The 60,948-nt window shown below is 41.7% G+C and overlaps 3 protein-coding genes, 1 non-coding gene and 3 pseudogenes across 4 annotated transcripts; all 7 read left to right on the top strand.

Annotated features, from left to right (window-relative positions):
- The first annotated feature begins 2,859 nt into the window (after window positions 1–2,859).
- On the top strand, window positions 2,860–3,807 carry LOC150068239 (olfactory receptor 7D4-like). The gene has a single exon (XM_090353747.1). The coding sequence runs from the start codon at window positions 2,860–2,862 to the stop codon at window positions 3,805–3,807; it is 948 nt and encodes a 315-aa protein (XP_090209873.1).
- Window positions 3,808–9,315: 5,508 nt separating this feature from the next.
- On the top strand, window positions 9,316–10,627 carry LOC150068238 (olfactory receptor 7D4-like). Its single transcript, XM_090353667.1, has 2 exons — window positions 9,316–9,331; window positions 9,702–10,627. The coding sequence occupies exons 1-2, from the start codon at window positions 9,316–9,318 to the stop codon at window positions 10,625–10,627; spliced, it is 942 nt and encodes a 313-aa protein (XP_090209793.1).
- Window positions 10,628–19,002: 8,375 nt separating this feature from the next.
- Window positions 19,003–19,950, top strand: LOC150068237 (olfactory receptor 7D4-like). Its single transcript, XM_090353605.1, has one exon. The coding sequence runs from the start codon at window positions 19,003–19,005 to the stop codon at window positions 19,948–19,950; it is 948 nt and encodes a 315-aa protein (XP_090209731.1).
- Window positions 19,951–26,941: 6,991 nt separating this feature from the next.
- LOC150068236 (olfactory receptor 7D4-like) lies at window positions 26,942–27,936 on the top strand (annotated as a pseudogene).
- A 2,647-nt stretch (window positions 27,937–30,583) lies between these two features.
- LOC150068235 (olfactory receptor 7D4-like) lies at window positions 30,584–31,529 on the top strand (annotated as a pseudogene).
- A 5,467-nt stretch (window positions 31,530–36,996) lies between these two features.
- LOC150068234 (olfactory receptor 7D4-like) lies at window positions 36,997–37,967 on the top strand (annotated as a pseudogene).
- Window positions 37,968–50,238: 12,271 nt separating this feature from the next.
- On the top strand, window positions 50,239–50,345 carry LOC150068233 (U6 spliceosomal RNA). The gene has a single exon (XR_016538676.1). It is a non-coding gene; the product is annotated as a U6 spliceosomal RNA (small nuclear RNA).
- The last annotated feature ends 10,603 nt before the right edge of the window (window positions 50,346–60,948 follow it).

Here is a 60,948-nt window from a genome sequence, read left to right as displayed (position 1 = left end):
AAATTTATGATCAGTGAGGGAAAACAAGAGAAAAAGAAAATGGGGTGTGTAGCAAGCAATTTTCTGGAATAGTGAGGCTGGGAAGGGCCAGAAGGGAGCTCGTCATCTGCAGATGTGGTCCCAGAACTCTAAGGCACTTGGAACTCTAAGGGTTTGTGAACTCTAAGGCTTTGTGAACTCTGATTTCCCTTCTTTCTCTCACTTTCTGCAACCTAGAGCGCATTCTTCATGAAGTTCCCTTCTGAAAGGTCTCTCACTTTTCTTCACTCTTTCCCAATAATCAGCGTCATCTGTCAGCTTTGCTACATCCAATTATGTATTTGTTTATCACCCGATAAAGCTCCAATGTGCACCAGGTATTGTCTTTTGGGTTCCAGGCCAGGGACGTGTGTGTGTGTGTGTGTGTGTGTGTGTGTGTGTGTGTGTGTGTGTGTGCGCCTAGACCTGGGCCTTGGACTCTAACCGTGGTACTGTCCCTCAGCTCCTTTTGCTAAAGGCTAGCACTCTACTATTGGAGCTGCATCTCCACTTCCAGCTTTTTCTGTCATTATTTGGAAATAAGGGTCTCATAGACTTTCCTGCCAAGGCTGGCTTTGAACTGCCATTGTCAGATCTAAGACTCCTGAGCAATGATGATTACAGAGATGAAACACCAGTGCCAGCTTTGATTGGAATTTTTTTCTTATCCTCTTCAATATTTTGTTGGCATATTTGACTGACAATGTATGGTTTGTTTCCCATTAGTGTCCATAACAAAATCTAGCCAACAAAAGAATTATTAGTAAGGAAGAATTCCCCTTTATGTGTGTGTCTCTGTGTGCGTGTGTGTCTGTGTGTCTGTGTGTGGGTGTGTGTTTGTGTGTCTGTGTGTGTGTGCCTGCATGTACATGTGCCAGTCATGGGTCTTGAACTGTGCACCTGGGCACTGTCCCTGAGCTTCTGAGCCATACCAAGTGAACTAGAGCTCACATGTGGCTTTTTAGTAATTAATCAGGAATGAGAATGTCTTGAATTTCCCTGCCTGAGCTGGCTTCCCACCTTGATATGTCAATTGCAGCCTCTTAGTAGCTAGAATGTCAGCTGTAACCCACCTTCCCTCACTTAGTTTTGCACATGCACACTGGCTTCTGTGTGTGCACAGAATGGATTTCTGTGTATACCAACTGGAAAAAGGGGTTTTGCTGTGGTATTTCCACACGGGCATATATTGTGGTTTGATCAAAATAAACCCCTCTGTAACTCTTTTTTGGCACATTGTCCTGCCCCAATTTCAAGGTTTAGTGGATTTTTCATCTTCATCTTCACATATATTCTGCATTATTCAACCCCACCATTCCTTCCCTGTCCCTCAGGCTTTTCCCCATAAACATTTACATTCAATATATATATATATATATATATATATATATAGAGAGAGAGAGAGAGAGAGAGAGAGAGAGAGAGAGAAAGAGAGAGAGAGAGAGAGAGGGAGAGAGCGAGCACTGAGCATATGAATCAAATTCATTCAGTTTATTATTGCATGATCCATGAATTCTGCTGATTTCCATACAATAGGTTCCTGCTCCAGAGCATGAAATCTCACACATGTGTTGTATATTGTGTGTGTGTGTGTGTGTGTGTGTGTGTGTGTGTGTGTGTGTGTGTGTGTGTGTGTGTGTGCCAGTCCTTAGGTTTAAACTCAGAGTTTCTGAGACTTCTTACTCAAGGCCATTGCTAGACCCACTGTCATCTTTTTAGTGCTAAAAATATAGATAAGAGTCTGACCGACTTTTCTTGCCCAGAATGACTTAGAACCCCAAGCCTTAGCTCTCCACTTACTGAGTAGATGGGATTACAGGCATGAACTAAATGCGCTAAGCACATTATGTTATTTAATGATATTGTGTTCCTTTCTCCTCAATTCTATGTAGCTGGTAGTCTCTTTTTTACCCTCTCTCATACTTTGGAAGAAATCACCTAGTGGAATTCTCTGTCGGGAGGCATCCACAGCCATGTTGACCAGCCATGCTATATTCCATCCACATCCAGGAACTTCATGTACTGAGATCTTCCCCACAAATGCTCCCATTCCTGAGACAGATGCTCGCTCCATGGACTGCACACAACAGGAGGACAACTCGATCCTATTATATGGTGAACATTACCTCCACCAGGAAAATAGGTAAAAGAATTAATTGTGCCTGAGAGTTGAAAGTGCTTCCTGAAAGGTGAAGGCAGTGGAAAAGGTGGACAGAGAAATGGAGAGAGGAAAGGTGGGCAAACTCATTCGTAATATTCAGTGTACAAACGTGAAGCTGGAACTGGGTGAACTGAGGAGGGGTTGGACTGGGAGGGGTCGGGGAGAGCATGGAAGGAGTGACATGCATGAAATGGCCTTGTACTCACAAACTGATCATTGAATTATAGCCCCATAGTGCCACTACTTAAAAGCAAGGTTTAGAAAAATACATTTAATAGGGACTAGAGCAAAGCCTAGTGGTAGAGTGCTTGCCTAGCATGCAAGAATACCCGAGTTTGATTCCTCAGTGCCACATATATAGAAAAAGCTGAAGTGGTGCCATGGCTCAAGTACTAGTGCTCTAACTTTGACAGGCCCACGGACAGTGCCCAGGCCTTGGGATCAAGCCGCAGGACTAGCAAAACACAAAATCTCTGAGTAAATGAATACAAGACAGGGATATTTACCCACATATTACAATATGAAAGTGAGTGGAGGCAAATTTGGCTGTGCAGGTAAACCCCGGGGAGCCATTAGGAAACAAAAAAGGCACCTGGCAGGGGAAGGGCATGACCACTTGAGCTGGCAGTGGGCATTGATTGAACTTTTCCTTACTTGCCACAAGGAAAACACCTAGGGCTATGACAGCACAAAATCACACAGGGGAATCACCATTCCTCCTGCTGGGCCTCTCAGATGACCCTCAACTCCAGCCCATCCTCTTTGGGCTCTTCCTGTCCATGTACCTGATCACCATACACGGAAATCTGCTCATCATCCTGGCTGTCACTTCTGACCCCCACCTCCACACGCCCATGTACTTCTTCCTCTCCAACCTGTCCTTTGTGGACATCTGCTTTACCTCCACCACAATACCCAAGATGCTGGTGAACATCCAGACCCAGAGGAAAGACATCTCCTACCCAGAGTGCCTCACTCAGGTGCATTTCTTCATGATTTTTGTTGGAATGGATAATTTCCTATTGATGGTGATGGCTTATGATCGCTTTGTGGCCATCTGTCACCCACTGAACTACCCACTTATCATGAACCCTCACTTGTGTGGCCTCCTGGTCCTCGTGTCTTGTCTTCTCATTTTCTGCATCTCACTAATCCATGTTGTACTGATGAGGAAATTAACCTTCTCCCCGGGAACCACCATCCCCCATTTCTTCTGTGAACTAGCTCAGGTTCTCCAGGTGGCCATATCTGACACCCTCATCAATGACATCTGGATGTACCGGGCTATTGTGCTCTTCGGTGTGTTTCCTGCCTTAGGAATCTTCTTCTCTTACCATCAGATCCTCTCCTCTATAATGAAGATGTCCAACACAGCTACCAAGCACAAAGCCTTCTCCACCTGTGGCTCTCACCTCTGCGTGGTCTCCTTGTTCTACAGGACAGGACTTGGGGTGTACCTCAGCTCTGCAGTGTCCTCCTCTGCCCACAGAAGCAAGGTGGCCTCGGTGATGTACACAGTGGTCACTCCCATGCTGAACCCCTTCATCTACAGCCTGAGGAACCAGGACGTGATGGGGGCCCTGGAGAGACTGCCAGGCAGAGTGGTCTCCTGTCTTGATGGATTGTGAAGCACAGAACAAAGTAATCCATTGGAAGTGGGAAGACAAATTGGTTGAATATCAGATCAGTGATACTTTTCCTCCATTATAGGATTCAGTGTATATGTATGTATAGACTTTTCCATCTACAAAAGACGTACTTATTCACGTGTGCCACCAAAGCCCCTATGGTTTTCTCTGTCCATATTTAGACATCTATCTTTCAAGGAAATTTACTTGCTATCCATCAGAAGAACAACTTCTGTTTTCAGTGTGAATTTTTCTTAATAGTCCTATTTGGGTTACTGTTGCACAACTTTCGTGGGCATTTCCAATTGAACATAGAAAACACTTATCACAATCCAAATTTACACAGTATCCCTGTAATTTATCCTCTTCTATATTAATTATTCCTCCTCAAACACAAAACTACTTCTTCTTCTCCTCCTTCTCATCCTTCTTTACCTCCTCCCCTTCTTCCTCCTCCACCTCCTCCTCCAAGAATCCAAATAAAATCCCAACACATTCAGAACAGAAATTGTGTCCTTACATGCGAGATTTTGTTTTAAGTTTGAGGGCAATTTTTTTTTCTTTACTAATTTCTCTTTCCCACTCAGATATGAACGTGTTTCCATGATAGCTATACTAAGAGACATCCTCAGACAACAGACAAGAGTCTGAGGATGCCTGTTTTTCTCATACTCACCAGAATTGTTGTTGTAGATTTTCTTCACGATTGACATAATACAGAAAAGGTTGAATATTTATCTGTGGATTTCTATATGGCCACATAAAGATTGTCTTGGCTGGGACCAGTGGCTCACATCTATAATCCTAGCTACTCAGGAGCTTCAAATTTGAGGATCAAAATGGAAAGCCCGCCTGGGCATTTATCTACAATTGACTGCTAGAAATCCAGAAGTGGTTCTGTGACTCAAGGGGTAGAGCTGTAGCCTTGAGCTGAAGAGCTCAAGAACAGCAACCAGGCCCAGAGATCAAGCCCTATCACCAACCAAAAAAAATGAATGTGTAAATAAATCAACATTATTTTGTCAATATTTTTCCGCATTGTGAAATCAACTTAATTGTGGACAATTAATGTTTGTTGTTGAGTATCTAAGAGGCTTTCCTTCTAGGTTCTGGGACTGGGGCTCCTTTTAAGTGAATACCCCACACACTTCTCTCATTCTCATCAGCCTTTCCTATGCTCTGAATAAAGATTTGATTTGCTGCAATCCCTTTTGTCAATTTTCCCTCCTATTTAATGAAATACAACAGAACTTTCCAGAAAGTACTAGTTTTGGCTATATCTCCAATTACATTCTATATGGTTTCCTGTTGTAATTTCAGCTTCACGTCTTACAGGCTGAGATGTAGGATGGAGCCTCCAAGCCAGGTTGGAGAGGAAAGTCTGTGACACTCTTATCTCTACCCATAAAACTGCTGGAAGTAAACGGGGCAACCTGTGCTCACACCTGGATCCTAGCTCTTCGGGAGCCTGAGATCTGGGGATCACAGATCAAACCCAGCCTGGACATGAAAGTCCATCAGACTCTTACCTCCAATTAACCACCAGAGAACTGAAAGTGTTGCTGTGGCTCAAACAAGGAGATTGTTAGCATTGAGAGCTCAGAGATAGTGCCCAGGCCTAGAGTTCAAGGCCCACAACAGAGAGAGGAGAGAGACAGAGAGAAAAAGAAAGAGAGAGAGAGACAGACGGAGGAGAGAGAGAGAGAGAGAGAGAGAGAGAGAGAGAGAGAGAGAGAGAGAGAGAGAGAGAGAGAGAGAGGTGATCTCTCTCTAGTAAGGAAACAGCAAACAATGTACTGAAGTAAGGAAACAGCAAACAATGTACTGAATGAAGAAACCTGGAAGGTTGTAAGATCTAAATTACACAGGAGCCTGCATTCTCTGTCACTCAGCACTGTGTCCCAGCCAGAGGAATCCATCAAGAGAAAGAAAAAGGTGCATCCAAATTGGAAAAACAAAACCCAAAATGTCACTGTGTGTATAAGATGTGTCCTGCACTAAATAACTCCCAAAATCAGTTCTGATGCCACTGGCTCAAGACTGAACCCGCAGCTACTCCACAGGCTGAGATCTGAGGATGGAAACTCCCAGTCATCCTGAGCAGGAAGTCCTCCAGGACCTTATTTCCACTTACATAAGAATAAGACAGAAGTGGAGTTGTGGCAGAAGTGATAGAGCTCCAACCTTGAGCACAAAAGGTATGGGAGAATCCTCCAACCCAGAACTCCAGGCCTAGGACCAACACACACACACACACACACACACACACACACACACACACACACACACACACACACACACACACACACACGCTATCCATAATTCAATAGGATCAGGAGGGAATGATATGTTTCTGGTTTTATTTAGGGGTGTCAGTTCTTTTCCTGCGTGTGTGAGTGTGTGTGTGTGTGTGTGTGTGTGTTGCTCTTGGAGCTTGAACTCAGAGCCTGGGCATTGTCCATGACTCTTTTTGTTCAAGGATTCTGCTCTTCTGCTTGAGCCACAGCTCCATTCTGCCTTTTTATTGGTCATTGATGAGAAGACTGTACAGACTTTTCTGCCCCACTGGCTTCTAACTCTAAATCCTCACATCTCAGCCTCCTAAGTATTTCAAATTACAGGCCTGAGCCAGCAGCACCTAGCTGAGATTGTTTTCTTTTACCTTTTTCTCTTTCTTTAGTTTTTTTGTCCGTTCTTGGACTTGAACTCTGAGCCTGGATGCTGTCCCTGAGATCTTCAGCTCAACACTACCGCCCTACTCCTTGAGCCAAGGCCCACATCTGCTTTTCTAGTGGTTATTTGCAGATAAGAGTATCACGGACTTTAGTTCCTGGGCTGGTTTTGAACCAAGATCCTCAGATCTCAGCCTCCTGGGTAGCTAGAATGACAGGAGTGAGCAAAAAAACCTAGCGGAATTTTCTAAACTTGATTTCATAGAAATCCAGCAATTGGGCCAAGGGGAGCAATAACAGAAGAAAAGGAATTAGGGGCTGATATGAGAGAAATGAAGAACAGAAAATACAAATGTCCAGTTAACCAGGGAAGATACATTCATTAACTAATAATTAAATGATTATTCATTTATTTAATCCATTGTACAGGGCACTGAGCTATTGTTGTGATTTTCTGAATGGATAATAAGGGTAACATATATGAGGTAACAAATAAAATTTTATAGTGTCCTGGGTGTCGCAGTGTGCTGTTATACAAATTAAACATGGGATTTTTATCTATAATTTCAAAGCATAAGATACTTTAATAATGAAAAAAATCAAGAATATTTTTCCTTAGACATCAAGTGATCTATTACATGTCCAAAGTTTCTTCAAGGCAGATGCCAAATCGACATGGCTCCAGAGATTTCGTTCCTATAGAAATTAATAGGTCCTTTGAGAATTCATTGTTATCTTCTTCTCAAAACAAAAGAACATAACAAAAGGAACTGTGTTCCCCTTGGAATAAATTAATTCCTCTCCCCTGTAACAGCCTACAATAATGCAAGAAATTAACCTAATACTGTTTATCCATGATGTCATCTTCACTTTATCTCATGGGAACAAAATGGCTTGGAGACTAGAAAGACATTTCATTTCATAAAGACAATTATTTCATGAAAGGCAATTCATTTGATGAGGAGATCTTAGTACATTCATCGTTTGAGTTGCAAGAAACTGCACAAGCTTCTGACTCCCTTCTCTGAATTCAGTCTCCGTGAAAACCCCAGCCAACAAAGTTCTAAGGAGGAGTTGGAGAGATAAGAAATCTTCAGTAATAACCAAAACAGAGAGCCATGATAGCCTGGTAAAGACAGGGGAAATGTAAATTTATGGACAACAAGAGAAAAAAAATGGGGTGAGTAGCAGGCAATCCTCTGGAATAGTGAGGATGAGAAGGGCCAGAAGTGAGCTCACATCTGCAGGTGAGGTCCCAGAATGGCAATGAACTTGGAGTTCAGGCTATGTGAACTCTGGCTTCCCTTCTTTCTCTCACTTTCTGCAACCTAGAGCCCCTTCCACATGAAGTTCCCTTCTGAAAGGTCTCTCACTTTTCTTCACTCTTTCCCAATAATCAGCGTTAACTGTCAGCATGCAACATCCGCTTACGTATTTGTTAATCACCCGTTAAGGTTCCTCTGTACACCAGGTATTGTCTTTTGGGTTCCAGGCCAGGGACTGTGTGTGTGTGTGTGTGTGTGTGTGTGTGTGTGTGTGTGTGTGTGTGTGTGTCTGTGTGTCTGTGTGTCTGTGTGTCTGTGTTTCTGCCTTTCTGTGTGACCGCATGTACATGTGCCAGTCATGGGTCTTCAACTGTGGGTCTGTGCACTCTCCCTGAACTTCTGAGCCATACCAAGTGAACTACAGCACACATGTGGCTATTTGGTAATAATAAAGAATGAGAATCTCATGGATTTCCCTGCCTGAGCTAGCTTCACACCGTGATCCGTCAATTGCAGCCTCTTAGTAGCTTGAATGGCAGCTGTGAGCCACTGGCACCCAACTTCCCTCACCTGGTTTTGCACATGCACACTGGATTCTGTGTGCACAGAATGGTTTTCTATGTATACCAACTGGAAAGGGGGGGTTTGCTGGGGTATTTCCATACAGGCATATATGGTGTTTTGATCACACTAAACCCCTCTGTAGATTTTTCTTTGGTCCATAGTCTCTTCCCCTGATTGCAACAGGGTTTAGTGGATTTTATCTTCATCTTCACACATATTCTCTATTATTCAATCCCACCATTCCTTCCCTGTCCCTCAGGCTTATGCCCATAAACATTTACATTCTAGATACATAGACAGATAAATAGATAGATAGATAGATAGATAGATAGATAGATAGATAGATAGATAGAGCATTGAGCATATGAACCAAATTTATCCAGTTTATTATTGTATGATCCATTAATTCTGCTGATTTCTGCATAGTAAGTTCCAGCTCCAGAGCATAAACACATATGCTGTGTATTGTATGTATGTGTGTGTGTTTGTGTGTATGTGCCAGTCCTGGGATTTAAACTCAGTATCCCTGAGACTTGTTAGTTAAGCCTACCACTAATGCCACAGCACCTCCACTTTCATATTTTTGGTGCTTCAAATTGGAGTTGAGAGTTTCACAGACTTTCATGCCTAGGCTGGCATTGAACCATGAACCTCAGATCTCAGCCTCCTGAGCTGCTAGCATGACAGGCATAAGCCAAAGGGCATTTCCTTAATGTATTCTGTATTTGTGATATGATGTTGCTGTCTCAGTTGTTCTTTGTGGCTGGTATTCTTTTTTTCAATTGCTCATAGTTTAGAAGGAATTCTCTGTCAGGTGGCATCCACAGCCATGTTGACCAGCCATGCTGTATTCCATCTACACAGGTAACAGATGTGTCATGTTCAGAACAGTTCAGTCCAGGAACGCTGCCTGGACTCCAGGCGATGTTGCTGAATGGCATCCGGGAACTCCATGTACTGAGGTTTGCCCCACAAATGCTCCCATTCTTGAGATAAATGCTCGCACCATGGCCTGCAGACACAGTAGGACGACTCCCGGGTGTTGGCCTTTGATGTCTCTTCACATTAACCCAACTCCACAAGAAGTAACACAATTATACCTGCGAGTTGAAAGCGTTTTCTGAATGGGGAGGTGAGGGGAAGACATGGGCAGATGAATGGAGTATCCTAATACTCAATGTACAAACATGAAGCTAGAACTGGGTAAACTGAGGGATAGGTGGAGCTGGGAGTCACAGACCATGATGGCATGACAATATACTCACAAGTCCTATGTTGAATTGAAAGCCCTTACTACAACTACTTACAACTAACTTCAAATACAACCATGCGAGCGTTCACTGAACTTTTGCTTTCTTGCCCCAAGGACAACAGCCAAGACTATGAGACAAAGGGGAATCACCATTCCTCCTCCTGGGCCTCTCAGATGACCCTCAACTCCAGCCCCTGCTCTTTGGGATCTTCCTGTCCATGTACCTGATCACCACACTCGGAAATCTGCTCATCATCCTGGCAGTCACCTCTGACCCCCACTTCCACACCCCCATGTACTTCTTCCTCTCCAACCTGTCCTTTGTAGACATCTGCTTCACCTCCACCACAATCCCCAAGATGCTGGTGGACATCCAGACCCAGAGGAAAGACATCTCCTACCCAGAGTGCCTCACTCAGGTGTATTTCTTCATGATTTTTGGTGGAATGGATAATTTCCTATTGACCGTGATGGCCTATGACCGCTTTGTGGCCATCTGTCACCCACTGAACTACCCACTTATCATGAACCCTCACTTCTGTGGCCTCCTGGTCCTCATGTGTTGGCTTCTCATTTTCTGCATCTCAATAATCCATGTTGTACTGATGAGGAAATTAACCTTCTCCCCAAGAACCACCATTCCGCATTTCTTCAGTGAACTAGCTCAGGTTCTCCAGGTGGCCAGCTCTGACACCCTCATCAATGACATCTGGATGTACCTGGATTTTGTGCTCTTCAGTGTGCTTCCTGCCTTAGGAATCTTCTTCTCTTACCATCAGATCCTATCCCCTTTAATGAAGCTGTCCAACACAGCTACCAATCACAAAGCCTTCTCCAACTGTGGCTCTCACATCTGCGTGGTCTCCTTGTTCTACGGGACAGGACTTGGGGTGTACCTCAGCTCTGCAGTGTCCTCCTCTACCCACAGAAGCAAGGTGGCCTCCATGATGTACACAGTGGTCACTCCCATGCTGAACCCCATCATCTACAGCCTGAGGAACCAGGATGTGATGGGGGCCCTGGAGAGACTGCCAGGCAGAGTGGTCTCCTGTCTTGATGGATTGTGAAGCACAGAACAAAGTAGTCCATTGGAAGTGGGAAGACAAATTGGCTGAATATCAGATCAGTGATATTTTTCCTTCATTATAGGATTCAGTGTATATGTATGTATAGACTCTTCCATCTAGAAAAGATGTACTTATTCACGTGTACCATCAAAGTCCCTATGGCTTTGTCTGTCGATGTTTGGACATCTGTCTTTCAAGGAAATTTACTTGCTATCCATCAGAAGAACAACTTCTGTTTTCAGTGTGGATTTTTCTGAATATTCCTATTTGGGTTGCTGTGGCACAATTTTCCTGGGCATTTCCAATTGAACATAGAAAGCACTTATCACAATCCAAGTTTACACAGTATCCCTCTAAGTTATCCTCTTCTATATTAATTATTCATCCTCAGACACAAAACTTCTTCTTCTTCTCCCCCTTCTCATCCTCTTTCTCTTCCGCCTCCTCCTCGAAGAATCCAAATAAAATCCCAACACCTTCAGAACAGCAGTTATGCTCTTACGTGTGACATTTTGTTTTAAGATTGAGGGCAAAGCTCAAAAAATTGAATCACTCCAAAACTAATCTCCAAAGTAACATACATCCATTAAAAAATGGGCCAAAGACTTAAAGAGAGTCTTCTCTGAAGAAGAAACAAAAATGGCCTATAGACACATGAAGAAATGCTCAACATCTCTGGTCATAAAAGAAATGCAAATCAAAACAACTCTAAGATTCCACCTCACTCCAGTTAGAATGGCCAGGATCCGAAAAACGAATAACAACAGATGCTGGAGAAGATGTGGCCAGGAGGGATCACTACTACACTGTTGGTGGGAGTGCAAACTCGTTCAACCACTATGGAAAACAGTATGGCAATGCCTCAATAGGCTAAACGTAGAGCTCCCCTATGACCCAGCAATTCCACTACTTGGCATTTACCCAACCGTCCAGAACCTAGGGCATGCTACACCCACTAGCACAACAATGTTCATTGCAGCATTATTCACCATAGCAAAGATATGGAACCAACCTAGATGTCCCTCAGTTGATGAGTGGATCAACAAGTTGTGGTATTTGTACACAGTGGAATTCTATGCTGCTGTCAGAAAAAACGTCATCTCCGCATTTGTTAGGAAATGGAAAGTCTTAGAAAAAATCATATTAAGTGAAGTAAGCCAGACTCAAAGGAACACAGGCTGAATTGTTTCCCTCATTTGTCATAATCAGTAGAAACCTTGGGCTCTACTAGCAGAGATCTGCAATAGACCAAAACCTTGATACATAAGGCCATATGGTATGAAGCTAATTGAAAAGTCCTCCAGGATATTGAAACAAAAGCCATATAACGAATGATTGTTGTCCTTAATGTACTATGTTATCTCATCTCTTTTGCTGTCCCTTCGATATCTCATATTGTTACAGTATCTCATTTTGCTATCTGATATATTGGATTTGTTTATATTTGTTTATTTGAAATTTGATAGGGAAGGGGGGGAAACCAAGACGGGGGGGTGGATGTGTGGGTAATGGGGACCAAGACATGTGAAAGGGTATCAATATATGTGAATTAATGCACCTTCTGTCTGGCAAATATCATGTTACCCTTTTATTAATTACAATAAAAAATATAAAAAAAAGATTGAGGGCAATTCTTTTCCTCTTTACTAATTTCTCTTTCCCACTCAGATATGAATGTGTTTCCATGAAAGTTATACTAAGTGACATCCTCAGACAACAGTATGAGTCTGAGGATGCCTGTTTCTTCTCATACTCACCAGAATTGTTGTTGTAGATTTTCTTCACGATTGACATAATACAGAATCACAGTGTTTTATTGATTTGCATGTCCTATGTAGTGAAAAGTTTGAATATTTATCTGTGGATTTCTTTATGGCCATTTTTACCTCTCTTAAAGATTGTCTTGGCTGGGACCAGTGGTTCACATCTATATTCCTAGCTACTCAGGAGCTTGAAATTTGAGTATCACAATGGAAAACCAGCTAGAAATCCAGAAATCGTGCTGTGACACAGCGGGTAGAGCAGTAGCCTTGAGCTGAACAGCTCAAAAACAGCAACCAGGCCCAGAGATCCAGCCCCATTACCAAACCAAAAAAATACCTGACTAAATAAATAAATCAACATTATTTTATCCATCTTTTTCCTCATTGTGAAGTCAACTTACTTGTGGACCCTTAATATTAAGTGGTGAGTATCTGAGAGGCTTTCCTTCTATCTCCTGGGACTGGGGCTCTTTATAAGTGAATAACCCACACACTTCTCTCATTCTCATCAGCCTTTACTGTGCTCTGAATAAAGATTTGATTTATGAAATCCCTTTTGTCATCTTTTTCCTCATATTTAATGAAATACTACAGAACTTTCCAGAAAGTACTAGTCTTGGCTATATCTCTGGTTACATTCTATGTGGTTTCCTGTTGTAATTTCAGCTTCAGGTCTAACAGGCTGAGATGTGAGGATGGCGCCTCCAAGCCAGAATGGGCAGGAAAGTCTGTGACACTTTTATCTCTACCCATAAAACTGCTGGAAGTAAACTTGGCAACCTGTGCTCACACCTGAATCCTGGCTACTCGGGAGCCAGACATCTGATGATCACAGATCAAACCCAACCTGGACATGAAAACCATCAGACTCTTACCTCCAATTAACCACCAGAAAACTGAAAGTGGTGCTGTGGCTCAAACAGATACCACCCAGGCCTAGAGTTCAATGCCCACAACAGAGAGAGAGAGAGAGAGAGAGAGAGAGAGAGAGAGAGAGAGAGAGAGAGAGAGAGAGAGAGAGAGAGAGAGACAGAGACAGAGACAGAGACAGAGACAGAGACAGACAGACAGACAGACAGACAGAGACAGACAGAGACAGACAGAGACAGAGACAGAGAGACAGAGACAGACAGAGAGACAGAGACAGACAGGTGATCTCTCTCTAGTAAGGAAACAGCAAACAATGTACTGAATGGAGAAACCTGGACGGTTCTAAGATCTAGATTACACTGGAGCCTGCATTCGCCCTATCACTCAGCACTGTGTCCCAGCAGAGTAATCCATCAAGAGAAAGAAAAAGGTGCATCCAAATTGATAAAACAAATCCCAGAATGTCACTATGCATACAAGATGTGACCTCTACTAAAGCAACTCCAAAAATCAATTCTGGTGCCAGTGGCTCAAGCCTGAACCCCCAGATACTCCACAGGCTGAGATGTGAGGATGGACGCTCTCAGTCGTCCTGAGCAGGAAGTCCTCCAGGCCCTTATTTCCACTTACATAAGAATAAGATAGAAGTGGAGTTGTGGCAAAAGTGATAGAGCACCAACCTTGAGCACAAAAGGTTAGGGAGAATCCTTCAACCCAGAACTCCAGGCCTAGAACCAACACACACACACACACACACACACACACACACACACACACACACACACACACACACACACACTATCCATCTTTCAATAGGATCAGGAGGTGATCATATATTCCTGCTTTTATTTAGGGGGTTTCATTTCTTTCCTGTGTGTGTGTGTGTGTGTGTGTGTGTGTGTGTGTGTGTGTCTGTGTCTGTGTGTCTGTGTATGTGTGTGTGTGTCTGTGTCTGTGTCTGTGTCTGTGTTGCTCTTGGACCTTGAACTCAGAACCTGGGCATTGTCCATGACTCTTTTTGCTCAAGGATTCTGCTCTTCTGCTTGAGCCACAACTCCATTCTGCCTTTTTAGTGGTCATTGAAGAGAAGACTCTACAGACTTTTCTGCCCCACTGGCTTCTAACTCTAAATCCTCACATGTCAGCCTCCTAAGTATTTCAAATTACAGGCCTGAGCCAGCAGCACCTAGCTGAGATTGTTTTCTTTTTCCTTTTTCTCTTTCTTTAGTTTTTTTTTGGTTCATTCTTGGACTTGAACTCTGAGCGTGGGTGCTGTTCCTGAGATCTTCAGTTAACCACGACCACCCTACTCCTTGATGCATAGACCCACATCTGGGTTTCTGGTGGTTAATTGGAGATAAGAGTCTCACAGACTTTAGTGCCTGGGCTGGTTTTGAACCAAAATCCTCAGATCTTAGCTTCCTGAGTAGCTAGGATGACAGGAGTGAGCCACCATGCCCGGTGGTGTTTTCTAAGCTGACTTCATAGAAATCCAGCAATTGGGCCAAGGGGAGCCATAACAGAAGTTAAGGAAGTTGGGCTCATATGAGAGAAATGAAGATCAGAAAATACAAATGTCCTGTTAACCAGGGAGGATACATTCATTAAATAATAATAATTAAATGATCATGCATTTATTTAATCCACTGAACAGTGCACTGAGCTATTCTCATAATATTCTGTGTGGATATTAAGGGTAACATATATGAGGTAACAAATATAATTTTATAGGTTGCTGAGTGTCTCAGTGTGCTGCTGTCCAAATAAAACGTGGGATTTTTATCTATAGTTTCAAAGCATAAGAAACTTTAACGAAAAAAATTTAAAAATTTTTTCCTATAGAGATCAAGTGATCTATTACATGTCCAAAGATTCTTCAAGGCAGAAGCCAAATAGATATGGCTCCAGAGATTTAGCCCCTTTTGAAATAAATAGATCCTTTAAGGATTCCTTTATTTAATCAAAACAAAAGAAAAAAACAAAAATAATATGTTCCCCATGGAATAAATTAATTCCTCTCACCCTGTAACAGCCCACAATAATGCAAAAAATTAACCTAAAAATTTATCCATAATGTCATCTTCACTTTAACTCATGGGAACAAAATGGTTTGGAGACAGGAAAGACATTTCATTTCATAAAGACAATTCTTTCATGAAAGGCAATTCATTTCATGAGGACATCTTAGTACATTCATCGATTGAGTTGCAAGAAACTGCACAAGCTTCTGACTCCCTTCTCTGAATCCAGTCTCCATGAAAACCCCAGTCGACAAACTTCTAAGGAGGAGTTTGGGAGATAAGAAATCTTCAGTGATAACCAAACAGAGAGCCATGATAGCCTGGTAAAGACAGGGGAAATGTAAATTTATGACCAGCGAGGGAAAACAAGACAAAAAGAAAATGGGGTGAGTAGCAGGCAATCCTCTGGAATAGTGAGGATGGGAAGGGCCAGAAGGGAGCTCACATCTGCAGGTGAGGTCCCAGAACTCTAAGGCACTTGGAGTTCAGGCTTTGTGAACTATGATTTCCTTCATTTCTGTCACTTGCTGCAACCTAGAGCGCCTTTCCGATGAAGTTCCTTTCTGGAAGGTCTCTTGCTTCTCTTCACTCTTTCCCAATAATCAGCATTATCTGTCAGCTTTGCTACATCGATTATGTATTTATTAATCCCCCGCTAAATCTCCATTGTGCACCAAGTATTGTCTTTTGGCTTCCAGGCCAGGGACTTGTGTGTCTGTGTGTCTGTGTGTCTGTGCATCTCTGTGTCTATGTGTGTCTATGTCTGGGTGTGTGTCTGTGTCTGTCTGTCTGTGTGTATATGTGTGTCTCTAGGCCTGGCCCTTCAACTCTAACACTGGCACTCTTCCTCAGCTCCTTTTGCTCTAGGCTACCACTCTACTATTTGAGCTGCAGCTCCACGTCCAGTTTCTTCTGTCATTTTTTGGAAATAAGGCTCTCAGGGCTTTCCTGCCCAGGCTGGCTTTGAACTTCCATTGTCAGACCTCAGACTCCTGAGCAATGATGGTTACATGGATGAACGACCAGTGCTGGCACATTTGACCAAAAATGTATGCTTTGTTTCCCAGTAGTGTCCATAACAAAATCTAGCCAACAACAAATTATTAGTAAGGAAGAATTCCCCTTCGTGGGTGTGTGTGTCTGTGTCTGTGTCTGTGTATGTCTGTATGTACCGTCTGTGTATGTCTGTATGTACTAAGCCCAGCTGTCAGAAAAAACGACATCGCCCCATATGTAAGGAAATGGAAAGAAGCCTACAGAGTGGGAGAAGATCTATACCAACCAAACAACGGACAAAGGCCTCATATCTAAAATATATCAACAACTCAAAAAATTGAATCATTCCATAACTAAGCTCCAAAGTAACAACCATCCCATTGAAAAATGGGCCAAAGACTTAAAGAGAGTCTTCTCTGAAGAAGAAACAAAAATGGCCTATAGACACATGAAGAAATGCTCAACATCTCTGGTCATAAAAGAAATGCAAATCAAAACAACTCTAAGATTCCACCTCACTCCAGCTAGAATGGCCAGGATCAGGAAAACGAATCACATCAGATGCTGGAGGGGATGTGGCCAGGAGGGATCACTACTACACTGTTGGTGGGAGTGCAAACTCGTTCAACCACTATGGAAAGCAGTGTGGCAGTGCCTCAAAAGGCTAAACACAGAACTCCCCTATGACTCAGCAATTCCACTACTTATCATTTACTCAACCACCCAGAAACAAGGACATACTAAACCCACTAGCACAACAATGTTCATTGCAGCACTATTCACCATAGCAAACATATGGAACCAACCTAGATGTCCCTCAGTGATAAGTGGATCACCAAGTTGTGGTATTTGTACACAATGGAATTCTATGCTGCTGTCAGAAAGAATGACATCGTCCCATTTGTTAGGAAATGGAAAGACTTAGAAAAAATCATATTAAGTGAATTAAGCCAGACTCAAAGGAACATAGGCTCAATGGTTTCCCTCATTTGTTATACTCAGTAGAAACCTTGGGCTCTCTAGCAGAGATTTGCAATAGAGCAAAAGCTAGATACATAAGGCAATACACTATGATGCTAAATGAAAGGACCTCCAGGATATAGAAACAAAAGCCATATAACGAGTGATTGTTGTCCTTAATGTACTATGTTATCTCTCATCTCTTTTGCTGTCCCTTAGTAATCTCATATTGTTACACTATTTCACTTTGTTATCTGATATATTGGATAAATGCGAATTTGGTTATTTGAAATTGGATAGGGAAGGGGGGGGAAACAAGATAAGGGGTGGGAGTGGGGGGAAGGGAAATGGGGACCAAGATATTAGAAAGGGTATCAATGTATGTGAAATAATGCACCTTCTATCTGGTGAATATAATGTAACCCTTCTCTTAATTACAATAAAAAATATGAAAAAATGTGCTAAGCTCATTACATGTTATTTAATGATGCTGTGTTCTTTTCTCCTCATTTCTGTGCAGCTGGTAGTCTCTTGTTTACCCTCTCTCATATTTTGGAAGAAATCACCTAGAAGGAATTCTCTGTCGGGAGGCATCCACAGCCATGTTGACCAGCCATGCTGTATTCCATCCACACAGGTAACAGATGTGTCGTGTTGAGAACAGCTCAGCCCACGAATGCTGCCTGGCCTCAAGAAAATGTTGCTGAATGACCTCCAGAAACTCTACAACTGAGATCTTCCCCACAAATCCTCCCATTCCTGAGATAGATGCTTGCTCCATGGACTGCACACAACGGGAGAACAACTCGATCCTATTACAGAGTGAACGTTCCCTCCACCAGGAAAATAGGTAAAAGAATTAATTGTACCTGAGGGTTGAAATCGCTTCCTGAGAGGTGAAGGCAGTAGAAAAGGTGGATAGAGAAATGGAGAGAGGAATGTTGGGCAAAATCATTCGTAATATTCAGTGTACAAATGTGAAGCTGAAACTGGGTGAACTGAGGGAGGGGTTGGACTGGGAGGAGTTGTGGAGACCATGGAAGGAGTGACATTGATGAAATGGTCTTGTACTCACAAACTGATCATTGAATTATAGCCCCGTGGTACAACTACGTAAGAATAAGGTTTAGAAAAATACATTTCATAGGGACTGCAGCAAGGCCAAGGGTTAGAGTGCTTGCCTGGCATGCACAAAGATCCGAGTTTGATTCCTCAGTACCACATACATAGAAAAGGCCAGAAGTGGTTCTGTGAATCACTTAATAGTGCTCTGACTTTCACAATGCCCAAATGCAGTGCCCAGGCCTTGAGTTCAAGCCTCAGGACTAGCAAAACACAAAAACTCACAGTCAGGGTCCGGGAGTTTGGCCTAGAGGTAGAGTGCTTGTCTAGCATGCACAAATATCCAGGTTCGATTCCTTGGTACCACATACATAGAAAAAACCTGGAAGAGGTGCTGAGGCTCAAGTGGAAGACCTCTAGCCTTGAGAAAGTCCAAAGACAGTGCTCAGGCCCAAGCCCGAGCCCACTGGAAAAAATTAAAAAAATAAAACTCACAGTCAGTGAACAGAAAACACAGGAGATATTTACCCACATATTACAATATGAAAGTGAGTGGAGCCAATCTTGGCTGTGCAGGTCAACCCCGGGGGAGCCATTAGGAAACAAAAAAAGAATCTGGCAGGGGAAGGGCATGACCACCTGAGCTGGCAATGGGCATTGATTGAACTTTTCCTTACTTGCCCCAAGGAAAACAACCAGGGCTATGACAGCACAAAACCACACAGGGGAATCACCATTCCTCCTCCTGGGCCTCTCAGACGACCCTCAACTCCAGCCCCTGATCTTTGGGATCTTCCTGTCCATGTACCTGATCACCATGCTCGGAAATCTGCTCATTATCCTGGCAGTCACCTCTGACCCCCACATCCACACCCCCATGTACTTCTTCGTCTCCAACCTGTCTTTTGTGAACATCTGCTTCACCTCCACCACCATTCCCAAGATGCTGGTGATCATCCAGACCCAGAGGAAAGACATCTCCTACCCAGAGTGCCTCACTCAGGTGTATTTTTTCATGATTTTTGAAGGAATGGAAAATTTCCTATTGACCGTGATGGCTTATGATCGCTTTGTGGCCATCTGTCACCCACTGAACTACCCACTTATCATGAACCCTCACCTCTGTGGCCTCCTGGTGCTCGTGTCTTGGCTTCTCATTTTCTGCATCTCACTAATCCATGTTGTACTGATGAGGAAATTAACTTTCTCCCCGGGAACCACCATCCCCCATTTCTTCTGTGAACTAGCTCAGGTTCTCCAGGTGGCCAGCTCTGATACCTTCCTCAGTGACATCTGGATGTACCTGGCTTTTGTGCTGTTCTGTGTGTTTCCTGCCTTAGGAATCTTCTTCTCTTACCATCAGATCATCTCCTCTTTAATGAAGCTGCCCAACACGGCTAGCAAGCACAAAGCCTTCTCCACCTGTGGCTCTCATCTCTGTGTGGTCTCCTTGTTCTATGGGACAGGACTTGGGGTGTGCCTCAGCTCTGCGGTGTCCTCCTCTGCCCACAGAAGCAAGGTGGCCTCAGTGATGTACACAGTGGTCACTCCCATGCTGAACCCCTTCATCAACAGCCTGAGGAACCAGGACGTGATGGGGGCCCTGGGGAGACTACCAGGCAGAGTGGTCTCCTGTTTTAATGGATTGTGAAGTACATGGTAATGTAGTCCATTGGAAGTAGGAAAACAAATTGGCTGATTATCACCATCAATGATACTTTTACTTTATTATAGGACTGAGGATAGATAGATAGATAGATAGATAGATAGATAGATAGATAGATAGATTTTTTATTTAGAAAAGACATACTAGGGGCCAGGAGATTGGCCTAGTGGTAGAGTGCTTGCCTAGCATGCACGAAGATCCGGGTTCAATTCCTTGGTACCACATGCAAAGAAAAAAGCCAGAAATGGTGCTGAGGCTCAAGTGGTAGAACTCTAGCCTTGAGAAAGAACAAGGACAGTGCTCAGGACCCTGAGATCAAGCCCATGACTGGCAAAAAAAAGAAAATATATACTAATTCAGATGTTCCTTGCAAAGCCCCTTTGGCTTTCCCTGTAGATGTATGTACATCTATATTTCAAAGAAATTTTCTCGCTAACCTGAAAAGAACAACTATTCTTTTCAGTGTGAATTTTCTTAATATTCCCATTTGGATTGGTGTTGTACAAATTTCCCTGGGCGTTTCTAATTGAACATAGAAAGCACTGTTCACAATCCAAACTTACACAGTGTCCCCTTAAGTTAATTCTTCTCCTAAAACACAAAATGAGTTCTTCTTCTTCCTCCAACTTCTCCTCCTCCTCTTCTTCTGCTTCTGTTGGTGCTTGTGCTTCTACTTCTGCTTCTCCTTATTATTCTGCTTCTACTTCTGCTTCTTCCACTCCCTCTTCATCTTCTCCTACAGCCCTGGGACTTGAATTCATTGCCTGGTGCTGTCCTTGCACATTTTTGGTCAGTTTTTTCTCTGTTATTTGAGACACATCTACACAATCCCCAGAAGAGGGAGCTAATCAGAGATGAGACTCTCAGACTATAGCCTGTGCTGGCTTTAAACCCCAGTCCTCAGATCTCAGCCTGGGTTGAGAGATGTCAGTCTCCACCACTTAGCAAGACAAATAACTTCATTTTTTACTTAGCAGAAACAGAATAAACACATACAAGAATCCAAATAAAATCCCAACCCTTTCAGAAGAGCAGTTATAGCCTTACATGTGAGATTTTGTTTAAGTTTGAGGGCATTTCTTTTCCTTTTTTTTTTTTTTTTACTAATTTCTCTTTCCACTCAAGTATGAACTTGTTTCCATGATAGCTATACTAAGTGACATCCTCAGACAACAGTGTCTGAGCATGCCTGTTTCTTCTCAACCTCACCAGAATTGGTATTATAGATTTCCTTCAGCATTGACATAATACAGGATCACAATGTTTTATTGATTTGTGTATTCTATGTAGTTAAGAGGTTGACTATTACTTCATGGATTTCTTTATGGCCATTTTTACCTCTCTTAAAGATTGCTTGGCAGGGAGCAGTGGCTTACACCTGTAATCATAGCTATTCAGAAGGCTGAGATTTGAGGATTGCAGTTCAAACCCAGCCCAGACACTAAAGTCTGTGACAGTCTTATCTCCAGTTAACCCCAACAAAACCAGAAGTGGTGCTGTGACTCAAGAGGTAGGGCAGTAGGCTTGAGCTGAAGAGCTCAAGAATAGCAACTGGGCCCAGAGATCAATCCCCATGACCAAACAAAAAATAAATGAGTGAATAAATAAGTAAACATTATCTCATCAATCTTTTTTGTCATTGTAAAGTCAACTTAATTATGGACCTTTAATATTTGGTGTTGAGAGGTCTTTCTTCATCTTCTGTGCCTGGGTGACATTGTAAGTCAACATCCTATACAATTATCTCATTCTAATAAGCAGTTCCAGTGTTCTGAATAAAGTTTTGATTTGCTGCAATCTCTTTTCTCAATTTATCATCCTATTTAATAAAATATTACAGAACTTTCCAGAAAGGACTAGTCTATGCTACTTCTTCAATTATGTCCTCTAGGATTTCCTCTCTCATTTGAGCTTCAGGTGTTACAGGCTGAGATGTGAGGATGGCTATTCAGAACCAGGTTGGGCAGGAAAGTCTGTGACACTCTAATCTCTACCCATAAAACTGTGGAAGTAAGCTGGGCCTGCATTCACCCTGCCACTCACCACTGTGTCCCAGCCAGAGCAATCCATCAAGAAAGAGAAAAAGGTGCGAACAAATTGGAAAATCAAATCCCAGAATGTGGCTGTGTATACAGGATGTGACCTCCACTAAAGTAACTGCAAAGATCAGTTTTAGTGCCAGTGGCTCAAGCCTGAACCCCCAGCTACTCCACAGGCTGAGACCTGAGAGTGGACGCTCACTGTCATCCTGGGCAGGAAAACCTCCAGGACCTTATTTCCACTTAAATAAGAATAAGACAGAAGTGGAGTGGTGGCACAAGTGGTAGAGCACCAACCTTCAGTACAAAAGGTTAGGGAGAATGCCCAGGCCCTGAAATCCTGGTCCAGAACCAACACACACACACACACACACACACACACACACACACACACACACTCATGCACACACACTCCATCTTTCAATAGGATCTGGAGGGGATCATATGTTCCTGTGTTTATGTAGGGGATTTCATTTCTTTTCGTGTGTGTGTGTGTGTGTGTGTGTGTGTGTGTGTGTGTGTGTGTGTGTGTTGCTCTTGCAGCTTGAACTCAGAGCCTGGGCATTATCCAAGACTGGTTGTTTTTTAATTTATTTTTATTGTAATTAATAAAAGGGTTACATGATATTTGCCAGATAGAAGGTGCATTAATTCACATATATTGATACCCTTTCACATGTCTTGGTCCCCATTACCCACCTCTCCACCCCCCCTCCCCTCTTGGTTTTCTCCCCTTCCCTATACAATTTCAAATAACCAAATACAAACAAATCCAATATATCAGATAGCAAAGTGAAATACTGTAACAATATGAGATACCCAAGGGACAGCAAAAGAGATGAGAGATAACATAGTACATTAAGGACAACAAACGACATCGCCCCATTTGTTAGGAAATGGAAAGTCTTAGAAAAAAATCATATTAAGTGAAGTATGCCAGACTCAAAGGAAATTAGGCTCAGTGGTTCCCCTCATTTGTCATAATCAGTAGAAACCATGGGCTCTACTAGCAGAGATCTGCAATAGAGCAAAACCTTGATACACAAGGCCATATAGTATGAAGCTAATTGAAAGGACCTCCAGGATATTGAAACAAAAGCCAAGACTAGTTTTGCTCAAGGATTCTGCTCTTCTGCTTGAGCCACAGCTCCATTCTGCCTTTTTAGTGGTTCATTGAAGAGAAGACTCTACAGACTTTTCTGCCCCACTGGCTTCTAACTCTAAATCCTCACATCTCAGCCTCCTAAGTATTTCAAATTACAGGCCTGAGCCAGCAGCATCTAACTGAGACTGTTTTCTTTTCCCTTTTTCTCTTTATTTTTTTTGTGGGTCTTTGCATTTGAACTCTGAGCCTGGGTGCTGTCCCTGAGCCTTGAGCTCAAGACTACTGCCCTACTCCTTGAACCACAGACCCACTTCTGGGTTTCTGGTGGTTAATTGGAGTCACACGGTGTTCAGTCCCTGAGCTGGTTTTGAACCGAGATCCTCAGATCTCAGCTTCCTCAGTAGCTTGGATGACAGGAATGAGACACCATATCTGGCAGTGTTTTCTAAGCTTGACTTCATAGAAATCCAGCAATTGGGCCGAGGTGAGCAGTAACAGAAGGTAAGGAAGTTGGGGCTGATATGAGAGAAATGAAGATCAGAAAATACAAACGTCCAGTTCACCAGGGAAGATACATTCATTTAAAAATAATTAAATAATCATACATTGATTAAATCCACTGAACAGGGCACTGAGCTATTCTTGTGATATTCTGAGTGGATACTAAGAGTAACATATATGAGATAATAAATATAATTTTATAGGGTGCTGGGTGTCTCAGTGTGCTGCTGACCAAACAAAACATGGAATTTTTATCTATAACTTCAAAGTATAAGTCACTATTAAATAATGAATGAAAATCAAGAAATAGTTTTTCCCTGAAAGAACAAGTCATTTATATTACATGACCAAAGATTCTTCAAGACAGATGCCAAATCGATGATTTTAGTTCCTATAGACATTAATAGTTCCTTTGAGAATTCATTGTTATCTTTTTACCAAAACAAAAGGAAAAAAAAAACAAAAGAAACTGTGTTCCCCTTGGAATAAATTAATTCCTCTCACCCTGTAACTGCCTACAATAATGCAAGAAATTAACCTAAATCTGTTTATCCATGATGTCATCTTCACTTTAACTCATGGGAACAAAATGGTTTGGAGACAGGAAAGACATTTCATTTCATAAAGACAATTATTTCATGAAAGGCAATTCATTTCATGAGGACATCTTAGTACATTCATCGATTGAGTTGCAAGAAACTGCACAAGCTTCTGACTCCCTTCTCTGAATTCAGTCTCGGTCAAAACCCCAGCCAACAAACTTCTAAGGAGGAGTTGGGGAAATAAGAAATCTTCAATGATAACCAAAACAGAGAGCCATGTAAAGACAGGGGAAATGTAAATTTATGAACAACAAGACAAAAAGAAGATGGGGTGAGTAGCAGGCAATCCTCTGGAATAGTGAGGATGGGAAGGGCCAGAAGGGAGCTCACATCTGCAGGTGAGGTCCCAGAACTATAAGGCACTTGGAGTTCAGGCTTTGTGAACTCTGATTTCCTTTCTTTCTCTCATTTTCTGCAACCTAGAGCTCCTTCTTCAAGAAGTTCCTTTCTGGAAGGTTTCTCACTTTTCTTCACTCTTTCCCAATAATCAGTGTTATCTGTCAGCTTTGCTACATCTCATTATATATTTATTAATCACCCGCTAAAGCTCCACTGTGCACCAGGTATTGTCTTTTGGGTTCCAGGCCAGGGACGTGTGTGTGTGTGTGTGTGTGTGTGTGTGTGTGTGTGTGTGTGTGTGTGTGTGTCCGTGTGTGTGTCCATGTCTGTGTGTGTGTGTGTGTGCGTGTGTTTTCCTAGGCCTGGGCTGAACTCTATCCCTGGCACTGTTCTTCACCTCCTTTTACTCATGGCTAACACTCTACTACTTGAACAGCAGCTCCACTTCCAGCTTTTTCTGTCATTATTTGGAAATAAGGGTCTCAAGGACTTTCCTGCCCAGACTGGCTTTGAACAGCAATTGTCAAATCTCCGACTCCTGAATAACAATGATTACAGAGATGAAGCACCAGTGCCAACTTTGGACTTTTTTTTCTTATCCTCTCCAATATTTTGCTGGCATATTTGACTGAAAATGAATGGTTGGTTTCCCATTTGTGTCCATAACAAAATCTAGCCAACAACGGAATTATAAATAAGGAAGTATTCCCCTTTGTGGGGGGCTATGAATGTGTGTGTATGTGTCTGTCTGTGTGTCTGTCTGTCTGTGTGCCTGCATGTACATGTGGCAGTCGTGGGGCTTGAACTTTGGGTCTGGGTACTGTCCCTGAGCTTCTGAGCCATACCAAGTGTGGCTCATGTGTGGCTTTTGGTGATTAATCAGGAATGATAATCTCATGGATTTCCATGTCTGAGCTGGCTTCACACCCTGATCCTTCAATTGCAGCCTCTTAGTAGCTCGAATGCCAGCTGTGAGCCACTGGCACCCAACTTCCCTCACTTAGTTTTGCACATGCACACTGGCTTCAGTGTGCACAGAATGGATTTCTACGTATAGCAACTGGGAAAACGGGTTGTGCTGTGCTATTTCCATACAGGCATATATTGTATTTTGATCACAATAAACCCCTCTGTAGGTCTTTCTCTGGTCCATAGTCCCAGCCCCTGATTTCAACAGGGTTTGGTGGATTTTATCTTCATCTTCACATATTCTGTATTATTCAATACCACCATTCCTTCCCTGTCCATCAGGCTTGTCCCCATAAAAATTTACATTCAAAATAGATAGATAGATGCATAGATACATAGATAGATACATGGATAGAGCATTGAGCATATGAACAAAATTCATTCGGTTTATTATTGTATGATCCAATAATTTTGCTGATTTCCACATAATTTGTTCCTGCTCCAGGGCATGAAGATGTGTGATGTATATTGTATATGTGTGTGTGTGTGTGTGTGTGTGTGTGTGTGTGTGTGTGTGTGTGTCACTCCTGGGATTTAAACTCAGTATCCCTGAGACTTGTTAGTCAAGACTACCACTGAAGCCACAGCTCCAACACTTCCATTTTTTGGTGCTTCAAACTAGAGATGAGAGTCACACAGACTTTCATGCCTAGGCTGGCATTGAACCATGAACTTCAGATCTCAGCCTCCTGAGCAGCTAGCATGACAGGTATAAGCCAAAGGGCATTTCCTTAATGTATTGGGTGTTTGCAATATGTTGTTGCTTTCTCCTCTGGCACTCTTCTTTACTTGGTCATATTTTAGAAGGAATTCTCTGTCAGGAGGCATCCACAGCCATGTTGACCAACCATGCTGTCTTCCATCCACACAGGTAACAGATGTGTCGTGTTGAGAACAGTTCAGTCCAGGAACGCTGCCTGGACTCCAGGCGATGTTGCTGAATGGCATCCGGGAACTCCATGTACTGAGATCTTCCCCACAAATACTCCCATTCCAGAGATAAATGCTTGCTCCATGGCCTGCAGACAACGGTAGGGCGACTCCACGGTGATGGCCTCTCATGTCTCTTCTCACGTGGTCCACATTCACCCAGCTCCACAAGAAGTAACACAATTATACCTGGGAGTTGAAAACGCTTTCTGACTGTGGAGGTGAGGAGAAGACATGGGCAGATGAACGGACAGAGGAAGGGTGGGCAAATGCAATCCTAAAACTCAATGTACAAACGTGAAGCTAGAACTGGATAAAATGAGGGATGGAAGGGGCTGGGAGACATGAGCATGACGGGATGACACTGTACTCACAAGTCCTATGTTGAATTGAAAGCCCTGACTACAACTACTTACAAATAACTTCAAATACAACCATGTGAGCATTCACGGAACTTTTGCTTACTTGTCCCAAGGAGAACAGCCAGGACTATGACAGCCAAAAACCTCACAGGGGAATCACCATTCCTCCTCCTGGGCCTCTCAGACGACCCTCAACTCCAACCCCTGCTCTTTGGGCTCTTCCTGTCCATGTACCTGATCACTGTGCTCGGAAATTTGCTCATCATCCTGGCTGTCACCTCTGACCCCCACCTCCACACGCCCATGTACTTCTTCCTCTCCATCCTCTCCTTTGTGGACATCTGCTTCACCTCCACCACTATCCCCAAGATGCTGGTGAACATCCAGACCCAGAGGAAAGACATTTCCTACGAGGAGTGCCTCACTCAGGTGTATTTCTTCATGATGTTTGCTGGAATAGACAATTTCCTATTGACCGTGATGGCTTATGACCGTTTTGTGGCCATCTGCCACCCACTGAACTACCCGGTGATCATGAACCCTCACCTCTGTGGTCTGCTGGTGCTGGCGTCTTGGCTGGTCATGTTCTGTGTTGCCATGCTCCATATCCTGCTCCTGGTTCGCCTGACCTTCTCCGTGGGTACCGAGATCCCCCATTTCTTCTGTGAACTGGTTCAGCTTCTCGAGGTGGCCAGCTCCGATGCCCTGGTGAACACCATCTGTCTCTATGTGGTGACTACCCTGGTTTGTGCATTTCCTGCTACTGGGATCCTGTTCTCTTACCGTCAGATCCTCTCCTCTTTAATGAAGCTGCCCAACACTGTTAGCAAGCACAAAGCCTTCTCCACCTGTGGCTCTCACCTCCGCATGGTTGCCTTGTTCTATGGCACAGGCTTTGGGGTGTACCTCAGTTCGGCTGTATCTCTTTCTCCCAGATCTGGGGCCGTGGCCTCGGTGATGTACACAGTGGTCACCCCTATGCTGAACCCCTTCATCTACAGCCTGAGGAACCAGGATGTGATGGGGGCCCTGGGAAGACTCCTACGCAGAGCTTTGCCTTGTCCTAAATGGGTTCCTGACCCCAAATTAAGTGGGCACCACAAACCATAAGGAAAATGCTGTGAGTTCTCCTATCCTGGCCCTAAATATGTTTATGTGTCTGTGTCTGTGTCTGTCTGTGTGTGTCTTGTGGAAACTGAAGCTTGAATTCAGGGCACTTTTCTCTCTCATATAGCTATTTCACTGAAGGCTGGCACTCTGCCACTTGAGAAATATCTGCACTTGTGGATCTTGCTGGACAGCTGGACATAAGAAGCCCTCAGAATTGTTTGTCCATGATAACTTTGATCTGAGATCCTCAGATCTCAGCTTCTTGGGGAGCTAGGACTAGCAGATGAGAGCCACTGGCGTCTGACTGTCTAGGCTCTTTCACTGCTGTAAATGTCTTCTTTCATTGATTGTTTTAATTCCCAAAGTACGTCTGATTCCACTTGGATATGTGTGTGTTTGTTACTCTCAGTTACTTCCTCCATCATTCCTTTGAAACTTTTCTTCCCTGTAGACTGATTTAAGGGTCAGCTTTCTTCAGATTTTCCTGAGACTTCTAATTTGACATCCAGAACATTTTTTTACCAACAATACTGAGACGGTTTCCGAGAAAATCATCTTGTTGAATAATACAGTCCCGTCACTTAAAACAGTTAATATCTTGGATCTACACAAGTGTCGAGAGGAAAATCCTAACCAATCAAGACGGGTGCTTGTTTTACATCTGTAACATTTTTTCATCTGGAAAGCTTTCCTTGAACTAATTATTCCTGGGGCTGGAACTCAGGGGTTAGGTACTGTCCTTGGGCTTTTTCCTCAAGTTTAGTGCTCTACTACTTGAGCCACAGTTAGACTCTTGACCCTTCTATATGTGTGGTACTGAGGAATCGGAACTGGGTCTTCATGCATCCTAGGCAAGCACTCTAACACTAGGCAAAACTCCTGACCCCTGAAGTAGTTATTCTTACTGAGCAAATTTCTCGATGGAGGAGACAATTTAGAATGCACAATAACCAGACACCTCACACTGCACCCAGAGGGCAAACCCTGGCTCTCCTACCATTTTTTTTTCTTTTTGTTTCTTCTTCTTTCCTTTTTCCCCCCCATTCTTGGTCTTGAACTCAGGGCCTGAGCTCTCTCCCTGAGCTTCTTTTGTTCAAGCATAGCAAGCTACCTCTTTCAACTTTTTCTGTTTATATGGAATCAAACTCAGGGCTTCATGCATGCTAGGCAAGCATTCTACCAAGAAGCCACATTTCCAGCCTACCTTTTGCATGAAAACATGGTTGGATTTTCAAGAATATAATTACAGTCTAGCTTGGAAATTTTTTTCACTTGTATATGAACATCTAGAGACACTATAGCATGGTGCTTCCTTTCTGATGTAGTAGAGTAATTTACATATAAACATACATAATTTGATACATAAATATACTATATTTTCTTTTCTTTTTTTTGCCAGTTCTGAAGCTGGAACTCAGGGCCTGAGCACTGTTCCTGGCCTTTCACAAAAATATGGTGTTCTAGAACTTCCATCTTTTTCTGGTTAATTAGACATAAGCGATAAATTATATACATGTATACATATATACATATACATAGGATTACAGCCATGAGCCACCACACCCAGCTTAAGAAATCCACTTTTGCTTCCATGACTGTAATAGAAGCCAGGTGTCAGTGGCTTACCCCTGTCATTGTAGCTACTCAGGAGGCTGAGATCTGAGGATCGAGGTTCAAAGACAGTCCAAGCACAAAACTCAGTGAGACTCTTCTCTCTATGAACCACTAGAAAACTGGAAGAAGTGCTGTGCTTCAAGTGGTAGAGTGCTAACCTTGAAAAAGCCCAAGGAAAGTGCCCAGGCCCTGAGTTCAAGCCCCAGGACTGGCAAATAAAATGAATGACAGGATGTACAAGTCCTGTGAAAGAAGACACAGTGGGAGCAGAGGAAAGTGCCCAGGCCCTGAGTTCAAGCCCCAGGACTGGCAAATAAAATGAATGACAGGATGTACAAGTCCTGTGAAAGAAGGCACAGTGGGAGCAGAGGGAAGATGGATGGGGGGGTGAGAAAGGGATGCAGAATGCCAAGATACTTTACATGTATACATGCCCATGGAACAATGAAACCTGTTAGAATTCCTCTAAGAATATAGGAGGAAGGAAAGAGCAACAGGGTAAATCTAAACAGGGTATTTTATAAGCAAATAATAGGTCAAAGAAACCTACTGTATACTGACTTTCAAAAAGAGAAGACGAAAAAACTTTTAGGGAATTGGTGGCTCATACCTCTAATCCCAGGCTGAGATATGAGGTCATGGTTCAACACCAGTTGAAGCAGGTGAGTCCATGGACTCTTATCTTCAATTAACCTTGCATAAAGGTGGAAGTAGAGCTATGGCTCAAGTGGCAGTAGTGGTACAGGACTAGCGTTGAGGGAAGACAAAAGCTCAAGGACAGTCAAGGGCAGCACCCAATCCCTGAATTCAAGCCTCAGGACTAGCAAAACACAAAAACTCACAGTTAGTGAATACAAGACAGAAGATATTGACCAACATATTACAATATGAAAGTGAGTGGAGCCAATCTTGGCTGTGAAGTTCAACCCCGGGAAGCCATTAGGAATCACAAAAGGCTTCTGGAAATGGAAGGGCAAGACTACCTGAGCTGCCAGTGGGCACTGATTTAACTTTTGCTTACTTGCCCCAAAGAGAACAGCCAGGAATATGACAGCACAAAACCAAACAGGGGAATCACCATTTCTCCACCTAGGCCTCTCAGTTGACCCTCAACTCCAGCATCTGCTATTTGGGCTCTTCTTCTCCATGTACCTGATCACCATGCTCAGAAATCTGCTCATCATCCTGGCTGTCACCTCTGACCCCCAACTTGACACGCCCATGTACTTCTTCCTCTCCAACCTGTCTTTTGTAGAGATCTGTTTTACCACTACAACCGTCCCCAAGATGCTTGTGAACATCCAGACCCAGAGGAAATACATCTCCTACCCAGAGTGCCTCACTCAGGTGTATTTCTTCATCATTTTTGGTGGAATGGGAAATTTCCTATTGACTGTGATGGATTATGACCGCTTTGTGGCCATCTGTCACCCACTGAACTACCCACTTATCATGAACCCTCACTTCTGTGGCCTCCTGGTTCTGGTGTCCTGGCTTCTCATTTTCTGCATCTCACTAATCCATGTTGTACTGATGAGGAAATTAACCTTCTCCCTTGGAACCACCATCCCCCATTTCTTCTGTGAACTAGCTCAGGTTCTCCAGGTGGCCAAGTCTGACACCCTCCTCAATGACATCTGGATGTACCTGGCTTTTGTGCTGTACTATGTGTTTCCTGCCTTAGGGATCCTCTTCTCTTACCGTCAGATCCTCTCCTCTTTAATGAAGATGTCCTACACTGCTAGCAAGCAAAGCCTTCTCCACCTGTGGCTCTCACCTCTGTGTGGTCTCCTTGTTCTATGGGATAGGACTTGGGGTGTACCTCAGCTCTGCAGTGTCCTCCTCTGCCCACAGAAGCAAGGTGGCCTCGGCGATGTACACAGTGGTCACTCCCATGCTGAACCGCTTCATCTACAGCCTGAGGAACCAGGATGTGATGGGGGCTCTAGGGAGACTGCCAGGCAGAGTGGTCTCCTGTCTTGATGGATTGTGAATCAGTGAACAAAGTAGTCCACTGGAAGGGAGAAGACAAGTTGGCTGATTATCAGCATCATTGCTACTTTTCCTTCATTATAGGACTCAGGATAGACAGACAGACAGACAGACAGACAGACAGACAGACAGACAGATAGATACATGATAGATACATAGATACATAGATACATAGATAGATTTTTCCATCTAGAAAAGACATACTAATTCATGTGTTCCCTGAAAAGCCCCTTTGGCTTTCTCTGTCAATTTATGGACATCTATATTTCAAAGAAATTTACTTGCTAACCTGAAAAGAACAACATTTTTTTCAGTGTGAATTTTCTTTTTTTTATTGTAATTAGTAAAAGAGTTACATGATATTTGCCAGATAGAAGGTGCATTAATTCACATACATTGATACCCTTTCACATGTCTTGGTACCCATTTCCCTCCCCCTCACACCCCCCACCCGTCTTGGTTTTCCCCCCTTCCTTATCAAATTTCAAATATCCAAATACAAATAAATTCAATATATCAGATAACAAAGTGAGATACTATACCAATATGAGATAACCAAGGGACAGCAAAGGAGATGAGAGACAACATAGTACATTAAGGACAACAATCATTCATTATATGGCTTTTGTTTCAATATCCTGGAAGTCCTTTCAATTAGCTTCACATTATATGGCCTTATGTATCAAGATTTTGCTCTATTGCAGATCTCTGCTAGGAGAGCTCAAGGTTTCTACTGATTATGACGAATGAGGGAAACCATTGAGCCTAAGTTCCTTTGAGTCTGGCTTACTTCACTTAATATGATTTGTTCTAAGTCTTTCCATTTCCTAACAAATGGGGCGATGTCATTCTTTCTGACAGCAGCATAGAATTCCATTGTGTACAAATACCACAACTTGGTGATCCACTCATCAATTGAGGGACATATTGGTTGGTTCCATATCTTTGCTATGGTAAATAGTGCTGCAATGAACATTGTTGTGCTAGTGGATTTAGTATGCCCATGTTTCTGGATGGTTGAGTAAATGCCAAGTAGTGGAATTGCTGGGTCACAGAGGAGTTCTATGTTTAGCCTTTTGAAGCACTGCCACACTGTTTTCCATAGTGGTTGAACGAGTTTGCACTCCCACCAACAGTGTAGTAGTGATCCCTCCTGGCCACATCCCCTCCAGCATCTGTTGTCATTCGTTTTCCTGATCCTGGCCATTCTAGCTGGAGTGAGGTGGAATCTTAGAGTTATTTTGATTTGCATTTCTTTAATTTTTTTGATTTTTCTTTTCTTTTATTTATTGTTAATTTTTTATTGTAATTAGTAAAAGGGTTACATGATATTTGCCAGATAGAAGGTGCCTTAATTCACATACATCAATACCCATTCACATGTCTTGGTACCCGTTTCACTCCCCCCCACACCCCCCACCGGTCTTGGTTTTCCCCCCTTCCCTATCAAATTTCAAATATCCAAATACAAATAAGTTCAATATATCAGATAACAAAGTGAGATACTATACCAATATGAGATAACCAAGGGACAGTAAAGGAGATGAGAGACAACATAGTACATTAAGGACAACAATCATTCGTTATATGGCTTTTGTTTCACTATCCTGGAGGTCCTTTCAATTAGCTTCAAATTATATGGCCTTATGTATCAAGATTTTGCTCTATTGCAAATCTCTGCTACTAGAGCCCAAGGTTTCTACTGATTATGACGAATGAGGGAAACCATTGAGCCTAAATTCCTTTGAGTCTGGCTTACTTCACTTAATATGATTTTTTCTAAGTCTTTCCATTTCCTAACAAATGGGACGATGTCGTTCTTTCTGACAGCAGCATAGAATTCCATTGTGTACAAATACCACAACTTGTTGATCCACTCATCACTGAGGGACATCTAGGTTGGTTCCATATGTTTGCTATGGTGAATAGCAAATGAACATTGTTGTGCTAGTGGGTTTAGTATGTCCTTGTTTCTGGGTGGTTGGGTAAATGATAAGTAGTGGAATTGCTGAGTCATAGGGGAGTTCTATGTTTAGCCTTTTGAGGCACTGCCACACTGCTTTCCATAGTGGTTGAACGAGTTTGCACTCCCACCAACAGTGTAGTAGTGATCCCTCCTGGCCACATCCCCTCCAGCATCTGATGTGATTCGTTTTCCTGATCCTGGCCATTGTAGCTGGAGTAACGTGGAATCTTAGAGTTGTTTTGGTTTGCATTTCTTTTATGACCAGAGATGTTGAGCATTTCTTCATGTGTCTATAGGCCATTTTTGTTTCTTCTTCAGAGAAGACTCTCTTTAAGTCTTTGGCCCATTTTTCAATGGGATGGATGTTACTTTGGAGGTTAGTTAAGGAATGATTGAATTTTTTGAGTTGTTGATATATTTTAGATATGAGGCCTTTGTCCATTGTTTGGTTGGTATAGATCTTCTCCCACTCTGTAGGCTTCCTGATTAGTTTAGTAGCTATGTCCTTTGCCATGCAAAAGCTATGCAGTTTAATGCAGTCCCACTTATCCAGCCTTTCTCTGATTTGTTGTGATTCTTGGTCCTTATTAAGGAAGTTTCGACCTGTGCCAAGGAGGACTAGTGTCTCTCCTATTCCTTCCTGTAGAGTTTTCAGTGTGTCAGCTTCTAACTCCAGGTCTTTGATCCATTTGGAGTTAATTCTAGTGCAAGGTGACAAAGAAGGATCCAACTTTAGTTTTCTGCAGGTGCTTAACCAGTTCTGCCAGCACAACTTGTTGAAGAGGCTGTCTTTCTTCCATTCTATTTTTTTGGCTCCCTTGTCAAAGATTAGGTGGCCATAGGTCTGTGGTTTAATATCTGGGTCCTCAGTTCTATTCCATTAGACTTCAGGCCTGTTCCTGTGCCAGTACCAAGCTGTTTTGAGAATTATAGCTCTGTAATAGAAACTGCACAAGATTCTGACTCCCTTCTCTGAATCCAGTCTCGGTCAAAACCCCAGCCAACAAACTTCTAAGGAGGAGTTGGGGAGATAACAAATCTTCAGTGATAACCAAAACAGAGAGCCATGATAGTCTGGTAAAGACAGGGGAAATGTAAATTTATGAACAACAAGACAAAAAGAAGATGGGGTGAGTAGCAGGCAATCCTCTGGAATAGTGAGGATGGGAAGGGCCAGAAGGGAGCTCACATCTGCAGGTGAGGTCCCAGAACTATAAGGCACTTGGAGTTCAGGCTTTGTGAACTCTGATTTCCTTTCTTTCTCTCATTTTCTGCAACCTAGAGCTCCTTCTTCAAGAAGTTCCTTTCTGGAAGGTTTCTCACTTTTCTTCACTCTTTCCCAATAATCAGTGTTATCTGTCAGCTTTGCTACATCTCATTATATATTTATTAATCACCCGCTAAAGCTCCACTGTGCACCAGGTATTGTCTTTTGGGTTCCAGGCCAGGGACGTGTGTGTGTGTGTGTGTGTGTGTGTGTGTGTGTGTGTGTGTGTGTGTGTGTGTGTGTGTGTTTTCCTAGGCCTGGGCTGAACTCTATCCCTGGCACTGTTCTTCACCTCCTTTTACTCATGGCTAACACTGTACTACTTGAACAGCAGCTCCACTTCCAGCTTTTTCTGTCATTATTTGGAAATAAGGGTCTCAAGGACTTTCCTGCCCAGACTGTCTTTGAACAGCAATTGTCAGATCTCAGACTCCTGAATAACAATGATTACAGAGATGAAGCACCAATGCCAACTTTGGACTTTTTTTTCTTATCCTCTCCAATATTTTGATGGCATATTTGACTGAAAATGAATGGTTGGTTTCCCATTTGTGTCCATAACAAAATCTAGCCAACAACGGAATTATGAATAAGGAAGTATTCCCCTTCGTGGGGGGCTATGAGTGTGTGTGTATGTGTCTGTCTGTGTGTCTGTCTGTCTGTGTGCCTGCATGTACATGTGGCAGTCGTGGGGCTTGAACTTTGGGTCTGGGTACTGTCCCTGAGCTTCTGAGCCATACCAAGTGAACTATAGCTCAGGTGTGGCTTTTGGTGATTAATCAGGAATGAGAATCTCATTGATTTCCCTGCCTGAGCTGGCTTCACACCCTGATACTTCAATTGCAGCCTCCTAGTTGCTAGAATGCTAGCTGTGAGAAACTGGCACCCAACTTCCCTCACTTAGTTTTGCACATGCACACTGGCTTCAACTGGGAAATGGGTTTTGCTGTGCTATTTCCATACAGGCATATATTGTATTTTGATCACAATAAACGCCTCTGTAGGTCTTTCTCTGGGCCATAGTCCCAGCCCCTGATTTCAACAGGGTTTGGTGGATTTTATCTTCATCTTCACATATTCTGTATTATTCAATACCACCATTCCTTCCCTGTCCATCAGGCTTTTCCCCATAAAAATTTACATTCAAGATAGATAGATACATAGATACATAGATAGATACATAGATAGAGCATTGAGCATATGAACCAAATTCATCCATTTTATTATTGTATGATCCATTAATTTTGCTGATATCCACATAATTTGTTCCTGCTCCAAGGCATGAAAATGTGTGTTGTATATTGTATATCTATGTGTGTGTTTGTGGGTGTGTTCCAGTCCTGGGATTAAACTCAGTATCCCTCAGACTTGTTAGTCAAGGCTACGACTAAAGCCACAGCTCCAACACTTCCATTTTTTTGCTGCTTCAAATTGGAGTTGAGAGTTTCACAGACTTTCATGCCTATGCTGGCACTGAACCATGAACCTCAGATCTCAGCCTCCTGAGCAGCTAGCATGACAGGCATAAGCCAAAGGTGGTTTCCTCAATATATTGTGTGTTTGCGATATGATGTTGCTTTCTCCTCTGGCACTCTCGTCTTTACTTGCTCGTATTTTAGAAGGAATTCTCTGTCAGGAGGCATCCACAGCCATGTTGACCAACCATGCTGTCTTCCATCCACACAGGTAACAGATGTGTCGTGTTGAGAACAGTTCGGTCCAGGAACGCTGCCTGGACTCCAGGTGATGTTGCTGAATGCATCCGGGAACTCCATGTACTGAGATTTGCCCCACAAATGCTCCCATTCCTGAGATAAATGCTTACTCCATGGCCTGCAGACAACGGTAGGACGATTCCACGGTGATGGCCTCTCATGTCTCTTCTCACGTGGTCCACATTCACCCAGCTCCACAAGAAGTAACACAATTATACCTGGGAGTTGAAAGCGCTTTCTGACTGGGGAGGTGAGGGGAAGACATGGGCAGATGAATGGACAGAGGAAGGGTGGGCAAATGCAATCCTAAAACTCAATGTACAAACGTGAAGCTAGAACTGGGTAAACTGAGGGATGGAAGGGGCTGGGAGACATGAGCATGACGGGATGACACTGTACTCACAAGTCCTATGTTGAATTGAAAGCCCTGACTACAACTACTTACAAATAACTTCAAATACAACCATGTGAACATTCACTCAACTTTTGCTTACTTGTCCCAAGGAGAAGAGCCAGGACTATGACAGCAAAAAACCTCACAGGGGAATCACCATTCCTCCTCCTGGGCCTCTCAGATGACCCTCAAATCCAGCCCCTGCTCTTTGGGATCTTCCTGTCCATGTACTTGATCACTGTGCTCGGAAATCTGCTCATCATCCTGGCTGTCACCTCTGATCCCCACCTCCACACCCCCATGTACTTCTTCCTCTCCATCCTCTCCTTTGTAGACATCTGCTTCACCTCCACCACTATCCCCAAGATGCTGGTGAACATCCAGACCCAGAGGAAAGACATCTCCTACCCAGAGTGCCTCACTCAGATGTATTTCTTCATGATGTTTGGTGGAATGGACAATTTCCTATTGACCGTGATGGTTTTGTGGCCATCTGCCACCCACTGAACTACCCAGTGATCATGAACCCTCACCTCTGTGGCCTGCTGGTGCTGGTGTCTTGGCTAGTCATGTTCTGTGTCGCCATGCTCCATATCCTGCTCTTGGTTCGCCTGACCTTCCCCGTGGGTACTGAGATCCCCCATTTCTTCTGTGAACTGGTTCAGCTTCTCGAGGTGGCCAGCTCCAATGCTCTGGTGAACACCATCTGTCTCTATGTAGTAACTGCCCTGGCTTGTGCATTTTCTGCCTCTGGGATCTTGTTCTCTTACCGTCAAATCCTCTCCTCTTTAATGAAGCTGCCCAACACTGCTAGCAAGCACAAAAGCTTCTCCACCTGTGGCTCTCACCTCTGCGTGGTTGCCTTGTTCTATGGCACAGGCTTTGGAGTGTACCTCAGTTCGGCTGTATCTCTTTCTCCCAGATACCGGGCAGTGGCTTCGGTGATGTATTCAGTGGTCACCCCTATGCTGAACCCCTTCATCTACAGCCTGAGGAACCAGGATGTGATGGGGGCCCTGGGAAGACTCCTACGCAGAGCTGTGCCTTGTCCCAAATGGATTCCTGACCCCAAATTAAGTGGGCACTACAAACCATAAGGAACATGCAGTGAGTTCTCCTATCCTGGCCCTGAATATGTTTGCGTGTCTGTGTCTGTGTCTGACTGTGCATGTGTCTGTGTGGAAACTGAAGCTTGAACTCAGGGCACTTTTCTCTCTCATATAGCTATTTCACTGAAGGCTGGCACTCCGCCACTTGAGAAATATCTGTGCTTGTGGATCTTGCTGGACAGCTGGACATAAGAAGCCCTCAGAATTGTTCGGCCATGATAACTTTGAACTGAGATCCTCAGATCTCAGCTTCTTGGGGAGCTAGGACTGCAGATGTGAGCCACTGGCGTCTGACTGTCTAGGCTCTTTCACTGCTGTAAATGTCTTCTTTCATTGATTGTTTTAGTTTCCAAAGTACGTCTGACTCCACTTGGATATGTGTGTGTTTGTTACTCTCAGTTACTTCCTCCATCATTCCTTTGAAACTTTTCTTCCCTGTAGACTGATTTAAGGGTCAGCTTTGTTCAGATTTTCCTGAGAGTTCTAATTTGACATCCAGAACATTTTTTTACCAACAATACTGAGACGGTTTCCGAGAAAATCATCTTGTTGAATAATTCAGTCCCATCACTTAAAACACTTAATATCTTGGATCTACACAAGTGTCAGAAGGAAAATCCTAACCAATCAAGACGGGTGCTTGTTTTACATCTGTAACATTTTTTCATCTGGAAATCTTTCCTTGAACTAATTATTCCTGGGGCTGGACCTCAGGGCTTGGGCACTGTCCTTGGGCTTTTTCCTCAAGGTTAGTGCTCTACTACTTGAGCCATAGTAAGACTCTTGGCCTTTCTATATGTGTGGTACTGAGGAATCGAATGTGGGTCTTCATGCATGCTAGGCAAGCACTCTAACACTAGGCAAAACTCCTGACCCCTGAACTAGTTCTTCTTACTAAGCCAATTTCTCAATGGAGGAGACAATTTAGAATGCACAATAACCAGACACCTGACACTGCACCCAGAGGGCAAACCCTGGCTCTCCTACCTTTTCTTTTCTTTTTCTTTCTTTTTCTTTCCTTTTTCCCCCCAGTCTTGGGCTTGAACTCAGGCCCTGAACACTCTCCCTGAGCTTCTTTTGTTCAAGGATAGCAAGATACCACTTTCAACTTTTTCTGTTTATATGGTAGTGAGGAATCAAACTCAGGGCTTCATGCATGCTAGGCAAGCATTCTACCAAGAAGCCACATTCCCAGCCTACCTTTTGCACGAACACATGTTTTGGATTTTCAAGAATATAGTAACAGTCTAGCTTGGAAATTTTTTTTCACTTGTATATGAACATCTAGAGACACTATAGCATGGTGCTTCCTTTCTGATGGAATTCTATTTATTTATGTAATATAGTAATTTACATATAAACATAAATTTACATATATAATTTCATACATAAATATACTATATTTTCCTTTCTTTTTTCTTTTTTGCCAGTTCTGGAGCTGGAACTCAGGGCCTAAGCACTGTTCCTGGGCTTTCACCAAAAAATAGTGTTCTAGAACTTCCATCTTTTTCTGGTTAATTAGAGATAAGAGATAAATTATATACGTGTATACATATATACATATACATAGGATTACAGGCATGAGTCACCAAACCCAGCTTAAGAAATCTACTTTTGCCTGGGAGTTTGGCCTTGTGGTTAAAGTGCTTGCCTAGCATGCATGGAGACCCGGGTTCGATTCCTCGGAACCACATACATAGAAAAAAGCCGGAAGTGGTGCTGAGGCTCAAGTGGTAGTGCTCTAGCCTTGAGAAAGAGTCCAAGGACAGTGCTCAGGCCCTGAGCTCAAGCCCAGGACTGGCAAAAAAAAGAAATCCACTTTTGCTTCCATGGCTTTAATAGAAGCCAGGCATCAGTGGCTTACCCCTGTCATTGTAGCTACTCAGGAGGCTGAAATCTGAGGATCAAGGTTCAAAGCCAGTCCAAGCACAAAATTTAGTGAGACTCTTCTCTCCATGAACCACTAGAAAACTGGAAGTGGTGCTGTGGTTCAATTGGTAGAGTGCTAGCCTTGAGAAAGCCCAAGGACAGTGCCCAGGCCCTGAGTTCAAGCCCCAGGACTGGCAAATAAAATGAATGACAGGATGTACAAGTCCTGTGGGAGAAGGCACAGTGGGAGCAGAGGGAAGATGGACAGGGAGGGAGAAAGGGATGCAGACTGCCAAGATACTTTGCATGCATACATGGAGAGAGCAACAGGGTAAATCTAATCAGGGTATATTATAAGCAAATAATAGGTCAAAGAAACCTACTGACTTTCAAAAGGACAAGAAGAAAACCCTTTTAGGGAATTGGTGGCTCATTCCTCTAATCCTAGGCTGATGGGACTTGAGGCTGAAGGTTCAACACCAGCTGAAGCAGGAGAGTCCATAAGACTCTTATCCTCAATTAACTCTCTGTAAAGGTGGAAGTAGAGCTATGGCTCAAGTGACAGTAGTGGTAGAGGACTAGCATTGAGGGAAGAAAAAAGCTCAAGGACAGTCAAGGGCAGCACCCAAGCCCTGAGTTCAAGCCCCAGGACTGGAATGATAAACATAAAGACAGTGAGACCAAAGAAGAAAACTCTTAGGAGAGGAACACAAAGGTGCAATGCCTATTTGCATCTCATCATGTGGACTAATATTTATGGAAATCAACTCCAGATAATGGAAATAAGAGGTTTTCTTCTTCATTACTGTTTTTGTTTTCTTTTCTTTTTCTTTGCTTATCTATCTTTGGGAGGTTAAGAGAGGCACAAAAATGGAGGAGCAAAGGGTGAATAAACACAGCAGTGGCACTTATTATACACTTCCATAAAAATGAACTAAATAATTTCTGATTGGGGGTGGGGTGGAAAAACTGGGAAAGTGAGGGAAGGGCTGACCTTGTCCAAAAAGAAATGTACTCTTTCTCTGCATTATGAAACTGTAACCCCTCTTGTATGATAGCAATAAAAATAAAAGAAAGAAAAAACTTTAATGTAAGTTCTGTGTTGAGCCATTGGTAAAATAAACAAAACCATAGCTCATAACTGTGTGCTCTCAAATGGTTGCTTGCTCTTATACACATTTTTAATTACTTAATAAAGCTATCATGTCAGACTGGTTTGTGATTCCTGTGCTAACAACGTTTAATTGTGTTCAAAATTGAACTAAAATCTTCCTAAACCTTACTTCTTTTTGTTTTATTTTACTTTTTGAGAAATTCAGTTCTTTCCTGATAAAAATGGATCGTTTATTTTGGAGAGAATTTACTGAAAGTTTAAGGAAAAAAGTCAGTTCTGTAATGGGTGAAGTATTGACACTCAAGAAATAAATAAATCTCCCAATTTTTTTTGTCAGTTGTGGGGCTTGACCTCTGGGCATGGGTGCTATCCTTGAGCTCTTCAGCTCAAGGCTACCACCCTAACTCTTGAGCCACAGCACCACTTCTGGTTTTTCTGGTGGTTAATTGGAGATAAGAGTCTCACAGACTTCAGTGCCCAGGCTGGCTTTGAATCACGATCCTCAGATTTCAGCCTACTGAGTAGCTGGGATTATAGGCGTGAGCCACCGGTGTGAATCTTCCGTTTTTTTAAAAGAATAACTTGAGGTGGCTCCATTTTTTATTTTGACAGCTATTAATTGTACAAATCAATGGGAGTTAGCGAGATACTTCTGTACATATACACTTCATCTATATTGTTCACGTCTATCTTTCCTTCTCTTAGCCGTGGCACCTTCTCCCACATCCCCATCTCTCCCCAGCACCCTTCCTGGTCTCTAAAAATTCCCTCAAAATCTCTCTCCCTTCACCCATCTCAGTCTCTGGCATCTACTATTCCATCTTTCTGTGCCTGACTTGCCAACACAACGTAATGTTTTCCAGTTCCAACCACATTGCTGCCTCTGACAGATTTTCCTTTTGAATGGCTCCATGATCTTCCATTTTCCCCATCTTCTCTTGTTTCCAGGCATTTGAGAGAACTGAATCCTCTGCTTATAGTTTCAGATGTGTGATGATCAGGAGAATGTACCGTACCTATCACCTGTACAGTCCCAAGGGCTGAGGCGGAGTTGTGTGATATGTTCTTATCACACCATGGTGACTTGGGGTTCTGAACGTTGACAGAGGCAGCACAGTGGACAATAGTTGTCTTGGGAACTATTCTTACAGTTTCTACAACATAACTGTGATGTCACATGTCCAAGGACAAAAATGGGAAGTTGAACTGACCTTGACACAAAGTCTTCACGGGGTAACTTTGATTGAGGAGAGAAAAACAAAGAGTGGGAGGGAAAAAGTACAAGACTTAGAGGCAGAGTTTACTCACTCACTTCCAGTCCTCTGCCCACAGCTTGAGAAATCCAGGCCCAATGAAGCATTCTACTGAGAAGCTTCTGTAAGGCTGTCTTGATGTCCCTGTTCCTCAGGCTGTAGATGAAAGGGTTCAGCATGGGGGTGACCACTGTGTACATCACCGAGGCCACCATGCCCTCCTGGGAAGAGGATGAAATGCCAGTGCTGAGATACACACCAAGGCCTGTCCCGTAGAATAAAGAAACCACAGAGAGATGGGAACCACAGGTGGAAAAGGCTTTGTATTTGCCATCTGCTCAAGGGATCCTCATGATGGAGGACACAATTTGGACGTAGGAGAAAAGGATTCCTGACAAAGGAACAAAGCCCAGAAGACTGGTCACCACATAGAGCAGGATGTGATTGATCAGGGTGTCGAAGCAGGCCAAGGTTAGGGTCTGATCAAGCTCGCAGTAGAAATGTGGAATGACCGCATTGGCTCAATGGTTTCCTCATTCATCATAATCAGTAGAAACCTTGGGCTCTACTAGAAGAGACCTGCAATAGAGCAAAATCTGGATACATAAGGCCATATAATGTGAAGCTAATTGAAAGGACCTCCAGGATATTGAAACAAAAGCCATATAATGAAGGATTGTTGTCCTTAATGTACTATGTTGTCTCTCATCTCCTTTGCTGTCCCTTGGTTATCTCATATTGGTATAGTATCTCACTTTGTTATCTGATATATTGAATTTATTTGTATTTGGATATTTGAAATTTGATAGGTAAGGGGGGAAAACCAAGATGGATGGGGGTGTGGGGGGGAGGGAAATGGGTACCAAGACATGTGAAAGGGTATCATTGTATGTGAATTAAGGCACCTTCTATCTGGCAAATATCATGTAACCCTTTTACTAATTACAATAAAAAAATCATATTAAGTGAAGTAAGCCAGACTCAAAGGAACTTAGGCTCAATGGTTTCCCTCATTCGTCATAATCAGAAGAAACCTTGGGCTCTACTAGCAGAGATCTGCAATGGAGCAAAATCTTGATACATAAGGCCATATAGTACGAAGCTAATTGAAAGAAACTCCAGGATATTGAAACAAAAGCCATATAATGAATGATTGTTGCCCTTAATGTACTATGTTGTCTCTCATCTCCTTTGCTGTCCCTTGGTTATGTCATATTGGTATAGTATCTCACTTTGTTATCTGATATATTGAATTTATTTGTATTTGAATATTTGAAATTTGATAGGGAAGGGGGGAAAACCAAGACGGGTGGGTGGTGTGGGGGGAAGGGAAATGGGTACCAAGACATGTGAAAGGGTATCAATGTATGTGAATTAATGCACCTTCTATCTGGCAAATATCATGTAACCCTTTTACTAATTACAATAAAAAATATGGAAAAAAAGAAACAAAAATGGCCTATAGACACATGAAGAAATGCTCAACATCTCTGGTCATAAAAGAAATGCAATTCAGAACAACTCTAAGATTCCACCTCACTCCAGTTAGAATGGCCAGGATCATGAAAACTAATAATAACAGATGCTGGAGGGCATGTGGCCAGGAGTGATCACTACTACGCTGCTGGTGAGAGTGCAAAGTCGTTCGACCACTATGGAAAGCAGTATGGCAGTTCCTCAAAAGACTACACATAGAGCTCCCTTATGACCCAACAATTCCACTGCTATGCATTTATCCAATCATCCAGAAACTAGGACATACTAAATCCACTAGCACAACAATGCTCATTGCAGCACTATTTACCATAGCAAAAATATGGAACCAACCCAGATGTCCTTCCGTTGATGAGTGGATCAACAAGATGTGATATTTTACACAATGGAATTCTATGCTGCTTTCAGAAGGAATGACATTGCCCCATTTGTTAGGAAATGGAAAGTCTTAGAAAAAATCATATTAAGTGAAGTAAGCCAGACCCAAAGGAACATAGGCTCATTGGTTTCCCTCATTTGCCAGAATCAGTAGAAAACTTGGACTCTTCTAGTAGAGATTTGCCATAGAGCAAAACGTAGATACATAAGACCATACAGTATGACACTAAATGAAAGGACCTCTCGGATATAGAAACAAAAGCCATATAATGAGTGATTGTTATCCTTAATGTACTATGTTATCTCTCATTTCTTTTGCTGTCCCTTGGTTATCTCATATTGTTACAGTATCTCACCTTGTTATCTGATATATTGGCTGTATGTGTATTTGATTATTTGAAATTGGATAGGAAAGTCGGGAAAACAAGATGAGGGTGGGGATGAGATGGGTGGGAAATGGGCACCAAGACATGAGAAAGGGTATCAATGTATGTGAAGTAATGCACCTTCCATCTGGTGAATGTAATGTAACCCTTCTATTAATTACAATAAAAATATATGGAAAATAAGAGTGCAAATAAAAAAATAAAACTATGTACAGATAAAAATATAGTCTCAAAATAGGGAGATAGCCAACCAACTGGGAAAAGATATTTACCAATAATACAATTGACAGGTGCTTAATATCCAGTATCTACAGGGAACTCAAGAAACTACTCCCCGCCCCAAAACTCAACAAACCATTCACCAAATGGGCAAGGGAAGTAAAGAGAGAATTATCAGAAGAAGAGATAAAAATGGCAGAAAAACATATGAGAAAATGTTTCCTCATCTATGGTCATAACGGAAATGCAAATAAAAACAACCCTATGATACCACCTTACCACAGCAAGAATAGCCAAGATTTTGAACTCAGACAATGACAGTTGCTGGTGGAGTTGTGGAGAAAAAGGAACCCTACTACACTGCTGGTGGGATTGTAAACTAATTGAGCCACTCTTGAAAGTAGTGTGGAAGTTTCTTAACGAACTGAAAATAGACCTTCCCTACTATCCTGACATACCACTTCTAGGCATCTACACTGAATATCATAACCCAAGATATGATAAGGACACCTGCTCAGCTATGTTCATCTCTGCACTATTCACAATAGCCAGGTGATGGAAACAATCCAGATGCCCTACTGCAGATGAATGGATTTAGAAAATGTGATATATATATATGTATATATATACATATATATATGTATGTATACAATGGAATTCTACATAGCCAAGAGACAGGATAAAATAATGGCATTCACAGGGAAGTGGATGAATCTAGAGAGAATCATGTTGAGTGACACAAGTGAAGACCAAAAGAATAAAAGGCACATTGTGTCCTTAATATGTGGGTATTAGATCCAAAGAGTAGAAGAGCGAGGACACAATATTTGCATATCCAATGCTATGGACATGGTAATGGAAATATAAACATAACTATATAGACATAAAAACCTATGACTTTATAGACATAATGTTTTATTTCATAAATTAATGTTTCTATGACATACAAACCCTTAGCCTAATTTTGATTAAATTCTAAAAAGTAAGTCCCAGTGATTGTATATAGAGATTCCCTTCTTAAACAATTGTTTGTTAAACTTGTTATTTGAAATATGATGTAAAAATCAATGTTAATAAAATCTTTAATTAAAAAAAATCCTAACCTTTCACTCACAGCATCCTGAGTAGATAGGATCACAGATGTGACCCAGCAGTGCAGCCTCGTTTTGGAGATATTAATTCTTCACTTGTTTGTAGACAGAAATTTCCATTTAAGACATTCATGTACATGTATAACGCATCTTAAACCCAATCACACCTTCCAAAATAATCCCTCTCCCCCTCCCCCACCTGCCACATTAATATCCGCACTTCCTTTTATACATGCACATTGAGTATGGTGACAAAATTCCCTCACTGTCTGTTCAGTGATTCCATGTGATTTATTCCTTCCTGCCAGTCCCCTATTCAAGACACTGATATTCTAAATATTTTCTTTATGAACTGTCTAGGAACTGTCCAAAGGGTTTGCAATGCGGAATAGCCTTCCTGTATAGTCTATAATTACCCATACTTTTCATCTTGTCATCTTTGCATAGACAGATCAGTTTCATTTACCAAAGGACATGCTTCAAAACTATACTTTAAGGCATTTGTTCTCCCTCATCTTCCTTCATGTTATGGGGTGCCCAGAGATGATTTGTTTGGCATCAGTTTGGCAAATTGTGAGCTCTGTGAATTGTGCATCCACAATCATTGAAGAGCCTATTACCAGCCAGTCCCCTGACATCTCCCTAAATATCTCCAATGCAATATTAGCCCCAGTTGGAAATTCTCCTGTGTTGCATTGCTCATGGTCCACTGTTAGGATTGAGCCTGAGGTTTTCATACACTTCAGGCATGGAACAATCTTTTCATCTGTACTTCATGAACATGACCCAACAGAGAAGCAACACAACCAAGTGTGTACTGAGTGTACCCCACAATTCATACAAGCGTGCTTTCTGCAAGATTTCTGGTGATTTAGAGTTTTCCTTCTTGTCAAGAAATACTGTCAAATGCCTTGTTTCCTAACTAAAGAGGTAACAGCTGCAAGGACTGCTTCTACATAATGAATATAATGAAGACAAGCCAGTAATTTGGAATCCTGTTAGAGGAGTCTCAGGAATAGCAGTATTGAAGAATGTAAAAATTATTAATCTGCTCTATAGAATGTCACAGGATTCTTACTTAAAATCTCTTATTGTTTACTGCAGTCTGTATAGTTATCTAACATGATATGACTGAACACTCAATTCATATGGAAGTGTTGGTAGATGGTTAGATAAAAAACAGTGTGAATCTAACTTTCTGTCTATTGTCACCAAATAGTAAATACTGGAAAGTGGTGTGATAGCCTTTGTTAGTCCCCCAGTGAGAATCTGGACATCTGTCTCATTTCTCTCTGACTTCCAGAAAGAGAACACTAATTTCTTCTCTAGGGGATTATTGACTGATCACAAAACAGCCACCGGGGTCACAGCTAGCAACCAGTATAGGAAGTGCAATAATCAGATAGATGATTTAAAAGGAAGAAACCCAGTAACTAAATGTCAACCAACATTGCCTACATCCCAGGAATCCCTTGCTCCACTGTCAGAAAATTCCTCAATTCCTGAAATTACTTCAGGAAGAAGTAGATGTCACATTGGACATCTTGGTTTATTTATATGTAGGAGATGGAAATGTCCATGTTCTTTTTTAACTGTGCTACTGTCCAAGCCCTGGTGCCTCATACTTGGAAATCCTAGCTACTCAACAGGCTGAGTTCTGTGGATAGAGGTTCAGAGCCAGCGTGGGCAGCAAAACCAGTGACCTCTCATCTCCAATTGGCTACCAGGAAGCCAAAAGTGGAGTTTCTTACTCAAGTGTTTGAGCTTTCCTTTGGGCAGGAAATCCTCAAGGTCAGAACCCAGGCCCAGAGTCAGAATCCTCGGACACACAGAGACACAAAGTCAGACAGAGAGACAGACAGAGAGACAGAGAGACAGAGAGAGAGAGAGAGAGACAGACAGACAGACAGACAGACAGACAGAGACAGAGAGAGACAGAGACAGAGAGACAGAGACAGAGAGAGAGACAGAGACACAGAGAGACACAGAGAGAGAGGTGGGGAGAGACAGAGAGAGAGAGACACAGACACAGACACAGACACAGAGAGACACAGAGAGAGACACAGAGAGAGAAACGGAGAGACAGAGAGACAGAGACAGAGAGACGGAGACAGAGACAGAGAAAGACAGACAGAGACAGAGAAAGACAGGGAGAAAAAGGGGGAATGCAGGGAAACAAAGATGAAAGTTAGAAAAAAAAGCAAGGATGAAGAAATATCCTGGGGTATTGCAGAAATTGTAGAGGATTTTCTAGTCCTGGACTCTCGATGTGAAATTGCTTTGGATCATGCAGCTCTGTATATTTTACAGAGTTTTCATGAGTAGGACAATTTGAATCTTTCACCATGGCCCTATTCACTATTTCCGTATCATAAAATGAAGCATGTAGGCATGCTTCTTTACAGATTGGATGAAAAAGAATTTTACAGATTAAAAAATCACACCTGTGAAGTAGACTATAATAAAGAATAAGCTGTATTTCCTGTGATCAGAAAACACTACCTATAATGTCCTAACACAGTTGAGTATTTAAAATGAATACATGAAAGGGAATCATGAGAAAGAAAAAAATATAGGATGATTGGGTTTGTGATAACTGAAAAGTATCGGCCAGAATGTTGTTATGAACTGTGCATATTTGAGTTCAGAATGATTGTTGAATTCTGACTTCTTCATTAAATATTGCTCTCTCTTTATATCGAAGATCTCCAACTAATGCAGAGATGTGTAATCTAACACATACCTCAGAATTTTACCTCCTGGGACTCTCAGATGTCCCTGTGCTACAACCCATGCTCTTTGGGCTCTTCCTGTCCATGTACCTGATCACTGTGGTGGGAAATCTGCTCATCATCCTGGCTGTCACCTCTGCCCCCCACCTCCACATCCCCATGTACTTCTTCCTCTCTAACCTGTCCTTAGCTGACATTGGCTTCACCTCCACCATGGTCCCCAAGATGCTGGTGGACATCCAGACTCACAGCAGAGCCATCTCCTATGTGGGCTGCCTCACACAGATGTCTATTTTTCTCATTTTTTGTTGTATGGATGTTTTGCTTCTTAGTGTGATGGCCTATGACCGCTTTGTGGCCATCTGTCACCCCCTGAATTACCCACTCATCGTGAACCCTTGTCTCTGTGTCTTCTTGATTTTGCTGTCATTTGTCGCCAGCACCTTGGAAGGACAACTGCATGTGTGGATGGTGTTACAGATGACCAATTTCAAGCAATTGGAAATCCCAAGTTTTTTCTGTGACCCTTCTCAAGTTCTGGATCTTTCCTGTGAGCATACATTCAGAAGTAATTTATTTAAATACATCATGGGTACCATATATGTTTTCCTTCCTTTCTTAGGGATCCTTTTCTCTTACTACAAGATTATTTCTTCTGTACTGAGAAGGTCGTCTACAAGCGGGAAGTACAAAGCCTTCTCCACATGTGGTTCTCACCTGTCCTGGTCCGCTTATTCTTTGGGACAGTATTTGGTGTCTACTTTGAGTCAGCTATGTCACATTCTCCCAAGGGCAGCGCTGTGTTCTTAGTAATGTACACAGTGGTCACTCCTCGCCTGAACCCTTTCATCTACAGTCTGAGGAACAGGGACCCCAAAAATGCCCTGAGCAGGTTGTACAAACCAGGAGTTGACACCAGCAGGTAGGAAGTTCATTTGTTATGTGGTTTTGTCAGAAGCAAGAATCTTCAGCATATAGTCCTATAAATTCTACCTGTCTGAATAGTGTATGCATCTAGTTTAATTAGTACAATCCATTAGCAGTGGAAAACCATTCTGGCTATGTCAGGATGGATTCCATAAGGAGGAATATATCTTTGTAATGTTTAAATTGTTACTTTGTAAAGAATGATGAATGTTTACAGATGTTAGTCCCAACAAAGAATATTGCAAGTATTGAGTGGCAAATTTTGTAATATGTACATTTTACCTCAATACTATTGGACAGACTTTGAAGGCAGAACATGTTATTTTATAGCCAGCTATTCCGTCCTGCGTTTTAGCTTGAGTTAATTTAAAAATTATAAACTAGTGCTTAATTTTTGCCCCTGATGACTTTTGTTATTTTAAAGGTGTTATATAGATGGGCTACCATTACATAAGTCAGGCAAAGAGTGCATTTCATTCTGGATAATGTAATTCCTACCTTCCCACTGTCCCAGTTCTTCCCTCATCATCACCTATGAGTTTTAAATTCAATTACAACACACATACAGAGCAAAAAGTCAAGCTATGGCTCAAGAAGAAGAAAAATAGCCCTGAGGAAAAAAATCAGAGAAAGTGTCCACATCCTAAGTTCAAACCCCAGGAATGGTACATCCCAAGTTGCGAAGAAGAAGGAAACCACAAAAATCATTAACCTTGCTTTTATGAGCAGGCAGTTAGAAGCTCATCCCTGAGATATAAGTATCAGGGCAGACCTGTGCATTAAAAACTCCTAGATCATGCTCACTTTGGCAGTACATATACTAAAATTGGAACTATACAGAGAAGATTAGCATGGCCCCTGCGCAAGGATGACATGCAAATTCGTAAAGCATTCCATAGCTTTACAGTTGCAGGTGGGGTTGTGGAGAAAAAGGAACCCTACTACACTGCGGGGGGGAATGCAGACTAGTTCAGCCACTCTGGAAAGCAGTGTGGAGGTTTCTTAAAGAACTGAAAATAGACCTTCCCTACGATCCCGCCATACCACTTTTGGGCATCTATCCTAAACATCATGACCCAAGATATTACAAGGACACCTGCTCAGCTATGTTCATCTCTGCACTATTTGCAATAGCCAGGCGATGAAAACAATGCAGATGTCCTACTGCAGATAAATGGATACAGAAAATGTGGTATATATACACAATGGAATTCTACATAGCTAACAGACAAGATAAAACAATGGCATTCGCAGGGAAATGGATGAATCTAGAGCGAATCATGTTGAGTGAGACAAGTCAATACTTAAGGAACAAAAGGCGCTTGGCTTCCCTAATATGTGGCTATTAAGAGTACAAGAGCAAGGACACAATATTTGCATATCCAATGCTATGGACATGGTAATGGAAATATAAATGTAACTATATAGACATAAAACCTATGACTCTATAGACAAAATGTCTTATTTCTTAAATTAATATGTTCCTATGACATACAAAACCTTAGCCTAATTTTGATTAAGTTCTACATACTAAGTCCCAGTGATTGTAAAGAGAGATTCCCTCCTTGAACACTTGTTTGTTAAACTTGTCATTTAAAATATGATGTAAAAAATCAACATTAATAAATTCCTTAAAAAAACCCCAAAAGTCCCCCTATCTGTAAATTACTAAAAGCAAAGAAAGCATTTGCCAAGAAATCAGAAAGCCCTGAGTTCAAACACCAGTGCTACCAAAACAAAAATGATCTGTTTGTGTCCACTTTTCAAAATTTATCTTTTTATTTTTTGTTGTAATGTATAGTGTGGTGCTACGGGTGTATTTGACACATAGTTGGGATTTTCATTATTTATTGAAATTGGAATAAACAAAATAAAATATACTCAGAATGGTTAAAAACATCAGGAAACTCTAAAGGGAAATAAAGCTGTGTGATGCTGGCTTATGCTTCTCATTTTAGCTACTCAGGAGGCTGAGATCTGAGGGTCATGGTTCAAAACCAGCACCAGGGACAGCACCCAGATCCTGAGTTCAAAAGAATATCATGACTGCATTTGCTCAGGTACATATGTGGAAAGGGATCCAGACAAAGTGAAGGGATAGGTAGGACATGAGAGAGTCTATAAGAACACTGAAATGAATGACTTTGATCATAGAGTTCATAAATAAACATGACAAGTTGAATCCTCTGGTACAGCTTTTAACAGTAGTAAAATTTTGAAAAAAGGGAAAAGAAAGAAGTCACCGAGATTATGAGATCTCAAGCAGTGAGATTTCAAAACTAAAGCTGTTGAGATTTCTGAAATTTAGCACTGCAATCCTTTTTTCTTGGTCTTGAACTCTGGACCTTACCCTGTTCCTGATTTTTTTCTCTTTTTGTCAAGGCTGGCCCTCCATTCATTGAGACATAACAACACTTTCAACTTTTTTGGTGTTTAATTGAAGGTCAGAGTCTCGTTGTCTTTCTTCAACATATAAGGATGTCCATTTCTAGATCCCTATGTAGATTTGTTGTGTATCAGAAAACAACTTCTTTCCTTCCTCATGTGAGAAGCATAAAGCTTTAGCCTCTACCTCATTTCCCTGCCATCTGCTTAGGATCTGCCACAACATCTCTTACAGTGTGTAAATATTTAGGATCGTTATGTCTTCCTGGAGGAAAGATCCCTTTAGTAGTATGCAGTAACCTTCTTTGTCTTTTCTTACTAATTATAGCTTGAAGTCTATTTTATCTGATATGAGGTTGGCAACTCCAGCCTGTTTATGGGGGCCGTTAGCTTGATAGAGTTTATTCCGACCTCTCACTTTCAAAAGATGATTGTTTTTTGGGGTAAGATGTGTCTCTTGAAGACAGCAGAACGATGGCTCTTGCTTTTTGATCCAACTAGACAGCCTATGCCGTTTAATTGGAGAGTTAAGTCCATTGATATTGAGAGTTAGGATTGAGAGATATTTATTAGGACCTACCATTTTTAAAAGCTTTTATTTGGGCCTGTGTCTAGACAGTTCTTGTGGTCCTTAGATGGTATGCTGTTTAGGTGCCAGTTCTTTCCCTATATTGCATTTATTTTGGTTTTCTATGTACAGAACCTCTTTGAGAACTCTCTGTAGTGTTGGTTTTGTTGCGACATATTGTTGCAGCTTTTCCCTGGAATGGAATGTTTTTATTGTTCCCTCAGTTATGAATGAGAGCTTAGCTGGGTACAGTATTCTCGGTTGGTAGTTATTTGACTTAAGGGCATGACATATATGCTTCCAGTCACTTCTTGCTTGCATGGTCTCTGGTGAGAAGTTTGGGGTTATTCTGATTGGTTTTCCTCTATAGGTTACTGAACCCTTTTCCCTGGCTGCCTTTAGGATCCTTTTTTTTGGTTTCTATTGATCCAGTTCAGATTACGATGTGGCGGTGGGATGTTCTTTTCTGGTCAGGTCTGTTTGGGTTTCTAAAATCTTCTTGTATCTGGATGGGCTTGCCCTTCTGGATATTTGGGAAATTCTCTGAGATGATTCCCTGGAGTATATTTCCAATACCATTGACCTCTTTCTCCTCGCCCTCCTCAATACCAATTAGCCTTAAATTAGGCTTCCTAATTGCATCCTGAAGCGCTCTCTCATTTTGTTATCTGATATATTGAATTTATTTCTATTTGGATATTTGAAATTTGATAGGGAAGGGGGGAAAACCAAGACGGGAGGCGGGTGGGGGGGGAGAGAAATGGGTACCAAGACATGAGAAAGGGTATCAATATATGTGAATTAATGCACCTTCTATATGGCAAATATCATGTAACCCTTTTACTAATTACAATAAAAAAAACTCAAAAAAAAGAAAAATGTCAAATCAAGAAACAACATCCCCCACCCCCCTCACCCAATGTAAACAGCCAATGGAACAGTCACTGGCAGACCTAGAGGAGAGTCTTCCAAGTGCTGTACAAATGCAATTGATAAACATCATTAATGAAAAATGTGAAAATATAAAGAAAGAGATAAGGGAGGAAGCCATAGCTGAACAAGAGGAAACCATAAACAAGGTGATAAGTAAAAAAGAAGAAGCCATAAAGGAGGCCATAATAAAGGTTTTTCAAAGAAAGATGTATGAATTCATAGAATCCACAAATAAAAAGGTGACCGAACTCCAGCAAATGTTCAAAGAAAATAAAGCTACTGAGCTAACCACTCAAATGGAAATCAAGGAGCTAAAGAAATCCATACATGATCTAAAAGAAGAGATGCAAGGCATCAAAAATGAGCAACTAGAAGCAAGGGAGATGAAAAATAAAGTAGACAGCTTTGATAGCAGGTTAGACAATGCAGAGGAGAGAATTCCTGGGGCTGAAGATAATTTAGTCATTATAGAGAAAGAACAGAAAATGAGTCAATCCAAATCTAGGAAAAATGAGAGAGCGCTTCAGGAGGTCCAAGATACAATTAGGAAGCCTAATTTAAGGCTAATTGGTATTGAGGAGGGCGTGGAGAAAGAGGTCAAAGGTACTGGAAATATGCTTCAGGGAATCATCTCAGAGAATTTCCCAAACATCCAGAAGGGCAGGCCCATCCAGATACAAGAAGCTTTTAGAACCCCAAACAGACCTGACCAGAAAAGAACATCCCACCGCCACATCGTAATCCGAACTGGATCAATAGAAACCAAAAAAAGGATCCTAAAGGCAGCCAGGGAAAAGGATTCAGTAACCTATAAAGAAAAGCTAATCAGAATAAACCGAGATTACTCAGCAGAGACCATGCAAGCAAGAAGTGACTGGAAGCATATATGTCATGCCCTTAAGTCAAGTAACTACCAACCAAGAATCCTGTACCCAGCTAAGCACTCATTCATAACTGAGGGAACAATAAAAACATTCCATTCCAGGGAAAAGTTGCAACAATGTGTCGCAACAAAACTAACACTACAGAGAATTCTCAAAGATGTTCTATACATAGAAAACCATTTTTATTTCTTGTTCAGAGAAGACTCTATTTAAGTCTTCGGCCCATTTTTTAATGGGATGGTTGTTACTTTGGAGATTAGTTTTGGAGTGATTTAATTTTTTGAGCTGTTGATATATTTTCGATATGAGGCCTTTGTCTGTTATATGGTTAGCGAAGATCTTCTCCCATTCTGTAGGCTTCCTAATTAATTTGCTAGCCTTGTCCTTTGCCATAAAAAAGCTCTGCCTTTAATGCAATCTCACTTATCCAGCCTTTCTCTGATTTGTTGTGTTTCTTGGTGCTTATTAAGAAAGTTTCAACCTGTGTCAAGGAAGCCTACTGTATCTCCTATTCCTTCTTGTAAAGTTTTCAGTGTGTCAGCTTTTACCTTGAGGTCTTTGATCCATTTGGAGTTAATTCTACTGCAGGATGACAAAGAAGGATCCAATTTTAGATTTCTGCAGGTGCTTAACCAGTTCTGCCAGCACCACTTATTGAAGAGGCTGTCTTTCTTCCATTCTATATTTTTGGCTCCCTTGTCCAAGATTAGATGGCCATAGGTCTGTGGTTTAATATCTGGGTTCTCAGTTCTATTCCATTGGTCTTCAGGCCTGTTCTTGTGCCAGTACCAAGCTGTTTTGATACGTATAGCTCTAATGGAGTCTAAAGTTTGGTATTGAAATTCCTCTTGCGCTGTTCCTTCCGCTAAGAAGTGTTCTTGGTATACAGGGTCTTGTATTATTCCATACGAAATGTGGACTGCCTCTTTGATTTCTTTAAAGAATGATATTGGGTTATTGGTGGGTATTGCGTTGAATTTGTACATGGCCCTTGGCAAGATTGTCATTTTCACGATGTTGATTCTTCCAATCCAAGACCATGGGAGATTTTTCCATTTCCTCACTTCTGCTTTAATTTCCTTTTACAGGGCTTTAAAGTTTTCATCAAAAAGGTCCTTTACATTATTAATTAAGATAACTCCTAGGTACTTTATTTTTATTAAGGCTATTGCAAAAGGAGTTGCTGTCCTGATTGTTGTCTCATTCCTCTCACTTTTGGCATACGCGAAGGCAGTTGATTTTTGAGGTTTAATTTTATACCCTGCTACCCTTCTGAAGTTTGGAATCAGCTCAAGAAACTTGGGAGTGGAGTCTATAGGACTCTTTAAATACAGAATCAAAAAGCAAGATCCATCGTTCTGCTGTCTTCATGAGACACATCTTGCCCCAAAACACAATCATCTTTTGAAAGTGAGAGTTTGGAACAAAATTTATCAGCCCCCATAAACAGGCTGGAGTTGCCATCTTCATATGAGATAAAATAGACTTCAAACTAAAATTAGTGAGAAAAGACAAAGAAGGTTACTACATACACTAATATATGGATCTCTCCTCCAGTAGGACATAACTAACATAAATATCTACACACCTAATCCCAAAGCACCGAACTTTCTCAAGCAAACTTTACATTTTTTGAAACCATACATAGATCAAAACACAGTGATTATTGGTGACTTTAATACACCACTCTCACCTATGGTCAAATCATCAAGGCAAAAACTCATCAGAGAAACCCTAGAATTGAACAAATGTATAGACCAACGAGATCTAACAGGTATCTGGAGATTATTTCAACCCATAACAACACAATATATGTTTTTTAAGCAGCACATGGAACATTTTCCAAAATAGACCACATTTTAGGGCATAAAGCAAACCTGGGCAGATTCAGAAACACTGAAATTATTCCCTGCACTCTCTCAGACCACAAGAGCATCAAATTGGAACTGAACACCAGTCTCCACCAATGAAAACCCTGTAACTCATGGAGATTGAACAACACACTGTTGAATCAACAATGGGTCATCGAAGATATCAGAACAGAAATCCAACATTTTATGAAATTCAACAAAAATGAGCACACAAAATACCAGCTCCTTTGGGACAGAGCAAAGGCAGTATTCAGAGGAAAGTTTAAACCTCTGAGTCCCTACAATAACAAATTGGAAAAATCACAAACACACAATTTAACGTGTCACCTTAAGCTCCCGGAAGAAGAGCAACAAACCAACCCAGATCCCACTAGAAGGAAGCAAATTATTAAAATCAAAGCAGAATTAAATGAATTGGAGTCCAAAATACTATAGAAAGAATCAATAAAACAAGGAGTTGCTTCTTTAAAAAATTAACAAAATTGACAGGCCTTTAGCAAATCTTACCAAATAAAGAAGGGAACATACTGAAATAAACAAAAAGACAGATGAGAATGGTAGTATCACGACAGAAATTACCAAAATCCAGAATATCATGAGGGAATACTTCTCAAACCTTCATGCCAACAAATTTGAGAATCTAGAAGAAATGGATGAATTCCTAGCCAATATTAACATACCCGCCCTGAACCAAGAAGACCTAACCCAAATAATAGGCCTATTTCCAGCACTGAAATAAAAATGGCAATAAGAGAACTTCTACCAAAGAAAAGCCCAGGGCCAGATGGATTCACAGCTGAATTCTATAAAGTTTTCAAAACAGAGCTCGCACCAATACTCCTCAAGCTCTTCAAAGAAATTGAAAATGAAGGCGCTTTGCCAAACTCATTCTTTGAAGCTTGTATAACCCTCATCCCCAAAACAGACAAAGATTCATCAAAGAAGGAGAACTATAGACCCATTTACTTGATGAATATTGATGCAAAACTTCTCAACAAAATATTGCCCAACTATCTACAAAAATTCATCAAAAAATTATACACTATGATCAAACAGGATTCATCACAGGGAGGCAAAGCTGGTTCAACATATGCAAATCAATTAATATAATTCAACACATCAACAGGAGCAAGGACAAAAAACACATGAATGTCTCAATAGATGCAGAAAAGGCATTTGACAAGATCCAACACCCTTTTATGCTAAAAGCTCTGGAGAAACTAGGAATCCATGGAACATTCCTCAGTATAATAGAGGCAGTCTATGACAAACCCACAGCTAGTATTATACTTAATGGTGAAAAGCTAAAGCCATTCCCTCTAAAATTAGGAATGAGACAAGGATGCCCACTGTCTCCACTCCTCTTTAACATAGTATTAGAATTTCTAGCCAGTGCAATAAGGCAAGAAGCAAGCATAAAGGGGATCCAAATAGGGAACCAGAAAGTAAAATTCTCCTTCCTTGCAGATGACATGATTCTGTATTTAAAGAACCCTATAGACTCCATGCCCAAGCTCCTTGAGCTGATTCAAAACTTTTGAAAGGTAGAAGAGTAGAAAATTAACCGTCAATAATCAACTGCCTTCCTCTATGCCAACAGTGAGTGGAACAAGGCAACAATCAGGAAAGCAACTCCTTTTGCAATAGCCTCAAAGAAAATGAAATACGTAGGAATTAACTTAATTAAGAATGTAAGGGACCTCTTTGATGAAAACTTTAAAGCCCTGAAAAAGGAAATTAAAGCAGAACTGAGGAAATGGAAAAACCTCCCATGCTCCTGGATTGGAACAATCAACATCGTGAAAATGACAATATTTTTAGGTGGTCCCATTTATCGTGTCTCCCTCCAATTCTGTTCAGGGATCTTTTCCCTTTGCCTATGAGTTCCAGTGTCTGTCCACTTTATCATGTAGCAGTTTCAGTTTCCACTCTGACATTGAGTTAATGCTTGTGCATGGCGAAAGGCTAGGGTCAATTTTTAGTTTTCTGCATATGGCTGCCCAGTTTTCCCAACACCAATAATTGAATAGACTGTGTTTGTTCCACTGTATATCTTCGGCTCATTTGTCAAATACAAGTTGACTATAGGTATGTGGTTCTATTTCTGGGTCTTCTATTCTGTTCCACTGACCTTCTGGTCTGTTTTTGTGCCAATATCAAGCGGTTTTTCTTATTATGGATCTATAGTAGAGTTTAAGTCTGGTTGTAATACCACCTAGAATTGTTTTGGCTATTCTAGGTCTTTCCTTGTTCCATATGAATCCTTGGATTATATCTTCTATTTCAGTAAAGAATGTCTTTGGGATTTTGATGGGGATTGCATTGAATTTTATATCAATTTTGGCAGTATAGCCATTTTCATTATGTTGGTTCTCCCTATCCATGATCATGGGATGTCTTTCCCTTTCCTAGTGTCTTCTTGAATTTTTTTTCATTATGCTTTTATAGTTGCAAGATCAGGCTTTTAAGCCAGCATCGGCGGGAAAGTCTGTGAGACTCTGATCTCCAATGAACAACTCAGCAATGGCTGGAAATGGCACTGTGGCTCAAGGTGTAGAGCACTGGACTTGAGCCAAAAAGCTCATGGGCAGTGACTAATCCCTGAGTTCAACCACAAGGACAAGCACAAAAAAGGTTAAAAACAGAATGTAACTTGTATTTCACTCTCATCAATAACTTGTGTGATATGCAAAATTTTATTTTAAATTGTCCGTTAAATGCACGTGGTAGTATGCTATAGCAGATTCCAGAAGTGACATCAGGACTCACATAGCCTTCCCATAATTAAAAACTATGAACTATGAGGCACACATATCATATGATTTATTTTAGGCCGTTTCATTTGTTTCAACCATATTCTACAGGCCCATGAACTTTCTGTCATGTGAGAGAGTGTATTTAACATTTTTCTAGGGAAATTTGCAAATAAAGGTCATTTATTATTTTTTTTCCTGATCCAAAACACTAACAACCAGGCTCTGTTGGTCCATGGTTGCTACCCTAGCAACTCACAAGGAAGAAATCTCACGATTTGCATTTTGAGGTCAGCCACAGTTGGAAATCCCATAAAACTGTTATTTCCACTAAACACACACACACACACACACACACACACACACACACACACACACAGAGTCAGAAGTGGGGTGTAGTTCCAGTGATAGGTCACTTGTCTTCAGGAAACAAATTTATGAATAGTAACAAGTCCTGAGGCCTGGTACAAACAAATAACTAACTCTCCACACCAACATAAGACGCAACTTTTATTAACCATGAGACAGAGGCTCACATGTGCAATAGTAACATCAGAGAATCTGGCCAGATCTGTAGATAAAGGCTTTTAAGGTTTTAGATTGAGTAATTCGATGTATAAGTGACCATTGAAATCAGCATGGAAATAACCACACTCCTTTCAAGGAATAGTTTTATTGTTTTTAAGTGGATGTCAAAGTGTTCACAATTTAGTATGTCACTTTATGTATCTGGGTCCACGTCACACCTTTCATCATTCCACCCCATATCTCTCAACCCTACACATCCCCTGATTGTCCTACTTTTATTTTCACATATAGTGGATAATATTGAATATGCGTACTGAATATCATGAGTGTTTTCTCCCTTACCATTCCATCTTCACCCTTCTAAACCGTTCCTCTTAGTTTGATCCCCAACACTTCAAGTACAAGCTACTTCATATTTTTTAGGTTACCTAATAAGTTCATGGCTCAAAGAATCACACCATTGCAATCGTCCCCTGTATAGTCCATTGTTTGTCAATACATTTGTTCATAGTCACCTGTGATCCAGCAGGTCTTTATATGTATATTTGTAAAATGGTACTCTATTCCACATTCCTCATTTCAATCAACTTCTAGGTACTCATGTTAGACATTCAAATATATTAGAATAGAAGGGGGTGGGCATGTGGCTTTGGGGTAGAATGCTTGCCTAGCAAGTAGGAAGCACTAGGTTGACCGACTGTACCACATACACGGAAGACTCTACAAGTGGTGCTGTGGCTGCAAGTGGTAGAGTGCTAGCTTTGACAACAGAGAGGCTCAGGATAGACCCTAGGCCCTGAATTCAATCCGCAGGACTATTAAAAAACCCAAATAATCAGGAAAGAAAAAAGAAATACAGAAAGAAAGAAATACAGAAAGAAAGAAATACAGAAAGAAAGAAATACAGAAAGAAAGAAAGAAAGAAAGAAAGAAAGAAAGAAAGAAAGAAAGAAAGAAAGAAAGAAAGAAAAGAGAGAAAAGAGAGAAAGAGAGAAAGAAAATGAACATTATATGGAATGTTTTTGGATCAAAGAACAATAGAGGCCCCTCTTCCAAGATCACTGGAGAAAAATCCACAGAAGTCATCCTGGTTGGTGAACCTCAATCTCATCCAATCTATAAAGAAACACCCATGTATACTTTCTTTATTAATAAAGAAATAGTGACATTTTCTGAAGATATGATCCTTGTAAACGTTCTGGAAAACATAGACAATTGGTTTCCCACCCTTAATTCATACAGATAATTCAGCACTAGAAAATACTATGCTGAGATGTCTATCTCTAAGGAGATTTCATTTCTTCATCCTGGTTCTTCTTCCTGTTTTTCTAATTCACATCCTGGTTCCTTCCTTTTCTTCCTTTATTCCTTCTTTCCTTCCTTCCTTCCTTCCTTCCTTCCTTCCTTCCTTCCTTCCTTCCTTCCTTTCCTCTCTCTCTCTCTCTCTCTCTCTCTCTCTCTCTCTCTCTCTCTCTCTCTCTCTCTCTCTCTCTTTCTTTCTTTCTTTCTTTCTTTCTGTGTGTATGATAGCTGAAGGACTTGTATTCAGATTCTGGGAACTTCTCTGAGATTTTTCTTCTCTTT

Source organism: Megascapheus bottae, chromosome 1, assembly GCF_031878675.1.
Source record: "Megascapheus bottae isolate mThoBot1 chromosome 1, mThoBot2.hap1, whole genome shotgun sequence".
Lineage (NCBI taxonomy): Eukaryota > Metazoa > Chordata > Mammalia > Rodentia > Geomyidae > Megascapheus > Megascapheus bottae.
This window is presented reverse-complemented; position numbering and strand designations above follow the sequence as displayed.

Bases quoted from the DNA above. Each gene is read 5' to 3' on its own strand.
- LOC150068239 (XM_090353747.1), top strand. From the start codon at position 2,860: ATGACAGCACAAAATCACACAGGGGAATCACCATTCCTCCTGCTGGGC.
- LOC150068237 (XM_090353605.1), top strand. From the start codon at position 19,003: ATGACAGCACAAAACCACACAGGGGAATCACCATTCCTCCTCCTGGGC.